The sequence below is a fragment of the Vicia villosa genome, linkage group LG3 (assembly GCF_029867415.1).
Source record: "Vicia villosa cultivar HV-30 ecotype Madison, WI linkage group LG3, Vvil1.0, whole genome shotgun sequence".
NCBI lineage: Eukaryota > Viridiplantae > Streptophyta > Magnoliopsida > Fabales > Fabaceae > Vicia > Vicia villosa.
In genome coordinates, this window is record NC_081182.1 from 217,852,699 (window position 1) to 217,924,787 (window position 72,089).

General features: G+C 33.3%; 1 long non-coding RNA gene across 1 annotated transcript; it reads left to right on the plus strand.

The window, feature by feature from the left end:
- Window positions 1–39,199: 39,199 nt before the first annotated feature.
- LOC131657414 (uncharacterized) lies at window positions 39,200–39,991 on the plus strand. Its single transcript, XR_009300647.1, has 2 exons — window positions 39,200–39,294; window positions 39,768–39,991. It is a non-coding gene; the product is annotated as an uncharacterized LOC131657414 (long non-coding RNA).
- The last annotated feature ends 32,098 nt before the right edge of the window (window positions 39,992–72,089 follow it).

Here is a 72,089-nt window from a genome sequence, read left to right on the forward strand (position 1 = left end):
AATAAACAAACTCAGCAATCTCTTTCTTCAGGCCACCAAAACAACTTCTTCAAATCTTGATACATCTTGGTAGCACCAGGATGAATACTCAATCCACTACGATGTCCTTCTTCAAGAATACTCTTTCTCAGTTCTGCAACATCAGGAACTCAAACCCGATCACCAAACCTCATTATACTATTCTCGTCGATCCTGAATTCACCTCCTTTTCCTTGGTTAATCAAAGTCAATCTATCAACCATCTCAAAATCATCTTTCTGACCTGTTCTAATCTCATCAAGAATACCACTCATCAGCTTCAGCATACCCAATTCAACACTATTAGAAGTACATTCACATACCAAACTTAAATCTCGGAATTGTTCGATCAAATCCAATTCCCGCACCATTAGCATAGACATATGTAAGGACTTCCTACTCAATGCATCAGCAACGACATTCGCTTTACCTGGATGGTAATTCAGCCCCAAATCATAATCTTTAAGAAACTCTAACCATCTTCTCTGCCTTATATTAAGCTCTTTCTGATCAAAGAGGTAATTCAGACTCTTGTGATCGCTAAACACTTCAAACCTCGACTCGTATAAATAATGTCTCCATAATTTCAATACAAAGACCACCGCTGCCAATTCTAAATCATGAGTCAGATAATTCCTTTCATGCACTTTGAGTTGTCTCTACGCATAAGCCACAACCTGTTGATTCTGCATTAATAAACCTCCTAATCCCCCAACGAAGCATCACAATAAACCACAAAAGATTCTGCCCGATGGAGAAAAATCAAGATCAGAGCACTAGCCAACCTCTTCTTCAGCTCTTGGAACCCTTCTTCACACTTAGAATCCCAAATAAACGCTTGCCCCTTTCTAGTCAACTTAGTTAATGGTAATGCTAACTTTGAAAATCCTTCAATAATCTTCCTGTAGTAACCCGCAAGACCCATAAAACTACGAATATCTGACGTGGACTTCGGGGTTTCCCACTGAAATACCTCTTCAACCTTCGTAGGATCTACGGCATCTCCATTCTTGGAAATCACATGACCAAGAAAACTTACTTCCCCTAACCAGAACTCATACTTCGATAACTTCGCATAAAGCTTCTTCTCTTTCAACAATTCTAATACCACTCTTAGATGTTCCGCATGCTCTTCTTTGTTCTTAGAATATATCAGAATGTCATCTATAAGTACCACAATGAACTTGTCGAGATAAGGATGAAATATCTTATTCATATACTCCATAAAAAAACCTAGTGCATTAGTAACTCCAAATGGCATCACTGTATATTCATAATGACCATATCTCGTTCTGAATGCAGTTTTCTGAATATCGTCCGCCTTCACTCGAATTTGATGATTCCCATATCTCAGATTAATTTTGTTAAATACACTTGCTCCAATCAGTTGATCCATCAAATCATCAATCATCAATAATGGATACCGATTCTTGATCATAACCTTGTTCAGTTGTCTATAATCCACGCACAGTCTCATCATACCCTCTTTCTTCTTTACCAACAACACTGGCGCACCCCATGGTGAAACGCTAGGACGAATAAATTCCTTCTCCAGCAGCTCTTCTAATTGACTCTTCAATTCATCCAACTCAGATGCCGATATGCGATAAGGCGCCATTGACACAGGACTCGTCCCAAGAATTAATTCAATAGTAAATTCCACTTCCCTCTCATGTGGCAACTCCCTAACCTCTTCTGGAAAAACCTTTGGAAAATCTCGTACTACCGGTAATTCACTACTCACCGCTTTCCCTTTCCATTCCATTGATGTAAATAATATGAACATGGCGGCTCCATCTTTAACCGCTTCATTCACCTGCTTAGTAGTCATCACCAAATCATCAACGCTACTCTCTTCAGGAATGATCACCGTCTTCGTAAAGCAATTAATATGAACCCGGTTGAATTCCAACCAGTTCATACCCAAAATGACATCAAGTTGTTCCAATGGAAGGCACACTAATTCCATCCCAAACTTTCTACCAAAAATATCAACCGGACAATTCAAACAAGCAGAAAAAGTAGTTACTGAACCCGACGCAGGAGTGTCAATAACCATACTTCTATTAATATCAGATATTTCTAATTCCAATATTTTAGCACAATCCAATGAAATGAACGAATGAGTCGCTCCAGTATCAATAATTGCAATTAAAGGCGTGCCATGGATAAAACACGTACCTTTAATGAATCGATCCTCCGGAGTAGTCTCTGACCCAGACAAAGCGAAGACCTTCCCACCAGACTGATTCTTCTTCGGCTTAGTGCATTGTGGGCTAATATGGCCTTCTTCGCCGCTATTGTAGCAAGTCACGGTTTTCATCCTACAATCAGAAGCAATATGACCCGCCTTACCACACTTGAAGCATTTCTTTTCCCCACTCTTGCACTCATTCTATGTCTAGTCTCACCACAGTTGTAGCACCTAACGAGAGCACTAGAATCTCCCCTACTAGGCCTTTTCCAATCACCAGCTTTTGGATTTCCTCTACCATATGGCTTACCTCTGTCTATAGGCTTCTTACCCTTCTTGTCAACTAACTCGCGAGAGTGAGATGACTTCAGCTTAAGGTTATCCTCTTCGAAGATTCTGCTACAATCCACCAAATCGACAAATCAGTGAATCCTATGATACCTGATACCTTGCTTAATCTCGTCCCGAAGACCATTCTCAAATTTAATGCACTTCGAGAACTTACCGGCTTCATCATTGTTGTAGTGAACATAGAACTTTGCCAGCTCAACAAATTTGGAAGCATATTCCGGCACCGTCATATTACCCAGTTTCAGCTCCAAGAACTCTATCTCCTTCCTTCCGCGAACATCTTCAGGAAAGTACTTCCTCAGAAACTCTCTCTTGAGTATAGCCCAAGAAATAGCTACACCGTCAGCGTCCAGTTCAGCTCTCGTAGTGACCCACCAGTCATCTGCTTCTTTAGGTAACATGTGAGTACCATACCTCACTTTCAGGTTCTCAGCACATTCAATAACTCTGAAAATCCTTTCGATCTCCTTCAGCCACTTCTGAGCACCTTCTGGATCATAAGTGCCCTTGAACAATGGAGGATTGTTCCTTTGAAAATTCCCCAATTGCCTGTCAGCACCAATCTCTGCTCAATCGGCATTTGTAACACCCCGATATCCGCTGCACGCATCAACCGTGTCGGCCAACCGAGCATGTTACCGGCTTAATCAATAATCCCCCCTAGGTCCGCTTATCGGCTGCCCAGGAAATATTGTTTTTGCCTCCCGCAGGAATCGAACCATGTACCTAGGGGTTAAGTACATATTCATAGCAATTCCTGCTACCACTTGAGCTAGTAGCTCAATTGGTAGCAGGAATTGCTATGAATATGTACTTAACCCCTAGGTACATGGTTCGATTCCTGCGGGAGGCAAAAACAATATTTCCTGGGCAGCCGATAAGCGGACCTAGGGGGGATTATTGATTAAGCCGGTAACATGCTCGGTTGGCCGACACGGTTGATGCGTGCAGCGGATATCGGGGTGTTACAGCATTTCCTCCCAGCACACCAACAATCATGCCCAGAGCCTCAGCGATAGCATCGTCGTTTCTTCCACATCTTCCAGCCATTGTTCTGCTAATCACAAAATAATTCCATTAGCACCAAAAGTGTCGACAGTGATAACTCGCGCTAGTCGCATACGAGGGAATAACTAACACTAAGACTCTGGTTACAACGACCAACTATGCTCTGATACCACTATTGTAACACCCTTCTAAACCCCGCGACAATTATTAAATTAATCAGAGTAAAAACATGCAACCAAGGGTGCCACAATTAATTTAAACCAAACATATGTCATCTCTCATGCATTATTAGAAACGATTTGGCAAAATACAATATCATGTTTAACACTGCAGGAAATACACATCCCCAAAACTAAGGTAATAAAACAAAACCGAAAACCATGAAATAGAGTACGTAGTTAACTCTAACTGACACTATGCATGTGGTACCAATAAGCCGTGGAATTAATCCACCTGACCGATCTAAACATCACCGAGATACGGCCCTACCGGCACAAATTCCACACAATGGGAATTATGCCCATCAATGATCCAAACATCGTCGGGATCCATCACCAACATGATTTAGGAAATGAATGCACACACATATGACATACTTACACATCACCAATTCGATGAAATACATCGCCTCACCGTAACCCACCATTGTCACCAACAAGTATGCACATGCTTCCGTAATCATTCAATCATTTACACATTTATCACAATAAACATAGTAAAAGTCACAATCCATCCATCACTACACCAATACATTGTCATATTCACAAATCACATATATGCACAATGTTTCATTTATCAAAGTAATTAAATCGAGGTTTAAAATAAAATCGGTCCACTGTCCATCTCACCAATTTATCATATAAAACATTTAATTGGCTTTGCAATGCCCAAAATGGAACTTAAAAAGGATACACGGATCAAAAGATACGTTATTTTAAAGTTCAGAAATTTTTTGCACAGCAGGGTCCGCTCAGCGACCCTCCAGCGCGCTTATGGGATTAAATTTTCCATAACCCCGCTTCAAGCGACCTATCACAGTAGATAAATATGTTGGAACCTTCGCTTAGTAGGCTAGGTCCGCTTAGCGAGCTTAATTATCTTTTTGAAAACGAACAGCATCCTCTTAGCGAGCCAGGGAACGCTTAGCGGACGTGTGATTATGCATAAATTCACCTCTGTGACGGACCTGCGATTCCACATATCCATCACCCAAAATCCCTTCTAAACATCCATTAAAGGCATAAAATCATCAGATACATCATCACACATTATCAAACATCAACAAAAACGAGTTTTCAATCAATAGTTCATGCAATTTCATCAATTACCCTAAACTATGGCATCTCCAAGCCTAACAATCCCAATCCCAATATATCCAATTGAGTCAAACCATATCTTAATCAATTCTATCACCTATAATCACATAAGAGATACTAAAAGGAAAAGTCCCCCCTTACCTTGATTCAAAGTCTTGAAAGCTCTTCTTCTTCTCCTCTTCTCTTTTACGTGTTCTTGGTCTTTCTCCTCTTTTTGCCTTTTTGACTCCTTTTTCACAATTTCCTCTATTTTATGAAAAATAGAAATTATCTTAAGTAAAAGGCCTAACCATCACACCCCCTCTTTACTAACCACAACTTAAGCCCAATAGCTCTTTATTCCACAAATTCCCAATAATTCCATTAATTAATTAATTCTAAATAGTTAATCATGATTAAATTAAATAATAGGAAATATGGGGTGTTACATACATAATCTTCCTTCCCCTTTTTGACATACCCTTCAGGTTACCTCATCAGGATCATTTCATCTAGATCATCATACAAGAACACAGTCTTCACATCCATCTGTTCCAATTCAAGATCGAACTGTTCCACCATGGCAAGCAACATTCGAATGGACCTATGCTTCTCAACAGGAGAAAACACAACATTGAAGTCGACACCCTCTTTCTGAATGAAACCCGTTGCGACCAACCTTGCCTTGTATCTATTCGACGCCACTCCTTTGATTCCTTTATTAACTTTGAAAATCCATTTACAGTTGACTAACCTTGCCCCAGTAGGTTTCTTGATCAGTTCCCAAGTATGATTATCATGAAGATATTTCATCTCATCATTCATGGCCTTCAGCAATTCATTCTTATTTCGACTCCTTATAACTTCCTTATAATATCTAGGTTCTTCGTCTAGAACCTCACTTGTAGAGATTAAGGCATAAGCTATAAGATATGCATATCCAAGTCTCTAAGGTGGCTTGATGATTCTTATTTACCTATCTCTTGACAGTATATAATCATCGACAATTTCCTCAACTTCCTCAGCATCTTCTACTTATTCTTCGACTTCATCTGGAATATGCAATTCAACATCAACTTGCTCCACCTCAACAGGAATCTCTTCCTATTCCAGCTCTTTTGCACTTCGACCATCATCATCCTCAATTTTCTTGAAAGCCATTTCAGCTTCATTGAAAACTACATCTCGACTAGTGATACACCTCCTGTGACCTGGCTCTAGGCACCATCGCCTATAAGCTTTGACTCCTTCAGGGTATCCCATGAACATGCATTTTAGAGCTCTAGGTTCGACCTTGTCTTGCCTAATGTGAGCAAAGGATATGCAGCCAAATACTCTCAGTTTGTCGTGATCTAGTGGATGTCCCGACCAAACTTCTTCAGGTGTCTTCATATCTAATGCTGTCAAAGGACATCTATTTATTAGATATGTTACTGTCGAAATAGCCTCAGCCCAAAACACCTTCTTTAATCTAGCACTAGTCAACATGCATCTGACTCTCTCCAAAATAGTTTGATTAAACCTTTCAGCCAAACCATTTTGTTATGGAGTACCTGCAGTAGTTCCGTGCCTTGCAATACCAGAGGCAACACAAAAACTGTCGAACGCCTCATTGTAAAATTCAAGGCCATTATCGATTCTCAACCTCTTGACCTTCCTGCCAGTCTGATTTTCGACTAGAGTCTTCCAACTTTTGATATTCTCAAAAGTTTCATCCTTAGTCTTTTGGATGAATATCCATAACTTCCTGGAATAATCATCAACTATGGATAGAAAATACCTTTCTCTTGAATGTGATGGACATCTTGCAGGCCCTCAAAGATCAGCATGGATGTAATCAAGGGATCTGTGTGTTCTTTGTTTGCCTTTGTTAAACTTCACTTTGCAAGATTTTCCAAGTACACAGGGTTCACAAAACTTCAGCTTTTCGACTTTGTCTCCACCAAGCAGATTTTGTTTCTCTAATTCGACCAGACCCCTTTCACTGACATGGACCAATCTCATGTGCCAGATTTTTGTCTTTGACAAAGGTTTCGTGGATGCATCATTTGTCAAACCACTTACAACTTCAGCCTCATGGGTATACAAGCCTTGTTTCTTCACGCCTCTCAAGACTTCCTTTGAACCCTTCATGACTCTTTGGATACTTATCTCTCCTTGGAAAACATATCATTTCTTGTCGAATTCACCAAGAGAAAGCAAATTTCTCTTCAAATCAGGAATATACCTGACTTCAGTCAAAAACATTATTGACTCATCACGGAGCTTGAATCTCACAGATCCAACACCTGCAATCTTGCAAGTTTTGTTATTTCCCAACAATACTGATCCACAATCTTGATCACATAATTACTCGAACAAGTCTTTGTTTGGAGTCATGTGCCAAGTGAAACCTGAATCCATAATCCACTCTCTTTTGGAGTCACTGCTTCAAACCACTAGGACATCAGATGATTTGAAATTATCTTGAACAATGGTTGCATTGCCATTATCCTTACCTCCATGATCTTTCAAGCATTCAGGGCACACCTTTCTTGTGTGACCCTCCTTCTTACAATGATAGCATCGAATACCCGATGCTTCGCCACTATGAGACTTATGCTTACTTTTGCCTTTTTTCTTGTCGAACTTACCATCCTTTAGCAAGAATTTTCCCTTAACGGCCAAACCTTCACCAACAGTCGAAGGTTTATGCTCCTTTCGTTTGTTCACGTGCTTAGAATACAGGGCTAGTTGAAGTTCTTCAAAGGTCAGGGACTCCCTTCCATACAGAAGAGTTTCTTTGTGGTGAGCATGTGATCGAGGCAAAGTGCATAATAGTAACAATGCTTGATCTTCATCATCGATCTTCACATTAATATTTTCAAGATCAAGAATTAGCTTATTGAACATATACAACTGCTCAGCTAACACTTTGTCTTCAATCATCTTGAATGAATACAAAGCTTTGCTTCAAGTAGAGTCGATTTACCAAAGATTCGGTCATGTTCAAACTTTGAAGTTTCACTCATAACCCTGATGCTGTCGTCTCCTTTGATACCTGTCTGAGAACCTTATCACCAAGGCTCAACAAAATTGCGTTGTGTGCTTTCTCGATCATAGTCGTCTTCTCCGCTTCCGTTAATGCAACATTCATGGCTACCTCTCCCTTCAACGCTTCCAAGCAACCCTGCTGAATCAGTAGAGCTTTCATCTTCAAGCGCCACAGACAATAATCATTCACTCCGGTGAACTTTTCAATCTCATTCTTTGTTGAAGGCATCTTCTCCACACTCACTGCACCAATTTGTTGTGAATTCAATGCCAATAACGAAGTATAAAACAAGGAAAGAATAAAGAACAAGGAAGAGGAAGAAGAACACAAGAATTTGTTATAACTGCTATTCTTTTACTTTCTCTTAGAAAACAAGATTACAAGTTTACAAGAATAACAAATAACCTCTCTCACTCTAAGTTAGGATTTGCAGCATGCAATGATGAGAGACTAGTATGCTATTTATAATAAAACCCAACATACTAAATAATGGATTTTTTCCACAATTTGGGTGTAATATCATAGAAAAAATACCTTTGAAATCATGATTGTATTCATAAGGAGAAACACTAGGAGTACGTGTTTATGGTCAAGCCTATGGCGGAAACTTTATCTTTGAGGAAGAAATTGTTAGACGCTGGCCTTAGGATCTAGAGGGGGGGTGAATAGATCGTTCACAGTTTTACGGAGTTAAACGACTTTTCAGCGGAAGTGATTCTGAATCGACTCGCGTCTATTCCGAACCACTATCGAAACGATTATATATGTGTTTAAAAACCAGTCAAAGACTTGAGATAAGTGATAAGAGTATACGTTGCAGAATCAAATCGTTGCTCTAATTGAAAATCAGATTAACTTCTTGTATGATGGACAATGTTTGCAATGCAGTAAGATTGATAGAAACAAATATACAAACACTTGGTGATAATGATCAAATTGAAGGTGATTCAATGTGTGGTGGATTGTGATGTTTATGTAAGTTCTTAGTTCACAATCTTAACACTCGAATCGTTGATCAATTTGCTATTATAACCAAATATGAACAGAATGTAAATGAAAAAGTAAAAGCAACAAGAACACGATATTTGTTTAGGCAGTTCGTCGATCGTCCTCGCTACGACTACGTCTGCCCCTAATTCCAAATTGAAATTGGGTAATCTTTCATTAATGTTGAAAGTAGTATATACAAAGAAGATAACAAAGCGATAAACGATAAACCAATTATGTCGATCCTTTGAATCTTCTTCCCCCTTAATCTTGAGCAAGATCAAGGTTATCCAAGAGCTTCACTTTGATTCCCTTCTACAGTGTCTTGATTCCTTGAACTCCCCGTTCCTCAATCGTTACACTCAGCCGAATCCTCAATGAACGCCTCTTGATAAAAACCCCCAAGAACCACCCGTCGTGGAGGACAAAACCCGCAGATTTTATTCACCAACAAACCCCACAAACCTTCACCCACTAGGAATCTTCAATTCCGTTCCATGGACGTTATCGAACTCATCACTAACCCGCAACGCAAGAATGATTATGTGTAATTGTGTTGGAGATGATGAAGAACGAAGATGAGAAGTGTTTGTGTATCTTTCAGTCGTTGGTGTTACTTTGAATAATTAACCTTGGACAATATATATGATAGCTTAACAGTTGGAGATGAGAGAAACAAAATTTTTGGCATTCTTGATCAGTTAGGTCGACCTCTTGTAGTGCTTAGATCGACCTAGCAGAGCTTGCAGAATTTTGCTCCCAGTTAGGTCGACCTGTTTAAGGAGTAGGTCGACCAGAATCCTCTTCAAATGCATTCTGGGGACATTTTCTCAGATTAGGTCGACCTAGTTGTTGTGTAGGTCAACCTAACAGGCTGGTATGTAAAATTCATCAATTTAGGTCGACCTAAATGATGTGTGAGTCGACCTAGCAGGAGTATATGAATTTTTCTCCATTTTAGGTCGACCTGGGTTGATGGTAGGTCGACCTAACTGCTGCTTTTCTGCATTCTTCTTGTTTTGCTTGTGTTGAGTCAACCTATAAGCATAATGGGTTGACCTGTTCTATCATGAGTGATCAATGCTTGCTTTTCTTTGAGTTTTCTGCTTCCGTCTTGTTGTTTGAATGCTTATTTGAGTTTGCCATGAATCAAAAACATCTTTGAGTGTAATCTTGTATTCACATACTCCCCCTTTTTGATGATGGCAAACCATTCGTCTAAGCTTTGGTAGTAAGTGATAAAGACTCAACAAAGCTCCCCCGTACATCCAGCATCTATCTCTCAACAAGGCAATCTCTCAACAAAGCTCCCCCGTACACTCAACACTCAGCATCTATCTCCCCCTTTGTCAACATCAAAAAGAGAAAACAAGAGAATAGGAGAGTAACAAGAGAACCATAGATAAAATGCTAGCATGTATAGTATAATAGATAAAAGGTAGATAGTGATAGCATGAGAGCCAGGTATGTTTTAAAGGTGTAATAAAGATGAGACACATATATGAGCAAGAGCAATTTTATGCATGAAGTCACTATAAGCATGTTAATTGATAGCATATTATAGTATCAATAATATTTTTGGAAGTGAACAACAATTACGTTACCGCTTTTTCAATATGACGCCTGGCTTGATGATGAACTACCTTTACGCTAAGAGAAATGTTAGCAAGAAAAATATATATATATATATATATGAAGTAAAGAAATAATATTAAGAGAGAACAAACGTAATTAGCCCAAATTAGAGATATCGAGTATCCCTAATTCCCTACGAATGTTGAAGTATTGCTCTGTTGCTAGAGGTTTGGTGAAGATGTCAGCTAGTTGCTTCTTGCTTTCTACATGTTCAAAAGTAACGTCTCCTTTCTCTACATGATCTCGTAGAAAGTGATGTCTTATTTCAATATGCTTGGTACGTGAGTGTAAGACAGGATTTTTACTCAAGTTTATGGCGCTTGTGTTGTCGCACATGATAGGTATGCGATCAAGCTTAATACCAAAGTCAAGAAGTTGTTGCTTGAGCCATAATATTTGTGCACAGCAGCTTCCAGCAGCTACATATTCTGCCTCAGCAGTGGATAATGCAACCGATACTTGTTTCTTGCTATGCCAACTTATCAATGAATTTGAGAATAGATGACACGTTCCACTGGTGCTTTTTCTATCGGATTTGCATCCAGCAAAATCTGAATCGGAGAATCCTACCAAATGACACTCATTTCCTTTTGGATACCATAGGCCATATGTAGTAGTTCCACGTAAGTATCGCAGAATTCTTTTGACAGCCTTCGAGTGAGATTCTTTTGGACAAGATTGATATCTTGCACACATACACACACTAAACATAATGTCTTGTCTTGAGGCAGTAAGATACAATAGTGAACCTATCATACCTCGGTATAATTTCACGTCAACCTCTCTACCTTTCTCATCCTTGTCTAGATTAGTATTTGTTGCCATAGGTGTGTCAATTTCCTTTGCTTCACTCATTCCAAATCTTTTGAGCAGCTCCGTACAATATTTAGTTTGATTCACAAACGTTCCATGACTAAGTTGCTTGATTTGTAGGCCAAGGAAGAAATTTAGCTCACCCATGAGACTCATCTCAAATTCACTCTGCATAAGCTTAGAAAAGTCTTTGACAAGTTTTGCATTAGTCGACCCAAATATAATATCATCTACATAAATTTGGACTAAGAGAATATCCTTATCTTTTCTTTTAATAAAGAGAGTAGTGTCAACTTTACCTCTAGAGTACCCTTGACTAAGGAGAAATTTGCTCAAACGTTCGTACCAAGCCCGAGGGGCTTGTTTAAGACCGTATAGAGCACGTTTCAGCTTATAGACATGAGTTGGATACATGTAATTCTCAAAGCCGGGTGGCTGAGCAACATAGACTTCTTCATTTATATAGCCATTTAGAAAGGCACTTTTAACATCCATTTGGAATAGTTTGAAGTCTTTAGAACAAGCATAAGCAAGTAAGAGGCGAATAGCTTCGAGACGTGCTACAGGAGCGTATGTCTCTTCATAATCAATACCTTCCTCTTGATTATAACCTTGGGCAACTAATCTAGCTTTGTTTCTAGTAATAACACCGTTTTCATCAAGTTTGTTACGAAAAACCCATCTAGTGCCTATTACTTGATGATCTCCCGGATGAGGGACTAAGTCCCAAACATCATTCCGTTTAAATTGGTTTAATTCTTCTTGCATGGCCATTAGCCAATGCTCATCAAGTAATGCATCCTTAGCGTTTTTCGGCTCAACTTGTGAAACAAAAGCAAAATGATGACAGAAGTTACTTATCTTTGAGCGTGTTGTAACACCCCTTGAGATGTCTCCTATTATATTGTCAATTGGATGGTCTTTCACATTTGTCCAGGCCTTGGGAAGTTCTTCATTGTTTGAGATGCTTTCTTTTTCATTTTCATTGTGAGACTCATCTTTCTCTCTCTCAGCATCTTTCTTTACAATACTTTCATTCTCATCTTCCTTATCCTTGACAATGTCTTCAGTGGATGGACCTGCACCATTAAATGAAAGACCTTTCTCGACATATTTTGCATAAGATTCATCAAAAGAAACGTGTACTGACTCTTCTACTATAAGTAATCTCTTATTATATATCCGATATGCTTTGCTAGATTGTGAGTAACCAAGGAATATGCCCTCATCAGCTTTAGCATTGAATTTGCCAAGATTACCCTTACCATTGTTCAAAACAAAACACTTGCAACCGAATACATGGAGATGAGATACATTTGGTTTTCTACCTTTTAGTAATTCATAGGGAGTTTTGTTCAGTATAGGACGTATTATTATCCTATTCAAAACATAACATGCTGTACTAATCGCGTCAGCCCAGAAATACTTTGGTAGATTACTCTCATTTAGCATTGTTCTTGCCAGCTCCTCTAGAACCCGATTTTTACGTTCAACTACTCCGTTTTGTTGAGGTGTTCTAGGAGCTGAAAAGTTATGCTCAATTCCATGTTTGTCACAGTATTTTTCAAAAAGAATGTTTTCAAACTCCACCGTGATCACTTCGAATTGCAACTATTTTGTTGTTCATTTTGTTTTGACATAATCTTGCAAATTGTGTGAAAGCTGGAAAAGTTTGATCCTTACTAGGTAGAAAGATTGTCCAACAAAATCTCGAGTAATCATCGACAATGACAAAACCATAGGTGTTTCCACCTATGCTTTTAGTCCTTGAAGGGCCAAAGAGATCCATGTGAAGTAGTTCAAGAGGGCGTGATGTTGAAACCACGTTCTTTGATTTAAAAGAGATTTTTGTTTGCTTTCCCTTTTGACAAGCATCACATAGATAATCTTTTGAAAACTTCATTTTAGGTAAGCCGATTACTAAATCTTTTGAGACAACTTTATTTAGTAAGTCAAAATTTATGTGGGCGAGACGTCTATGCCAAAGCCATGAGTCATCGCCTAGAGCAACTAGACACTTGGTACTAGACTTAGATACCTCATCCAAGTTTAGCATGTAGATGTTGTTTACTCTTAAGCCCTTAAACATAATGTCTCTTTTCTTAGTATGTTCTATTGTGCAGCCAGAATTTGTAAACATTACTTTAAAATCTTTGTCGCACAATTGACTTATACTTAAAAGATTATGTTTAAGACCTTCTACTAGCAGCACATCAGTTATAGTAGTGGTAGAGGGGTTACCTACACTTCCTTTACCAAGTATGGCTCCCCGATTGTTATCTCCATAGGTGACATACCCCTTTTTCTTTGCTTGAAACTCAACAAAAAGAGATAGGTCTCCAGTCATGTGTCTTGAACATCCGCTATCAAGGAACCACAACCTTTCGGCAATGTCAAGACACTTTTCCTGCAAGATTAATTTAAAGAGGGAGGTCCCCAATTTTCATTGGGTCCTTGGTAGTGAGTACACAATTTGTTGCACTTAGGCAACCATTGAAATACTCCTTTAGGAACTAAAATTCTCCTAAGTTTGCATTTTTCAATGGTATGTCCCTTTTTGCAACAATAATGACAGGTAATATGATGAGAATATGGAGTTTTGTTAGTTGATACTTTTGGTACAAAAGTGTATTTACTATATAAAGGAGTATACGATCTTTTGAACTTGTTTGGATCAACCGCAAAAGTCACTTTTGGTTGTAGAGCCTTGTCTAACTTGGCTTTTAGATCTCTTACTTCTTTTTGCCAAATGTGACATGTCTCACAACCAAACCATGATGTAGGATCTATTTCAACTTTATCCTTTTGAATGTCTAGCATAGATTGTTTTAAAGCTTCCATATCCTTTTCGGTTTTCTCAACTTTTGATTCAAGATATGAAAATATTTTCTTATTTGAGGCCAAAAGTTTGAAAGCTTTAATTGCATCTCTATGTAATTCTTCAAAAGCAAGTTTTAGTTGAGAATGAGATACCTTATCTACGAGTTCAGGTTTAAGATGACTTACAGCTTTCTTTTTCTTGTGTTGATGAGCCATGAAACATAGGTTTGCTGATTCTTCTTCATCGCTTGATGAGCTTTCACTAGATGAATCACTTTCCCATGCTATGTAGGCTCTTTTAGATTTGTTATGACCTTTGCTTTGGTTATTCTCCTTTTCTTTCTTAAGGTATGGACAATCCGGTTTGTAGTGACCGGCTTTCCCATAATTGAAGCAAAGACCTTTGATTTTTCCCTTGTTGTCGTCATCTTGTTTGAACATGTTTGATTGCTTTCTATAGTTGATCAAGCCTTTGTCAGAATGTTTTGCTCCATTTTTCTTTAGATATTTGTTGTATCTTCGCACAAACAGTCCCATTTCCTCATCATCGGAGTCTTCGTTATCACTTGTGTCACTATCCTTTGGCTCTCGTTTTGAGGTCTTGGAGCTCGAAGCTTTTAGAGCTATTGACTTCTTCTCTACCTCTTTCTCCATGTTCTTTTCTTTCTTTGTCCTTTTCTCATGCATGTCAAGGCATTTAAGGTGTTGTTCATGTTCCTCTAGTTTACCAAATAGAGTTGTGATGTCTAAAGTGTTTAGATCATTTGCTTCCTTTATTGCTGTAACTTTGGGTTGCCATTCCCTGTTCAAACATCTTAAGATTTTGTTAGTAGCAACTGCATTGGAAACAGGTCTATCAAGAGAATCTAACCGATTTTTCAGATGAACGAATCTCTTCTGCATGTTTTCGATGGATTCACCATCTTCCATGTGGAAGAGTTCGAACTCTTGAGTTAACGTATTGATCCTAGCTAGTTTGACATCATCAGTTCCCTCGTGGGCAACTTGCAATGTGTCCCACATAGCTTTAGCTGATCTACAATGGGAAACGCGATAGTATTCATCAACTCCTAGAGCTGAGATTAGAATGTTTCTCGCTTTCCAATCGTATGCATATCTCTTTTCATCTTCAGCATCCCAAGTATTTTCTGGTTTTGGAACAACTGCACCAGCTGCATTTGTCATGGTGATCTGAAAGGGACCATTGACAATAGCTGTCCAGATGTTCCTATCAATTGCATTGATGTGGACACACATACAATCCTTCCAATAGCCATAGTTTTCACCGTTGAAAACTGGAGCTCTATTATGAGCCCCTTTAGATCCGGAAGCCATCTTTCCAATAAGTGTTTCACGTAGCACGGAATAAACCAGAGCTCATGATGCCACTTGTTAGACGCTGGCCTTAGGATCTAGAGGGGGGGTGAATAGATCGTTCACAGTTTTACGGAGTTAAACGACTTTTCAGCGGAAGTGATTCTGAATCGACTCGCGTCTATTCCGAACCACTATCGAAACGATTATATATGTGTTTAAAAACCAGTCAAAGACTTGAGATAAGTGATAAGAGTATACGTTGCAGAATCAAATCGTTGCTCTAATTGAAAATCAGATTAACTTCTTGTATGATGGACAATGTTTGCAATGCAGTAAGATTGATAGAAACAAATATACAAACACTTGGTGATAATGATCAAATTGAAGGTGATTCAATGTGTGGTGGATTGTGATGTTTATGTAAGTTCTTAGTTCACAATCTTAACACTCGAATCGTTGATCAATTTGCTATTATAACCAAATATGAACAGAATGTAAATGAAAAAGTAAAAGCGACAAGAACACGATATTTGTTTAGGCAGTTCGTCGGTCGTCCTCGCTACGACTACGTCTGCCCCCAATTCCAAATTGAAATTGGGTAATCTTTCTTTAATGTTGAAAGTAGTATATACAAAGAAGATAACAAAGCGATAAACGATAAACCAATTATGTCGATCCTTTGAATCTTCTTCCCCCTTAATCTTGAGCAAGATCAAGGTTATCCAAGAGCTTCACTTTGATTCCCTTCTGCAGTGTCTTGATTCCTTGAACTCCCCGTTCCTCAATCGTTACACTCAGCCGAATCCTCAATGAACGCCTCTTGATAAAAACCCCCAAGAACCACCCGTCGTGGAGGACAAAACCCGCAGATTTTATTCACCAACAAACCCCACAAACCTTCACCCACTAGGAATCTTCAATTCCGTTCCATGGACGTTATCGAACTCATCACTAACCCGCAACGCAAGAATGATTATGTGTAATTGTGTTGGAGATGATGAAGAACGAAGATGAGAAGTGTTTGTGTATCTTTCAGTCGTTGGTGTTACTTTGAATAATTAACCTTGGACAATATATATGATAGCTTAACAGTTGGAGATGAGAGAAACAGAATTTTTGGCATTCTTGATCAGTTAGGTCGACCTCTTGTAGTGCTTAGGTCGACCTAGCAGAGCTTGCAGAATTTTGCTCCCAGTTAGGTCGACCTGTTTAAGGAGTAGGTCGACCAGAATCCTCTTCAAATGCATTCTGGGGACATTTTCTCAGATTAGGTCGACCTAGTTGTTGTGTAGGTCGACCTAACAGGCTGGTATGTAAAATTCATCAATTTAGGTCGACCTAAATGATGTGTGAGTCGACCTAGCAGGAGTATATGAATTTTTCTCCATTTTAGGTCGACCTGGGTTGATGGTAGGTCGACCTAACTGCTGCTTTTCTGCATTCTTCTTGTTTTGCTTGTGTTGAGTCAACCTATAAGCATAATGGGTTGACCTGTTCTATCATGAGTGATCAATGCTTGCTTTTCTTTGAGTTTTCTGCTTCCGTCTTGTTGTTTGAATGCTTATTTGAGTTTGCCATGAATCAAAAACATCTTTGAGTGTAATCTTGTATTCACAGAAATTAGTAAAATGTTTTTGTAAGAACTTTTGAACTATGTGATCTCTAAAATATTTAAAACATATGTTAGTTGCTATGCGGATTTTGAATGAGTTTACATACATGCATGTATGGGAAGTCTTTAAAATTTTTTGTTATTCCCAAACTTCCAATTTGAACTAATTGCTTGAAGACATGAAATTATTCAAGCATTAAATTGTTTGATAAGTCATTTTTTAAAAAATCATTTTTAGTCTTAGTTTTCATCGTTTATTATTTACTTTAGTTTTGTATTGTTCATGTTTTACTTCAGTTTTCTTGTTTTTTTAGTGAAAGATTAAAATCTATGTTTTAGAAAAAGAAGAGATAAACCAGAAAGATGTCTGAACATCCTTAGAAGACTGAGGCAGAAAGAAGAGATTTTTATCAACTTGAACACTAACAACTCAAAGCTTTATCCAACGTAAATCTAAAACGATATTCCCTTCTGTTGATGTTGATTACTCAAATGCTAATATCCAAGATCTTACAAACTTGCTAGGTAAAGGTAGTAAATTGAATGATTTGTTACTTTGATTTGAATCATGTGTTTATGTATGTAATTTAAGTCATACAAAGTATGAGTCGAATAACAGTTCATTTTTTTTAAAGTAAACTTTGATTCGAATCACATATTCTCCTAATTCAAATAAGGGAAGCAGAGCCAAATTTTATACTTCGAAGCATCAACTTTATTTGAATTATAACATGTTTGATTCAAATCAAGCTTCACAAATCCTTGATTTAAATATTCTAACATGTGTTTTAAGCTATAGTTGATATTTTAACTTATATCAAATTGCAATTGTTAAAAACACATTATCATGGATCTAAATGCAATAGATTAAATGTAGAGGTGTCTCAAGTTATATGTCTAAACAAATGAAATGATCATCTTATAAACCAATTATAAATATGCAATAAATAAAATTCCACACTGATTAAATGTAGATAGAACATCAAAATAAAACGATGCTAGATGCAATTCAATTTCAAATATAATATAAAAAATTTCTCTACAACTTATCAAAGATTATTAAATTTAATTGGTCAACTTTATGAATGCTCGGGAGGAATTAATCAAGGGTTAATATCACTTTTCACCCCTGTAATATAGGCGAAATTTAATTTAACCCTGATAATATATTTTTTTGTTTAGTTTTCCCTTATGATATTTTTTTGTTTAGATTACCCCCTAAACGTGCAATTTAAACACCAAATCTGAGGGGAAAATAAATAAAAAATATTACAGGGGACTAAACTTTACACTTAGAGGGCAAAAGACGTGGTAATTTTATATTTCAGGAGGGTGTTTGAAAAAAAAAAATATTTACACGGAGAAAAAACAAATTTTGTCTATATTACAGGATTTTTGTATATTTAACCCATTAATCAAGAGATTTTCTTCACCCACCTCCTAACCTTCTTGCTCACCCCTGGTGAATTTACAACACTACCCCTTATTTCGGAAGTTCATTTCCGAAAAAGGTACCTTTTTTTGAAAAAAATGTGTTTTCGGAAATGAACTTCCGAAAACGTGTTTTTTTTAATATAAAATATTGATTTCGGAGATGCATCTCCGAAATAAAGTTACATTTTCAGAAAATGTGGTGTTTCGGAAGTTCATCTCCGAACTTACCCCCGGGAGAGGGAGGTGTTTTCGGAGATGCATATCCGAAATATTCCAAGACCAAATTGGTCTTGGAATGTTTCGGATATACACTTCCGAAATAATTCAATAATTATTAAAAAATTAAAATCAAGGTGAATCAATACAATTAATAGGTATAAAATGAAAGTGAATCAATAATTTTCTCAAGATTCTTACTTAAAATAATTTTCTCCTATTTTTAGTAATAAAGAATTTCCTCTCTAATAAATCATAATTCCCTATTCTCATACATAAAATAGATTTTTCACATTTTTGTATAACTATCTAATTATACTTCATATAAAAAAAATCATAATGCTAAATATTTTTGAATTTTTTTTAATTTTATTTAAATTTAATCATATTGAATTCACTTAATATAAATAATAAAGTTGTTTCATTTTTAAATATAATATATACAAATTCACAAAGTGTCTATAATAAATATACAAAAACTAAATAATAATTAGCATAATAATTTTATTGTGAAAAAAAATATAATTGTATTTTAAATAATTGTGAAATTTGTTTCAAATAATGAATACACGTTTTTTTAATTAAAAAATCACATTTTTTTCCTAATAAATAATAAAAATAATGTATTATAATTAATAATAATAATAATCACGTAATTTATATTAATTTTTCTTAAAAATACGTGATTTTTAATATTTATTTGTAGGAAATGTTATTTTTTATTAAATAATGATTTATCTCAATTTTAAACAAATGACAATTTTGATAATTAAGAAAAATTATATTCTACAAACTTATTTTAATTTTTAATTTTCAAATTATAATTTTTTTAATATTAATAAATAATAAACGCTATATTGAAATAAAAAAAATCTGACCATCAATCAAATTTTGTTATTTTTATTTAAATAAACTTATATTATATATACTTTATATACACTATAAAAATTGTTATATTTTTAAATAGTGCGTTAAAATATAAAAACAATATAAACAGTAAATATAAAAACAAACAAGAATCCAAAAATATTATATAAAGTGAACAATGAAATTGATAATATTTTGTAATCATTTTTAAACATTTTAAAAAATATTATATATATATTTTTTTTTTGAAATAAAAGAATATATATTATTTCAAAAGTAACTGTACAAGTACAAACACAAACAACTCTATGGACTAGTTACATCATGAGTAAAGCTAATTTCTTTCTAAATTTATCTTTTAGCCATCCTCTAAAGACTATAGATTCAATGATCTTATGAACAACAGTAGAAGAATCTTTATTTGTATTCAGACCAAAGGTATATTTATTACGAAACCTCCATATACCATGGACAGTTTCCGCCACAGCGATCTTCAGCATGCTAGCCCTGAAACTCTTGCCTTTCGTGTTCTGAAGAATCCACTTCATCTCTTCTTGCCAATGTTGAGGGTTTCGCTTAACTTCAAGCCACGATAACACATCCTGCCAAATGTTCCTAGTAACTTTGCATTTGGTAAGCAAGTGGTCAATGTCCTCTTTATGGTCCTCACAAAGGTTACAGCAGTCCTCATGCAGTAAACCGAGTCGTTTCAATCTGGCTTTAGTAGCCAAACGATTATGGCAGACAAGCCATAAGCAGACTATGGCTCTAGGCCTCGCTCCATTGTGCTGGATAAGATGACACCAGTTAACCTGCTCCTCTACTAGCATCAACTGTTCATACATATTCTTCATGGAGAACCTCCCTCTGCTAGTCATACCATTCCAGATTTGCCTGTGTTGTTGGATGTCCTCCCTTCTTGCCAAAATAGCTTTAGCAATCCACGATGCAGAAGCAGATATATTGGCAGTCCAGATAGTATCATTCTTCACATAATAAGTATGCATCCACTTGATCCATAAACTATCCAGCTTCATACTAAGGCTCCAAAGACACCTCATCATGGCCACTTTATTCCAGCATTCCATATTTATGAGATTCATGCCACCTTGCTTCACAGGTCGACAAACACGGTTCCAGGCTATAGGACTTTTCTTGCTTTTCTCCGTACCTGTCCAGACAAAAGCTCTACAAATGGAATCAATTTTTTGGATAACAGTCTTTGGAATAAGAAAGCACATCATCCAGTATTGAGTTATGGCTAAAAAGATACTTTTGACCAGAAGGATTCTACCAGCCATACTTAGGAGCTTAGATGACCAATGACTGATTATATTGGTGATTTTCTCAATCAAAGGGAGGTAGTGAATGATGTTCAATTTCTTGCTAGCTAGAGGTACACAAAGGTACCTAACAGGGAGACAACCTCTTCCAAAATCAGTAATCTCTTGTATATTCTTAATGGTGCTTTCCTCCATACCACTGCAAAAAAGTTTACACTTTTGAGGATTAACAACCAGGCCTGTAGAATCAGAGAATTCCTTGAAAGCATTCAGCATATACTTCACTGAATTTTCCTCTCCTCTACTGAATAATAACACATCATCTGCAAAAGAGAGATGTGTGATACTAAGCTTTGCACAGTGATAATGGAATTTGAAATCACTTTCTCTGGACATTTTCATCATGACTCTATGCAAATAGTCCATGATGATAACAAAGAGCAAAGGGGAGATAGGATCCCCTTGCCTTAGACCTCTCTTTGCCTCCATGATATTAGTATACTCCCCATTAACATTGAAACGATATGAAACAGTGGAAGTGCCCAGCATAATCCAATCAATGAATTGTTTAGGCATACCTATCTCTTGAAGAATACATTCCAAAGAATTCCAGTCAACCATATCATACGCCTTCTGAAGATCCAATTGCATCATGCATTTGGGAGGCCCACTTTTCCTACCATAGCCCTTCAATATCTCTGTTGCAAGCAGGATGTGATGATGAATCTGCTGGCCAGGAACAAATGCAGCTTGGCTGTTATGAATAATATCTTTCAGGACAGTTCCCAATCTACTAGTCAAAATTTTGGAAATTATCTTATAGAAGGTGGTGCACCCTGCTATAGGACGGAATTCTCTAATGTTGACAGCATTAGCATGCTTAGGGATTAAAGTGACAATGGTGCTATTGAAAGCTCTAAACAGTTTACCATGTTGGAAGAATTCCTGGACTGCCTCAATAACATCACCCTTAATGATTTGCCAGCAAACTTTGAAGAATTTAGCTCCAAAACCGTCAATTCCTGGAGCTTTTAAGTCTCCAATACCGTGTAAAGCCTCCTCTATCTCTTTAACAGTGACATGAGCTACTAGATTCTCCCTTTGTTGCATATTAATCTGCTTGCCACACCTAAGGGCTTCAATATCCACATGCTTCAGTTGCCTAGATTTACTGCCCATAAGCCCTGTATAGAACCTAATAACTTCATTATGAATGTCTTTTTGCTCAGTGAGGATAGTACCATCATCCATATGCAGGGTATCCATACTTTTGTGCTGGCTCCTTGACTTGATGCTAGCATAGTAATAGGCAGAATTACTGTCTCCTTTAGTCAACCAATCAATTTTGGATCTTTGCCTAAGCATACTATCTTCAAAAGAATTCAGCTGGATAACCTTTTCAGTAAGGTCTTTAACCTTCATAATGCCTACAGGATCCATCCTGTTCTGATTGAGGTCATTTTGGGCCTCATTAAGCTCAGTTCTTGCATTCCTCAGCTGGAGACTCATGTTGGAAATGTTACTACTAAACTGAGTCAAGACTGGTTTCAGTCTTTGGAGTTTATTCCAGAGAATGTACATTGTTGTTCCTGAAAGAGGTGCACTCCAACTTTGTTTTACCACATCCTGAAAACCAACAAGGTCAGTGATGCAGTTGTAGAATTTAAATCTTCTGTTCTTGCACTGTCTCTTAGTATTATTCATAAAGCACAATAAAGCGTGGTCAGACACATTGGGAGGCAAGCACTTCAGAATCTTGTCACTAGTGGTTTGGAACCAGGCAGTATTACCAAGCATTCTGTCTATTCTAGAATATATAGGGCCAGAAGCATGTTTATTACTCCAAGTGAAATGATCCCCACTGCTCTGCATTTCACTGAGACCTGTGTGTGTCAACATCTCATGAAGGTCTTTAAACTCAGCTTCACTAACCATCCTCCCTCCCATCCTATCCTGGGCATTCATCACATTATTAAAATCACCAAGTATGCACCAAGGTCCCTGGATGGTAGAAAAGATCTATTCTATATTCTTCCAAAGAATCTTCCTCTGAGCCAAATGGTTATGAGCATACACTGCAGTAAGGTAATACATGAATCTACCCTGTTCATCTAGCACTTCACAATGAATATATTGATCAGTATAGCTAATAGCCTGAATATCATTCTTAGTAGCATTCCAAGCAATCCAAATCCTGCCATTGGCATGTTTATTGTAATTGTCTATATAGCTATCATAAAGGTTGAGTTTCTCTCTAATGCACTTGGCTCTATTCACCTTAACTCTGGTTTCTATGAAAATCATTATATCAGGTTGCATGCTATGGAGACGGGAGCTAATCTCACGCAATTTACCTGAATTGTTCAGCCCCCTTACATTCCAAGAGGCCAACATGGATCAACATCAGACACTAGAGAATCATTCAAAATTCCTAGTGCTTCAAATCCATTCAGACAATCCACCATATTAGAAGATTCAGTATAGATTATTTTACCTCTTTCACGATTAGTGGTCACTTTGTCCATGTATCATCATTGATTTCCTCAGCATGACTTCCATCTGTTTTCTGTGGTGTGACAACTACTTCTTGTGCACTGACTTTGGGCATGGTGGAGGAACCCTCATGAATTGCTTCAGGCTGCGTAGTTGGTTTAGGCATCCATTTCTTTTCAATCACTTTGACCGGTTCTTTACACTGATGGCCAAGTTATATATATATTTTTTATTTTTACATATTTGTGTGCTTATTATTCATTATTTATGCACATTTTGAGCATTATTTTTTATTCTATTTAAAATTGAAACAATTTTATTATTTACTTTAATTAATTGAATATGATTTTTTTAAAGAAAATAAAAACGTGAGTTTTGTTTTAAAATAAGAATATGTTATTTTTTTATAAAGATTAACAATTATTATAAATATATAAATAAAAATATATAATAACTATTATTCATAACTCATAAATTATATCAAAATATATAATTATTATTATTTATTACTCATAAATTATATCAAATTTATGATATGTGAATTAATTAATATCCTAAAATTAATTTTTGGGATTTTTTAAGATTTTTTTAGTTGTTTCGGAGATGCATCTCCGAATTAGTCAAAATCCCAATTTTTGGGATTTTTTCGGAAATGAACTTCCGAAGTCTGTAAAAATTTTGAAAAAAAAATATATTTCGGAAATGCATTTCCAAAGCAGGGTAAAATGGGTTTTTCGCTGGGGGTGACCCCATAGGAAGGTGGGTAAAGAAATTTTCTTAATCAATGACATTAATAATCACAAAGAAGAACAATGGTATTTTCTAGGGGATTCTCGACCCTCAAATTCCTTGAAGGAAAAGCATTAATCTATAAAACATAATGATGACAAATAGAAATGAAAATGTTGATGATCTTTTACCTTAGATCTAACGTAGTTTCAGCAAGGTGAACTTTAATAGTTGCTTGTATCATTATTGGTGGGGACCTGATTAATAGTGTTGGTAGAGTAGCTTTAAGTTGTTTCGTTTTATTTTGATATATTGTTTTTGCTCTTTTGATGAATATCTACCTCTTTCTTTTTGTTATATTATTAATTCTTATTTAAAAAAAAAATCTTGACTATTATTAATTATTTGAAATTTTAGTAATATTATATGCTTATTGACTATTCAAAACATTTATTACAGCTTTTATATTTATTATTTAGTATTTATTCCAAACATTTCCATACATATATTTACTACATTTATACCTATTTATGGAAAAAAAAACTTTTTTAATATATTAAATAATTAGTATATCAGGATGATATACAAACCATACGAGCTATGCTATATGTCACGAAAAAATTATTCACGAAATTTCACGAATACACTTTTATATTATAATTTTATGAATCTATCTATTTCTTTAATAATTTTCTGGTTACATATTTTTTTATATATAACTACAATGAGATAGAATGGAAATAATAAGAAAGAACTATGTGTTTTATCAAAATGAAATCTACCGTCATAGTTCATTCTAGTTGCTAGTCTATGAAGTACTAAAAAGCTAGATCACTTTAACTCCTTTATAATAAGCATTTAAAACATTGATGCATTTGAAATCACACTTGTTCTTCAAATGTTTGTATGCATCATTTTGAAAACATAGGTTAATTAATTCAATAATAGAAGTGGTGGATGGATATAATACATTCGCGAGAAATTCGTGAAATACTGTTTCGGGACATTAAGCATTTCTCCAAACCATATACATTACATATTCAATAAATTTTAAAAATAAAATTTTTCTATAAATAAATAAGATCAAAGAGAATATTTAGTATTTATTACTACTTACAAATAAATACTATTTAATTACATTTAAATAATAAATTTTATGCAAAACAATACACCTTTCAAAACTATATAATAGAAGTGATGTTACTCTTATATACTATTACAAAATATATAAAATATAAGGCAAAATTCAACAAAAATGGCTGTTAACAACTATCAATATTATTATATTGTAGGAGTTTCATGCATTGCTTTGGTCTTACTTCCAGGTAAAGAGAAATTGTTTGCTTTTAATATGCCTTAGTTGTATGTTTCATAAACAATTTACTATAATTATAATTGAAAATTTATCATGCTTTATTATATTAATATTGATATACTATATATTCAACAATAAAGTGACTATTTCGATTGAAAAGGGATTATATTGTCTGCAAATCATAGTTTAATAGACAAAACCAATAAACTCAATATTATTCAATTGAACGTAATTATCATAACTTAAAATTTAAATTTTACAATGTATGAATTTTTAATAAAAAATTATGATTATAATATTTTAATTCAGGATTGGTTACTGGCGTGAAGACTCCAACGGTTGAACTTCGAAAAGCATCCTGTTTTATAGGGTTGCCAGGTAATCCAAACTTATGTTGTTTTGAGGATTGTTCTCCAAATTGCCGCCAAGATTGTGTGAACGCTGGATATAAAGATGGAGGGTGTGTTGATTTAGCTATTGGTGGAAAATGTTGTTGTCATAAGTAATTAGACAAATACTTTTGTGATACTTGATTGTGTTATTAAAATAAAGAATCAATAATATCTTAGATTAATGAGTTTAATTATTTTCGGTGTAAAATTTTTTATATTATCATTACATAATAACCATTCAATTATATCACTTATAAAAAATTTAAAATTAAACATCTCTAACTTATCAATGGTATCAATGGTTGTAATTAACTATAATATAAATTTCTATGTAACTTAAAAGTTTAATTAATACAATTGAAATTAAAAACCATTAGTACTATAAGAAATGTCTTTCACCAAACGATTAGGCATTTTCAACATATTTAATTGTGTAGTTTCAGAATTTATCTCACTTTTTATTATAGATATCGGTGACACCGTATTACCAAGGCCATATATATCCACCGTACTTATATTATATTTTTTATGCGCATGTTATTTTTATTAAGAAAATTTTAGAATCGTTGTCATATAAGTTTGGTGACAAGCTTCGAATCCTAGCATTGACATTTTTCCATTTTTACAGTAAAATAAGCGCACGTCCCTTAATATTTTTATGGGTAATGCTAATGTGTGCCCTAAGGGCACATTTGTTTCAGACGTATATTTTTTAATAGAAAAATATCTGGTTACCCGTGAAAAATAATAATTGAATATATAGTTAATAAAAAATATTTTGATCAGTAACTTCATGTCCCGTTAATAATTAATATTTTGATCAATAACTTCATGTTCCCGTGTACCAATATTAGTTTGAGCAATAACTTCATGTCCTCATGTACCTTAAAAAATATTTTGATCTGTAACTTCATGTCTCGTTAATGATCAATATTTTGATCAGTAATTTCATGTCCCGTTAATTATCAATATTTTGATCAATAACATCATGTTCCGTATACAAAAGGTTTAGTATAACATAATCTTATTTTTGCATCACATTTTATACACTAAAACTAACTTAAAAATATTATTAATTTCATTTTAGACGCATAAATTTTCTTATATATTATTTTCTTTTATATATATATATATATATATATATATATATATATATATATATATATATATATTATTTTAAATTTACGTATCCCATATCAATTTCAATCAATTTTTTTACTTGACTTTTTCATATGCAGTATTTTGATTTAATTAATTGATTATAAGCCTCTGAAGTCTAAATATTTGTCTTTCTAAAACAACTATTTGATCTACTTCTATCAATTTGTCAGAAAATTTTAAAAACACAATTTTTCTGTACATTTTTTCACGTCAATCCTCTCACAATTCACATCTCTCATTTACTTCTTTCTCATACTTTCTCTTGTTAATATCTCAAAAATTTCTTCAAATACCCCATCTCCTCTTTTACAATAAATCCTTTATTTTTCTCAATCACCTTCTTTTTCTTCTCTATCACAATTATAACTTATTTATATTGGTAAATGTCAAAAAGACGCAAAAAAAAATTTTGGGTTCCTAAAATAAAATTAGTTAAAAATTAAAAGATTTGATTAAATTGTTAGTCTTGAACATTATTCTATTTTAGAATAAAAATATTTAATTATTTTTTTTAAAAAATAAGAGATATTAGAGAATAATCTTTTATTTATCTTAAAATTAAAATAAGAGATTTAAAAAATAAAAGTGTAGTTTAAAAAAAAAATTAAATCAATTTCTAATAAAATTTTCTTATTAAAAAATAAATGTATTGAATATTAAAATTATCTTAAAAAGATGATCTACTATGTCTTTTCAAATTAGTAACATGTGAAGCATTTGATAAAGTTGTTGAGAAAACTAGTAACAAACCCGTGCATTTGCACGGGTTCTCGTTTGGGACGCGCATTTGTTTTATACGTATATTTTTTAAAAGAAAAATATTTGGTACCCATAAAAAAATAATAATTAATATATAAAAAAAGTCTGATATCCGTAAAAAAGTAATAATTAAATGTATAAAAAATAGTCTGGTACCCGTAAAAAAATAATAATTAAATGTAAAGAAAATCATGATTTTGACATAAAAGATATATGTAAATATTTATTTTGATTAATTTTAGACAAATTGATAATGATTAATTTGACACTTAAAAATTAAATAGAGACTAAATTGATGAACCTGGTATTTTTCATATATATAAAAATTTATTTGATATAATTTAGATAAAAACATAGATTAATGTAATATTAAGTGGTTAAATACAACAACTAATTTAATAAATTTACTTTTTCATTTATGAATGGATAATATAGTTTGGAAATATTTTAATATTTTCCCTACTCATATTAACATCCATTATAGCAATAGAAGTGATGAATCTAGAAAATCAATTAAAGTACACTGAAAATAAATTTAACATTCTAACTCTCAAATATCAAATTAACATCCATTGTAGCATAAATTAATTAATCAAAGGTGTTAGTATATAATCTGTTCATAAAGGATGTGAGTCCAGGAGGGTGGATCATTAACAAACCAAGAGCATTGGACTAAAAATAAAAGGATTTCATTGGACTAAAAATTTAAACTCTAATCTAAACTTTAACAAACACTATAATAGCCTAAAATTATTAGTTCTGTTTTCAATCAATTCTTATTTTCTAAACCAATAACACTATAATCAGATATGTGCTATGGCAGTAGATGTGAAGAATCTAGAACATCAATTAAATTATTAGATATAGTAGAACTGTGAAATGAACTACATTTTGCAAGAGAGAAATTTTCAGTAACATTACAAAAAGAATAAGAGCTAACTGAATAATTATAATCTCTCAATAACTTCAGTTTAGTACATAACATGAATTCTTGCTGCCAATTATATTTCAATTTCAATATTTGCATCAATGTTAATACTTCATTTCATAGCTGTTGTGACTGTGGCTATAACATTGTTCTCACTGAATTATAAACATTTAATTTGATTATTATTAGTTAGTGGTGACACCGCTTTACACTCACCTTACGTATTCTGTACCACACAACAATGTGTTCCAACCATATATCTAACTTCCACAAATCCAAAGTTGGAAAGAATTGAATTTTAAACATACAATCTACCGAAAAGAACATGGGACATGTTTGACACTATATCGAATGAATCGACCGTGCAGGTGTAAACAGTCACCCTCTTGACACTAACATGCACAAGCAACCTATATTGATGGTCTTATCCGAGGCAGCAGCAGAGTCACTAACATGAAAAAATTATAAAATAATTTAAAATTATGTTGCTTAAAGAATCCATTCCCTGCATGTGAATGATAACAAAGTCTACAAATAAGATAAAGTCAAAATGATAATAAGGGATAGAAGTTCAGAAAAGAATGTTTGCAAGAAATGAAGAGCCTGGAAGATCAGACTAAGAGATAGTACCTTTTTTCGCTCCTCGTCAGCAAAATTTAGATCAAAGTATTCTTGTTGTTCTAATTCTTTCTTAGGCTAATTTTCAGCTTCATTAAGTTTCTTTAGGGTGTCTGGGTTGCAGTGCTCTGTAAGTGCTTTTTGAAAAGTCTCAATGACAGATTCATAATCTTTTGCCAATGGCAGTCCCCTTCCTTGTCAAAGTACATAACAATTGTCATATGTAAATTAAAATAAAACACATTGAGTGTCAAAGATTACAAATCTTTGACGCCAAAACACACACCAATCGTCATTTCAAAACATGATATTTGACATACACAAACCCATATCTTTTGAAAATATTAGATGTTCAGGTGAATGCAAGAATATGAGCGCTAGCTTCATGCTCTAAATTCTGTACCATTCCCAAACACTTTTTTCAGCCCTTCTAACCTATATTTTCAATAATATCTAGGGTGGTGTTTGGTGTATTAAGCTGTGATGTAACCTGAAAACCAACAACATTTGCAAACTATTGCCAAAACATGATCATGTTAAATTGATCTTGCAACCTATTGGCCCGGTCATCTGAACCACATAGAAGTAAGCATCTTGTTATTTAAAATAAACCAAGTATCATATTTGCATGCATATAGAGGAAATAAATAAATTCTTTCCTGCAATTCAAATTCTATCTTTTGTTCTGGTTCTGAGATCCAATTGTTAAGATATCTTACTGCAAGAACTCTCTTGAATCATTAACTACATAAAAATACAAAAGGATAATATATCTTACTGCAAAATCGAAGAACTGAAAAAGTCATAAAAACCACATGAAAATAAACGTGAAGACACTATAGGTAGCAAAAACAAAAAACTCATCAGTGAACAATAGGCATTGAAATTCAAACTACATCGTCAATCGCGTCGATTCAGCACGCGGTATCGGAACATACGTACAGTTTATGACTTCGCGACGCGTTGGCTTTAATAGTGGTGGCTACTGGAGCAGCGAATCACGGTGAAATCTCATTCTCACGCGGCGATAAACTTTGTACAATATAAGGCCAAATAAAAAAGTTCATTTACATACCAGATTCATATGAAACCATAGCAGAGATCTGTAACACCTTCACTGCCAGCAGAGATAATCTGTATAAAGTACACATAAGAGGAGAACGTAACTTCAATACCATGTATCAAAACGGGAACGTGCAGAGATATACCTCAGACCAAATAAAAGTTCAATAAACATTGCATTACCATCAAATGGTCCTACCCAACAATGAAATGAACTCAGGTTTGTGAAATTAAAAAGCAAATCAATGAGTATAATATAAGAATGTCACTTACCTATATATGACAAGCATGGCGATAAATATCACATTCACCGGCAACCAAACCCTAACCAACCTCCAGTTGAGCTTTTCAACTGAAACTCTGCCACAGAGAGCCAATAGAACAACAATTAGAGTGCTGATAAGTTTCTGAAAAGTAAACAGATTAATAAACATCACATATGGCCCGACTAAAATCTTTTGCCATCATTTCGAGCTCTCATGAAGCTAAAAGAACAGTAGAAACTAACTTACTTGATAAAACACTAGTGATATTCCAGCATTGAAATTATAACTTGATAAAACAATTTTTTTCAGCATTATCATGCTGCAAGAGGAAATACATTAAGTTGTTCCAGAGGTGTAATATCATTGAAACACAAAGGATTTTTATGAATACAAAATATGGAAAAGAAGATTTACTTCACATTTACACCTATCATACAAAGCTCTTCGCTCTGCATTTGTTACGTTGTTCGGTCACAGCTTTCCTTGCTCATAAATTCCATTTAAAGATGTGTGCACTACCTTACCCTTTTCATCAAGTGATATGTTTGAACCTATAATTTTTGCTAACCCTGACTTTTCAAAGTTGTGATCAGTAGCAATGTCTAACTTAAAATCAGACGACATGTCATAAACCTATAAATAGGAAAAATAAGGCAAAAACAATATAGACGAAAAAAACTATGATTACCAAAACAGAACTGTAGCTGGAAAAAACCAACTGAAAGGAAAAAAAAGCATGTTAGAGCTTGAAACTTTTCATTCACTTGAATTGTGGCATTTTATTGTGAAGTTCATTGTTCACCATAGCCTCAAGAGATTTGTTATTGGTCTCTCCTAAATACACAAAGCCAAATAATGTTGTCAAACTTTTCCAACTTAAATAAATCCTAATAAATGTGTGTGGCATGGATATGTACCTCTAAGACCCGACAACCAACGTTTTCCGACGGCTGAACCATCTGAAGGAGAAGATCGAAAACAATAATAAAAATAGATGGATACAAAATTTGAACTCTAAAAAATTTGAATACATCCATCTAAAACAAACAAAAGGGTGTCTCCAAAACATAGAAAAATCAAAACTTTATCAACGAAATACTTCTTATACAACAGCGGTTTGAGCAACAATCAAAACTTTATGACCACTTATGCTTCATGACCCAATTCCTTCAATATTTTCAAAGTCGGATATAGAACTCGAAACCTACATAAATTGAATCAATTTATTATTACGAATTCCTAAACATACCATTCATTCTGATAAAATAATATGTTCTGAGTCAAGTGATTGAACATTCAAATCTACAAAAAGAATTTATACTTTTTCCTGCAACAAAATGAGATTAAATATTATCAAAATTAGAAGAAAAAAAAGAGAAACTTAAAAACGAAAGAAAAAATGAGATCAAACAAAAATACCTAAAAGAAATAAAACCCTAAACTTAGAATAGCAGAGCTATCAAACCTATCATTGAATCAGCAGATGTTGATTATTGAGAACCCAAACGATGGACGATAGCTTAAGAACTCATCGACCTCCGACAATTGCTTCAACCCAGAGTTTGACACACCGCAACCAACTTCTCCGCCCGAACGATCTTGCCATGAGGTAGGAGAGAATGCAGACGGTGATGGGAAAGGATGAGAGTGTCTGTGCAAGAACTGAAAGTTGGAATAGTTTTAGGATGAACTATATTGAAGAGAGAAAGGGTTTGTATCGATTTAAGCAAACCCATGTTTGCAAGCAAAGGAAAAAAGTCAGACTTCCAAGAAGTGATGGGAAAGGCTGGAAGGAAAGAATGCAGACGATGATGGGAAAGGATGGAGGAAAAGGTGTTGGAAAAAAGCAGATGAAAAGGTGTTGGGAAAAAGCAGATGAAAAGTTGAGAAATCAGGGAGATAGAAGCATTTTAGTTTCGGTAAAAAAATAAGAGGCTATCCACGTGGATAGTCTTATTGTTGAGTATTTGGTAAAAGGACAAAGAAGTAATTGGCAGAGCATCAAACTTTCTTATATGATAGATAAACAAAAGAAAGAGAAGCTGCAGAAGCTATCCACGTGGCAACTTGAGAAAACAGCAGGGCAAATGAGTAATTTTCAGAACACTTAATTTTCTTATATGATAGATATTTTTCTTAAAAATTGTGCACTGCTTTTATTAAATATTTAAAATTAATTAATTTATTTATTTTTTCAATACAAAATTTCTATTTGTAGGTTTCTTAACATATGCCCTTAGGGCACATGTTACCATTACCCTATTTTTATTTAAAATTTAAAGCATAATAACTACGGTTGTTTTATCAACCGTAATTATATGTTTCATGTATCACTACGGTTGAAACTCGCAACCATTGTGAAATATTTTTTCCTCAAAATTAGTAGTGTTTACAATGATTTCTGATAAAACAACCGCTAGTCTTCTAAATTATTAAATATATTTTGGTTACTTACAGGATCGACTAGATTGATCCTAGGACATGTGTTTAAAAGTTTATAATCTTTATGACTGAGTTCATATCCTAAAGGTATATTTCGAATGTGTAACAAATTTAAAGGCAATACAAATTGTAAAGACGGAATCTGAATAAAAGACTTAAAAGACTTTGATTGTAATGATAAAGGACAAGATTCGAAAGAAAAAAAAAGTATGTATAAATGACTTGAATTTATAAAATTGAGACTGAATGTAAAATTACAAATAGTGTTACACGTACATTCTCAATGAAACTCTTTCTCTTTCACTTGGTACTTGAGCGATTTTTTGAGTGATTTGTACAAAATGAACACCTTTGAATCCTACCACTAAGATTCTTATTTATACTAATTCGACCTTAACGGTACGCTAATAGACCGCCATGTTGTTTCTTTGCATGTGTTTCGATTTTTTTATGCTTCCACGCAGTGGCGGATCCACAAACTTTAAGTAGTGGGGGCATAAAATATTCACTAATATTTTTTTTAACTAAATTATTTTTTATTTTTCAAAAATATTTATTTATTTAAACTCAATAATCCAAAATAGTATATAATTATTAACAGATTTAAAAATTTTACATAGTGGATGCAAAAAAAAATAATTAAAGATATTTTTTTGATAAAATGTTTTAACTTTTACAAAATATCCATTTATACGAACACAATTATTCGAAATTATATATAATTATTGTCAAAACCATAAATTTTATGCATTGAATGAAAAATATAATCAATAATATTCTTTTAATAAAATATTTTAATTAGAAAAATATTTATTTATATAAACATAATTATTAAAAATAGTATGTCATATGTATGATGATATTTACTTTTCAAAATATATTATAGTGTAATTTGTTTAAATATTAGTGTTAAAGAAGAAATAAAACTTAAAAGTAACTAATTCAAAATGATACTTTTTAACTTTTTTTATTTCTTTGAAATATTTAGTTTATGGTGGCAATAATTGTTTTTATAAAAAAGATTAAAAATTATTAATGTATTTTAAAACTTTTTTTGTTTGCTTTGTGGGGGCAAGAGCCCCCAAACCACTTTACCTGCATCCGCCACTGCTTTCATGTGTTTTTCTAATAAAATAAAACACTTTGAAATTCAAAACATTCCTGCTCGAAGCTCTGAAGTGCGAAACAAAACGACTTTGCCAACACGTATTTCTCAGAAATATCTCAAAATATCCTAAGTCTTTTTGACCTTTCGACCTCGAAGATATTATAACCTATGCTTTGTTTTAACTTAGGAGAAACTTCAATCGTGAAGAAACTCAAAAACGGCCTTACAAAGCCATTCTTCTTCGAAGCACATAACTCATTTTATAACATTTACTTGTCGAAATATTCAACGAACAAATTGCCCCTAATAAATGTCTATTTCGAAAGGTAAGCAGAAATAGGCATTTCTTGATTCTTTAGATTTTGACACTTCGAAACCTTTGGTTTCCTGAAAATTCAAATGACGTCATGGTAATTATGACGTTTCGTTTCAAACGTCTCCTTAAGACGTGCGCCATTACGTTAATCATTACCCCTAAAAACTTGGAGTGGGGCTATTAACTAAGCAAACTGCCTGAAGAACCAATCATCTCTGAACACAGGCCCCATTAACTTTAATCACAAAATTCTTAGAAATTTAAAAGGGATACACTTCGGTTCTTTAAATAGCGATCCTCGTTACTTTCAGAACTTTTCTTCTCACTTTTGTGCAAAACTTTCTCTCTTGTCTTCCTCTGAAACAACGTATTTCCAGTTCTTCACCTTCTTCAAAGCATCTTAATCAACAATGGCTTCCAATAGGCAACAACTCAAACAAATGGAAACCGAAGAAGCTTCTCAACCGATTCTAAATATCCAAAAGCGTGCATTGGTTGGGAATCAAGAGTGTGTAGTGAAACGCAAAATCTACTCTTCTCAGGTAATCATCCCTTTTGAAATTTCTGATGAAGTGCATCATGTCCAAATGTAAGTTGGAAGGGTGAGGTGTTAGTTGCTTCTTTAGGTGACGTTCGACAGGCTCAAAGTGCTTGATCCAGAGTTTTATGTCAATTCTTTGGTTTTCCCCCTACATGCTTCTTTATAAGGCCAATTATTACCTTGTTGGCTGCTTCAACTTGGCCATTTGCTTGGGCATAATAAGGTGCAAATGTTAACAATTTGAAACGTTTTTCCTTTGCAAACTCCTACATTTTTCGAATGGTCTGTTGTTATGCTTTATGGGATTTTAAATCTATAGAGTATATGTTTTGAATAAATTCAATAACAATATCTTGATCTACATTTACTAAAGGTATGGCCTCTACCCATTTTGTAAAATAATCAATCCCTACTAGAATATATCTTTGTACTTTGGATGAAGTAGGTCGAATCTCTCAAATCAAATCCAGTGCCCAACCTATAAAAGGCCATGGCTTTATGATTGAGTGAAGTTCACTTGAAGGGAAATGTTGGACACTTGTATGCATCTGACATTCTTGACACCCTTTAGAAAATTCTATACAATCTTTCAGCATAGTTGGCCAATACATTCCATAACAAAATAACAACCATTTCATTTTATGGCCTGCTTGATGGGCTCCACAAGTTCCATTATGGACACTAGAAAGTGCTCAATAAGCTTCACTTTCTCCTAGGCATTTTAACAAAATTCCCCCAGGATTCTTCTTGAATAGTTCATTCCCCATTAGAAAATAAGACACTGCTCTCTACTTGGTCTATCGATCAGTGGCTGTCGAAGGATCTCTGAGGTAGTTGAAAATTGGACTCCTCCAATCTATTACTATCAGATTATCAATAGTTAAGATTTCAAACTCCTCTTGGTTGGAGAAACCTAACTGTGTAGTCTCCAAATCTGTTGGAGATAATCAGGTAGCCATTGCTTTTCCTCTAACTTCGACCAATTCTTCCAATATTTCTTTTGACACTTAATATCCTGAAGCAATTTTTTCCAGATCATTCGCTTCTTGATTCTTTATCCTGGGGACATGATTTATATCCATGTATTCGAATTTTTTAAGCACCCTTTTTGCAACAACAAAGTACATAATCAAATTCTCCTTAATGCGCTTATATTCCTTTATCAGTTGATTAATCACTAACTCAGAATCTCCTTTAATTTCGACTCTAGTTTCCCCTAATTCCAACAAAGCTTCGAGTCCTGCAACTAGGGCTTCATATCCAGCTTCGTTGTTTGAGCATCGAGGGCTTTCAATCCTGTACTTGAGTTTTGTTAGAATTCCTTCAGGAGAAATTATCAGAATTCCCACTCCACTGCCATCTTTATGTGTGGAGCCATCGAATAATAATCTCCATGGTTTTACTTCGACATAACTCTGATGGTTTTCTACCACTGCGTGGTCCACAATGAAATATGTACAACATCATTGCGGTGTTAGGAAGTGGGATGGGGATATTCCATATCTAGAGAGGATCTAGGTAGAAGGGTCATTGGGTAGGTATTAAGTGAAGGGTTGTAAACTGAGACTGTTTAGCTCTGAATTAATACTCCTAATAGTGGACTTCATACTTGGCTTGGTATGCCCCCATAGTAGGTGTGTTTATCATCGAACTGGTTTAACAATTTTGTGTGTTTTTATGCTTTTCAGTACCTGCTTTTACAGGTTTATATTTCCTGTACATGTTGCTGTTAGATCAGATGTCTCGACTTCCTATATGACATCTAAGTTCTTTCATACCAGAATTACAATTTGTATCAGAGCAGACATCCTGTTTTATTTTCAGGGTGAGATTCTAAGGAAGATACTTTATGGTTCATGTGCATGAAATATAGTTGTGATGAAAAGTTGTATGGACTTGGTTAGTTCATATGTTTAAGAATGGTTCTTAGAAGTGGAGGATGGACTATTCGTGGCATGGTGTGTGGTGACCTTGTCGTGAAGATGTCAGGAGAGCAGAGACTCGTGTTGTGCCTGAAGCTTGATGGAGGAGTTTTTCGATTATTCCGCTGCATCTAATGGAAAACTCATGGTGTATCCCCTGAAGATACATCACATTCTATGATATGTGGAGGGTAATATCAATTGTATTATTAAATTAACCTAAGATACTCGAGGTTTGACCCGAGTCCACTCATAAAGTCATTTATAATAAGTTTGTTGATGAGAGATCGGAAGGAAGCAATTTATTTTTGCAACCTTCTCTAGAAGACCAACCAGAGGTCTTTGTTTTGTTTTCTTGTTTTTGCTATCTTCTCCGGTGACAAACTTCAGTTTTCTTGTTTTTGTTTTGTTTAGTGAAATATTAAAATCCTTGTTTAAGTAAAAGAAGGGATAAACCAGAAAGATGTCTGAACATCCTTGGAAAACTGAGGAGGAAAGAAGAGATTTCCATCAACCTGGACACTAACAACTCAAAGCTTTATCCAATGCAAATCTAAAATGATATTCCCTTCTGTTGATGTTGATTACTCAAATGCTAATACCCAAAATCTTCAATGATCTTTGATCCAACAAACTTGCTAGGCAAAGGTAGTAAATTGAAGAATTTGTTACTTTGATTTGAATCACGTGTTTGTGTATGTAATTTGAGTCATAATGAGTCGAATAACAGTTTATTCTTTTAAAAAGTAAACTTTGATTTGAATCACGTGTTTGTGTATGTAATTTGAGTCATAATGAGTTGAATAACAGTTTATTCTTTTAAAAAGTAAACTTTGATTTGTATCAAATAAAATGTGATTCGAGTCAATAAATATTGTGATTAGAATCACACATTTTCCTAATTCAAATTCAGGGAGGCAGAGCCAAATTTTGAACTTCGAAGCATCAACTTTATTTAAATTATAACATGTTTGATTCGAATCAAGCTTCACAAAACCTTGATTTAAATATTCTAATTTATGTTTCAAGCTATAGTTGATATTTTGACTTATATCAAATTGCAATGGCTAAAAACACATTATCATGGATCTAAATCCAATAGATTAAATGTAGAGGTGTCTTAAGGTACATTTCTAAACAAATGAAATGATCAGCTTACAAACAAATTATAAATATGCACACACTAATCAAATCTGGATAGCACATCAAAATAAAACAATACCAGATGTAATGCAATTTCAAATACATTTATGAAAAAAATTTCTACAAGATTATTAAAGGATTAATAGACATTTACACCTCTGTAATGTTAGCGAATTTTGCTTGAAGGGGTGTAAATGCCTATTAATCCATTATTAAATTAGTCAACTTTACGATGCTCTGGAAGCATTAATCGATGTCATTAATAATCACAACGGGGAACAATGGTATTTTCTAGGGGATTCTCGATCCTCAAATTCCTTGAAGGAAATATATAGAAATCAAAATGTTGATGACCTTATACCTTGTTGAGATTGTCACGAAAAGAGTTTTAAACAAACACAAATTTAACTTAGAATTTGTGAAACACATTTTATATATCTAGTATAATATCGTTCTGCAAGGACTTATTATGATTATTTATTTTTCTTATCTTTTGATTAGTTAAATTATATCATTTAGTTGATAGAAGAACTTTTTTATAATTTAAATATGCACAAAATAAATTTTGGAATTATGATTATTTATCGCTTTTAGACAGTATAAATCTCGGAATTATGAGTCTTTTCTTGTTTTTCTTTTTTTTTGACACTTGTGTTTACCTTGATGAATATTCACCTATTTTTTTTATATATTATTATTTGTTATTTAAAAAAAAAAACTTGACTACTATTAATTATTTCAAATTATAGTAATATTATACGATTTGTTGACTATTCAAAATATTTATTTCAAATTTTATATTTAAATTTTTATATTTTATTCAAAAACATTTTCATACAGAAAATTACTACATTTATACTTTTTCTGATTCTATTTATGTAAAAAAATCGCTTTTTAGATATGTTAAATAATTAATGTAATACAAATTAAATACATTATATATTAATTAATTTAAAATGTAAACTTTTTCATATTTCTAAGATAAAAAAGAGTATTGAGTATTTATTACAACTTACAAATAAATAATTTTTTATAAAGTTTAAATAATGAATTTTATGCAAAACAGTGCACAAGTTTATATAAATGGATGTGATCTTACTCATATAAACTATTACAAAACATAAAATATAAGGTAAAATTCAACAAAAATGGCTTTTAACAACTATCAATTTTATCTTTTAGGAGTTTCATGCATTGCTTTGGTCCTAGTTTCAGGTAAGGAGAAAATTTTTGCTTTTAATATCCATGAGTTGTATATTCCATAAACAATTTACTACTATAATTATAATGGAAAATCAGTGTCAGTTTCAAGATTCTTAGAGGTCCTGTATATTTAACCGTAACTTAGGCGTTATAAATATTTTATGATTCTATTTAATTATAGATTAATTATAATAAATTTGAAATTTTGTACGGTAGTCCGCTTTATAGCTAAATAAAGCCCTATTGAAAATTTATCATCCTTTGTTATAATAATATTTAATATATTCAACAATAAAGTGAACATTTCTTCGATTAAATAGTGATTATAGTCTGCAAATTATAGTTCAACAAAAAAAATATCAATATTGTTATGTTTAATGTAATTATCGGAGTTTGAATCTTAAATTTTTTACAGTTGTATATGAAAATTTAATATTTTTTATGTTTAATAATAATAAATTTATAATTATATTATTTTTATTCAGGATTGGTAACTGGTTTGAAGACTCCAACAGTTGAGCTTCGAAAAGCATCCTGTTTTATAGGGGTGCCTGGTAAGTTAAACTCGTGTTGTTTTGAGGATTGTTCTCCAAATTGCAAACAAGACTGTATAAATGCTGGATTTAAATTAGGTGGAGTGTGTTATGAGATAGCTATTGGAAAAAAATGTTGTTGTTATAAGTAATTAGACAAATACTTTTGCAATACATGATTGTGTTATTAAAATAAGGAATCAATAATATCTTTAAGTAATTAAAGAAATGTAATTTAAAGGTTTAATTAATACAATTGAAATTATGGATCAATGACAAATTTTTGTCATCTTTTATATTTAACCAAAATAAATATTTCCATTCGAACCGCTATTTGATGAGATAAAAAATAGAATACGTAAGACGATTAGAGAAAGAATATGAATAAATTGATAATTTATTATAATATTATTTCTAAGATAAAGAGATGCTCTTATCTTCTATTTTCTTCTCGTCTATCAGTGTACCTAAAAAGATGTTGTCGTTCAGGAATTTCTAAATAGTCAACATCACGAATTGTCAAATCATGATAAGATCATCCATAATCTTAACTAGACCCTTCAAGAAAGAAAAAAATCTTAAAAGGGAAAATTGTTTGATTATGGATGCATAATGTCAGTCAGTCGGCCACTCTTAAAGATAGAGTTACATAATGTTAGTGAATCGGCCACTCTTAATTAGCCCCTCGATGGCACTCTTCCATTGGATGCAATCATCAGTGTTATGGTCGTGACTTTTATGAAAGTGGCAATACTTCGACTTATCAGTGTGAACTATTTCTCAAACATGGTAAGGAAAGCCAAATTTCGAGCTTCTAAAACTCGGTGTTAGGACTATCATGATATGTATTCTTGTTGGGATTTTAAGAGGGTTTTTTCAAATTTTTATCCTCTTAGTAGAATAATCCCGATGAAGAGATCTTGATTAAATCAATATTCACAAACCAAATACCAAAAAGGATTAAAAAATTACTTCTTGAAACGTAGTTTATCTTTTGGGTAAGAAGTTAGAGTAAAAAGTGTTTAGTGTTTTAATAGTATTTGAAATTATAAAATTTAACTATTGAGTAAAAAATTATTAATGAAAATAATAAAATATAGTACTAACCGAAAGTTTCAAATAATATTTTAGCATTGAAGAATTTAAACATTCTATACAAAGAAAAATAGAATGTTAGATACACTAAAATATTGAGATCAATTGATTCAATTTTTTTTATTTTTTAAATTTAAAGTGAAATATTTTACTTACAACCTTGATCTAATAGGAAAAATATCAAAATTGTATATTTTATATAAAATTTAGTTTTTAATGATGTAAATAATTGTCAAAACAATTAAATTTTATTATACTGTTTTATTAGTGTATATATATATATATATATATATATATATATATATATATATATATATATATATATATATATATATATATATATATATATATATATATATATAAAGTTATACGAAATAATATATATAATATTGTAAAAATAATGTTATACAAAAGAACAACAACAAAAGTAATAATTATGTTCTTTCATAATAGATAATCTCTATAATAATATTGCTCACTCATCTAAATAAAAGTTATTTTTTGTCAATTAAAAATTCTATTATATAATTAATGGTGACTCAACCAATCTTTATCCTCCGACAAAATATGTGATTCAACTTAAAAAAAAATAATAATAATTCTAATTGACCAAATCTCCTATATAATATATCATTAAGAAAGATAAAGTCAAAAATTTCATACATTTAAAATTTCATTTCTGAGTTTTTATTAATGAATCATGATCAACCTTTGATCAAATGATGAATATAACCTCAAATATTTGATGTTGACCAAAAGTCTTGAAGTTTGACTCTATCTTGACTATAGTTGACTTTTAGGTCAACATAGTCGACTGTGGATCATTTGAGCATTTGAATGAGCAAATCCTTGGAATTGAAGCTTGACTTTTGACATGGAGATACTTTGAACCCTAATAAACCATATGAAATCCATTGGAACCCTTGATACATCTTTTCTCCTTAGAAAATCCAAAACCCTAACTTGGGGACCTTTTGATTAGGAGATAGTGACTTGAGTTTAACCATTGAGCCTTGAGCCCTTGAAGATGAAATGAGATGGGCAAATTTTGGGGTATGACAATATGACTTCAAGAATTGCCTTCGACTAGCTTCCTGCATCCTTGTTGAAGTTGTTCTTGTGTTAGTTCGCGTGCACACATTCCTCACATACTTTGTTTAGAATGTTGATTTATGGTAATCTTGAAACCATATTTCTTCTTTTGAAATCTCTTATGTCTTTAAAGTTGAGATGGCTAAATCGATAGCGCCATATCTATTCATCTCTGCTAGGTGAAGTTGCAAGGCACTTCTTCTCCATCACATTAAGTTCAATTTTGAAAGTTCTATTCTAAGACATATGAGCCTTCAAGATTAACCTTCCACATGAGTGACAACTCTCATCATCTTGTCTTCAATCGACACATTGTAGTTATTTTCGACCATTTTCCCTATGCTAAGAAAATTGCACTTCATGCCTGGTATGTACAACACTTTGGAAATTACTAACCTTTTGTCATCTTTCCCCATAATCAGAATATCACCAATACAATCAGCTGCTAGAGTATTGTCATTTGCAAATTTCACCGTGTTCTTCATAGAGGGCTTTATGTTGAGAAACCAATCTTTTCTTCCAGACATGTGTGATAAGGATCCTGATTCCAAGTATCATTGGTCGTTGAATCTCTCTTCGTCTCTTGTTGTGACCATCAACATTAGGGATGTCAATTTGCATCTGTTAACAAGGATCCCCGTGGGAGTTATCTGTTCGGAGTTCCGAAGTTGGGGATTTTTTCCTCCGTGGGGACGAGGATGGAGGGAAAAGTTCCCCCGATGTCACTTTGTGGCGGAGATTGGAAAATTATCCTCCGCCCCGCGGATTCTTTGACCCCGAACATATTATTTAAATTTTATATTTTATATATTACTTAATATATAATCATATATATCATTTAACATGTTTTTTTAATAAAAAAATATATTAATGTATTAGAAAATGAAGAGTTATTAGTGGATGGATCATTTTTGTTTTGTTTTATTGTATAATGTATTATTTCACTACTCTAATTACCAAACCCTAAAAAAGTGCATCCAATACATACAATGTACATTTCATATCCTCCTTTTATTTTCTCAACTCTCTGTCTCGTCATTCATCATCTCCTAAGGGGTTATTGTTGTTTTTTCTTATATACTGTGACATTACATCATGGTTGTACAAGGGCATGCATTGTAGCAACAAGTTCGATTGAATATTTATTTTATTTTTTATAAAAAAAAATAGAAACAGTCAGTGCTTTTGTATTTTTTTAATTCTAAAAAAGAAAAAAAAAGAAAATATTAGTGTTACAGTTTTGATCAAAAAGTAAAGAAATTTTTTAAGATTTGATATATATGGATCTCTATGGGGATGGGGGAATATTCCCCCGTGGCAGGGATTTGGGCTGGGTACAGGGGAAAAATCAGAGGGTGGTGCGGAGAGCGGGGATGCATCCTCCAAACATTCCTTTCCCCGTTGACATCCATAATCAACATCATCTCTTTCTTCATGGTTTGTATACTTTGCATCACTTTCTTGATTCTTTTGTTTTTCTAGACAATCACTAGCATAATGACCATACTTCTAAAAATTGAAACACTAAATGTGACTTTGATTCAAGTTTTCGACCACCACCTATTCATCTACCTACAACACCACCTCTTTGGTTGTTATGATACGAGGGCTTTCTCTAATTCAACCAAATTTCTTTTTGCTGATTTCAACTAGTCGAATTGTTGTAGCCTCTTATACCTTTGTTCTCATTCCAATTTCCTTTGCCTTTCTTTTCTTTTGTTGATTGAGCCTACAGAGTCGCATCACTCTTCGACTTACGTGCAAATCTTTCAGCCATTCTTTGTTCATGAGATCCAAGCGTCCCTTGAAGCTCTTCCTTTGTCAATATTGACAAATCTTTTCACTCTTCTATGGCTACCACCACGTGGTCGAACTTTGGTGCCAATGACCTCAAGATCTTTTCCACAACTGATCTTGATGCCAACACTTTTTCAGATACCTTGATTTGATTCACCAATTCCATAACCCTAGTGAAGAAATCAGTTATGCTTTCACTTTTTCCATCTGAATCAATCCATACGTTATTTTGTGAGTTTGTAATCTCAGCTCTTTCACCTTTTTGCGCCTCCAAAAGACTTTTCGAGAATTTCTCAGGCTTCTTTCGCTGATTCAACATCATTCAGCTTCTCAAAATTATCTAGTTCAACATATTGATGAATTATAAAGAGTGTTTTATAATTCTTCTTCTTCAATTCTTTGTGTTCAGCTTTTTCTTCATGCGTTGTGTTTTCTGCATGCAGTGTTACTCCTTCTTTCACAAGATCTCAAAGATCTTGATAACAAAAAAACTATCTTCATCTGCTTGCACCAATTCTCATAATTCTGACCCTTCATAATTGAGTAATTCCTTATCACTACACAATGACAATGAAAGAAACAAGAAATAAAATTTTGAAAGAAAGGTGAATTAGGGTTTGAAAAAAATAAGAGGAGGAAGACTAATATTTTCTTCAGAGTTTCTCTCTCACCATAAATTATGGAAAATCTTATTCACTTTGTAAATGCAAAATTCTGTGAATACAAGTGTACATAAAATAGGGGTTACTCCCTCTATTTATAGTTTTAGGTTGCTTTCTCCTTAAGGCAAAGCCCAAAACATAAAAGGTAAAAATACCTAATTTTGCTAACACTATAAAATTAGGCCTAAATCCAAATATCTATCGAGGCAACACTCTTTCGATATTTTGACACACACTAGGGTAGACTATTTCGATAAAACCTTTTTATTGTCGGCAACCTTCTTTTTGTCGAACTACCTACTTCAACACAAGGAATTACAATCTCAACAAATATTAGGATAAGATTAAAATTAAGATAAGATTAAGATTAAAAATAAGATTAAGATGTATTTTTTTTCCTCTTTTATTACTTTTTGGGAATTTTTTATAATTAAGTGGATTTTTTTGTTTGTACTTTGATAATAATTTGAAGATAATGTGCCTCCTTCATTTAACTATATTATTATTTGTTATTTAAAAAAATCATGTCTATTATTAATTATTTGAAATTTTAATAAAATTATAAGTTTGCTGACTATTCAAAATATTTATTAAAACTTTTACATTTAGTATCTATTTAAAACATTTTCGTACATATAATTACAACATTAATATTTTCTCAAGTTCTTTTCATACATTACATATTTAATAAATCTAAAAAATAAATTTTATAAAACACAAATCAGATACATTATATATTTAATAAATCTAAAAAAAGTATTTTTTTTTATAAATAACGCCTTAAATAATATTTAGTATTTATTACAAGGACTTGATGTTATAATATTTTAATAACGTCACAGATAAATAATGCCATAGATAATATTTATATTTATTATAAGGACTTGATGTTATAATATTTAGTATTTATAATATATATATATATATATATATATATATATATATATATATATATATATATATATATATATATATATATATATATAACGCCATAAATAAATAATATTTTAATAAATTTTATTAAATTTAAATAATAAATCTATGCAAAACACTACTCTTTTCAAGTCTATATAACAGGGGAGTGATGTTGCTCTCATATAATATTACACAATATATAAAATATAAGGTTAAATTCAATAAAAATGGCTTTTAACAACTATCAATATTATATTTTAGGAGTTTCATGCATAGCTTTGGTTTTAGTTTCAGGTATGGAGAAAATTTTTGCTTTTACTATTCCTAAGTTTTATATTTCATAAACAACTTACTATAATTATAATTGAAAACTTATTATGCTTTGTTATGTTAATATTCATATACTACATATTCAACAATAAAGTTACTATTTCTTAGATTGATAGCGATTATATTGTCTGCAAATCATAGTTCAATAGACAAAACTGACAAAATCAATATATTATTAAGTTTAGCACGAAAAATATATATTATTAAGTTGAACATAATTATCATAATTTAATTTTTTTAATGAATTTTTAATAAAAATTTATGATTATGTATTATTTTAATTTAGGATTGGTGACTGGTTTGAAGACTCCAACAGCTCAGCTTGACAAAACATCCTGTTTTATAGGGGTGCCAGGTAAACCAAACATATGTTGTTTTGAGGATTGTACTCCAAACTGCAGTAATGACTGTAAGAAGGCTGGATTTAAATTAGGTGGGGCGTGTCTTGATATAGCTATTGGAGATAAATGTTGTTGTTACAAATAATTAGACAAATACATTTGCGATACTTAGTTGTGTTATTAAAATAAGGAATCAATAATATCTTTAATTATGGAGTTTAATTGCAATAAACTCTCAGTGTAAAAAAATGTACATTATCACGGGTGCAGTTACCGTGCATAGATAAAAATCTATGCACCGTGCATAGATTATTATGGACTCTTTGATCATTGGATCAAATTTTAGACATCAATTATTATTACTCAATACTCAATACTCACCACTCAATACTCAATACTCAATATTGAATTAAAAACATGATCCAATGACTTATGTAGGCTTATGCATGGTGCATAAGGAAAATCCTTATGCATATTAGCCAAAGCTCATTATCACTACATCATAATCATTCACTTGTATTTACTAAAAAAAATTAAAATAAAAATTAAATATTTTTAACTTATTAACGATTGTGATTAATTGATTTGTAAAACTTTTTTATCCAATCAATGTATTTCAATTAAATTCTAGAGTAATTAAAAAAATGTAAGTTAAAAGCTTAACTAATACAATTGAAATTAAAAACCATTAGTACTATAAGAGATGTCTTTCATCCAACAGTTAGACATTTTCAGCATAATGATTTTGTAGTTTAAAAATTTATCTTGTTGTTTATTATCTTATTAATGATAAATTTTTGTCATTATTTATATTTATCCAAAATAATTATTTCCATTTGAACTGCTATTTGGTGAGATAAAGAATATAATTCGTAAGCCAGTTAGAGAAAGAACATGAATAACTTGGTGATCTATCAAAATACCATTTCTAGGAGAGAGATGCTCCTATCTTTTATATTCTTCTCGTCTATCGGTATACTTAAAAAGATGTAGTTGCTCAGGAATTTCAAAATAGTCAACACCACAAATTGTCAGATCTTGATAAGACTACTCCTAATCTTAGCTAGACCCCTTAAGAAAGAAAAAATATTGAAAGGGGAAATTGTTAAATCTATTCATTACATTATGTATCTCTATCTATATAGAGATCAAGAACGGAATCCTGAACTAATCCCTACGATTTCATATCCTATTAATCTATATTGAATACCAGATAAGTATGAAAGTAGAAGCGTATCGGAGTTTGCCGTTAGAATCGCTGAAGGTTCACAACTATGTGATATAGAGATCAAGAACGAAATCTTGAACTAATCCCTATGAGTTCATATCCTATGAATCTATATTGAATACAAGATGAGTATGAAAGTAGAAGCGTACCGGAGTTTACCGTTGGAATCGCTGAAGGTTCACAAGTATGCGATCTTTTGATTTGTAGAGTTCCTTAGAGTTTCTTGAATCTCTTTTGATGGGGATGAAGAGAGAATCCTAATAAATTGTGTTTTTCGATTACTCTACAAGTGAGGATCATAAACACATATAAATAACTTTAAGGTTATTTATTAGTTTTCAATATTCTAATGTGGCTCCTCATCTAATTAGATATTGACTTATGGTATATGCACAATAACCTTACTTTTATGACATTTATGTTTTTAGGACCAGACTTAATATTAGTTAAACCACTTTAAATCTTGACTAGTTAAACAATAATCGTAACACCTTAAATGTTACATTTATGATCCAAAACTCTAACAATCTCTCATTGGTCACATATGTAACTTTACATATGTGTTAGACTTTATGAGCTCAAAAAAGTTGCAATTATATACAATAAGGATACTTGAACTCTTGAAGTTAAAACAATGGTGTGCCACTAGAACAACTCTTTTCTCACAAGACACTAAAGCAACTTTGGTGAAAGAAAATATTTATTGATAGAGATAAATTGTAAAAAATTAGGAAAAATCCGAGTTATGGTGTGAAATGAAGTGTGGAGAGACCTCATTTTGTATAGGAAAAAATTTGGTTCAAATAGGAAACAAATATTCATGGGCCAAATTGATGGCCTAATTGACTAGGCTAATCGATTAGGTACATCAAATAATCAATTATTATGGCCCCAAAAGGAATATTTTGTTATAGAGTTGTTAATAATCATTAAGAGTGGTTACCAATTATTTATGGACTCGATTGGGCATCATCTATTCGATTAAGTATATAATATAATCGATTAGATAACTTGAAAAGATCTCCCGATCAAGCACATTGTCCCTTAATCAACTTTCTAGGCCTTAAAAACATTTTTAGGGGACTTTGTTAAGTAAAGAGAGACTTTGAAAGTATTTTAAGTATGTTTGTGAGTTTCCTTAGTATCTTAGGATTTACTCTCCTACTTTAATTAGACTCTGGTCACTAAGACAGACACAACTAGACGAGCTTTCACACTCCTAGATTGCCTTGCCGCCTTGTCTCATTCCTCTCCTGTGCATGCGACAAAGCTTTCCTTTTCTTTACATCCTTGAAGAAAAGGTGGAGTTTAAATGGCCCGCCTAATATGAGAAGGCTTTCACCTTTTCCCCTCTATCTCTTGGTTACCAAACGAGTGATAAGCTGAGTCCCATCCAAGAAATAGACAAAGTAAAGAGACTTGTATATTTCATAAGCAAAGTGTTCAAAAGCACAGAGACACACTATCAAAAGATTGAGAAATTGGCATTGGTTATTGTCTCTGCGATAAGAAAGATCAGGTCGTACTTCTAGGGCTACACCGTGATCTTAGAAAAAACCAACTATTCCATCTAAAAAGTTTTGAAAATGCCCAACTTGGTTGGAAGAATGGTATCATGGGAGGTAAAGCTCTCAGAATACGAAATCCAGTACATCCCTAGGGAAGCATCAAATCCCAAACCCTAACTGACATCATAGCTAAGCTCAGCTTGCCCATTGACAAAGATCCCCTTTTAGATTTGGAATTATCAATCGATGGCACCTCCAACATCCAAGGAAGTTGTGCAAGAATATTTTTCAAAGGACCTAGTGATATAGTTAATGAGCAGTCACTAATGTTTGGGTTCACTGCCAACAACAATTAGCCATAGTAAAAGGATTTCATCGCTGGTATGATCCTCGCCTTAGAAATGAGAGCTACCAGACTAAAGGCAAAAAATGAGTCCAATTCGTCACCAATCAGGTTTCAAGAAAATATCAGGCTAATAATTCGTTACTATATAATATCTACAGATGGTTGGAAATTATCCTCACGTTTCCTTTCTTTGGAAGTAAAAAACATCCTCCGTGAACAAAACCTCAGGGCGGATCTTTTGTCCAAGAAAGCCACCTTGAAGGTCACATGATTTAATAAGACAATCAAACAAAAGACTCTAGCTTCCACCAGCATTGAAGCAGCAGAAGCATATTCCTTGGAACTCCTCTTTGAACCCATTTGGATGTCGCTCATACTACACTATCTACAATCAAGAAAACTCCCATTAGATGTGGAATAAGCAACAAATATCATTAGGAAAGTTGTCAATTATACCCTACTCTATAAATTTTTTTACAGAATATGGAAGGTTACTCCCATGCCGAGGTGCTTGGGCGAGAAAATTATGTCTCTAGTACTTGCTGAAGTTCATAAAAGAGCCCGCAACAGGGATATCTGCGAAAATTTCTTCACTCATAATTTATTAAAAGTTGTGTTTCCTTTGTCAAGAAGTGTGATCAATGTTAGAGACATTTGACCTTCATAATGCCCCAGTAGAGCTTCTTGAGTCAATGGCCTCTCCCGGGCTTTTCTATCAGTGGAGCATGGACATCCTGGCCCCGTTCCCCTTGGCCCAGGGTCAATTGAAATTCTTGATAATGGGAGTGTATTACTTCATCAAATGGATAGAAGCGGAGGCACTGACCAAGATCATAATGAAAAGAGTGCAGCGTTTCTATTGGTAATGGATTATGTGTCGATATAGACTCCCCAATGTCATTTCCTCTAACAATGGAACCCATTTCGCAAGCACTGTGGTCATTGACTTTTGTAAAGACTTGTGCATGAAGATGAAATTCGTGTTTGTGATACACACTCAAGCTAATGGTGCGAATAAAGTAATTCTTAAAGGAATAAAGAAGAATCTTGACGATGCCAAAGGCTTCTTAGAGAACTATTCCATGAGAAACTATGTTCATACCATACCACGCCATAGTCCAGTACCAAGGAAATCCCGTTTTCCATGGTCTATTGGGTAGACGCAATGTCGCCCTTCAAGATAGAGACATCATCATGGTGAAAAACCTATTTCAATGAAGAGGCAAAAAAGATAGGTCTAAAATGCACGACATATATGATCGATGAATTACGAGAAGTCACCCATGTCTGAAAATTTACTATCAAACACATGGATGCAATTAGATACAACTCCAAGGTAAAGGTGAGAGATATGCAATAGGGAGACCTAGTACCAAAGGAAATAGTCATACCTACACAATAAGGGAAGTTGCAATCAAACTAGGAAGGGTTGTATCACATATACTTAAAATTTATGTTTAAACGAGTCGTCACCCACTACTTGTTCTATCCTAATGAAAGGATGGGGCAAGTGGGAAACCGTTAAAATACAAAATATGGGTAAGTAGGTAAATTAGGCAAAGGGAAGGTGTTAGGCACCCTTTGCCTCCCTTGTACTCAAGATGGTCCATTTAGCCTTTAAGTTTAAAAAAAGGTTTTTAGGTTTTAATTGTTGTTGTTCGTAAAGATCAACAATTTTGTCGTTGTTCGTCAAGATCAATATTTTTAGTTGTTGTTCATCAAGAACAACAACTTAGGGAGAGTGATTCGGGAATTGTGGAATTTTTTGGATGATTGTTGATATTTGATAAAAAAAATATAATTTTTTATAACCATCAGGAATCATCATATGGTTTTAAGAAATAATAAAAAAAAAAGCAAAATTTAAAGTAAAAGGGAGAGGCCTTGTATTTTAATCATTGTCCAAAAAATAGTAAAAAAGTTTGAAAATAAGAGTGTGTAAAAAAATTAATAATGTGTGATCAGGAATTCGTAGAAAATTGTTGGTGCTAAAATAGGGTGAAGAGAGCCCTATTTATAGATTTAAAATTAGGTTAAAAAACACCAAAATGGAAATTACCAACCCATGACCTCATGCTTGCAACCTCTGCTTCTTTACCAACCGTGTTATCTTATTTATTCGTTGAAAGTATATGAAAGTCATGTGATATTTCATTAAAAATACAAATAATTTTAGTTAAACTATTTTATATTTTTCAGTAAGCGGAACAAAATAATATCCAAACCAAGTATTTAATAAAAACCCAAAATAAACCAAAGAAATTTATTAAATCTAAAATGTTAGTGTAAATAAACAAAAAAATTTATAAACCAAAAAAATTTATAATCCTCAATTTTAAGATTATTTGACTTTTTGAAACATGGTGGATAAATTTGGGGTATGACAGTGTATAAATTATAGGAGCAGGAAGGATCAATTCTACCCAGGACTTTGAATGCTCTTCATATTCGATAATATTATAGTTAGAATTATTTGTAACTCTCTAATAAGAATTATTCCCATTTAACTTTGAGAAATTATTTAAGTGTTTTGTTCCCACAAGGGATACTTCCTCTTTAAAATTATTTTTAAAGTTGGACTTCTCCACGAAGGTCTTTGCCGCCCCTCGAGGCGATATGTAACACACTAACTCCAAAAATGCATATTTAAAAAGATCACCCAATTTAAATTGTTAACATCAGCATAGGATGTCACACATTCCTCATAAAAACTTTCTAAATCCAACATAAATATCTCATACTTCATAAAAGCAACATAGTTCCAACATAAGGAAATCAATTCAACAAAACATCAAACAACTGAAAACCCATCCCAATGTTACACTGTCAGAGCGAAATATGGTAACATTAAGTAAACTCAACAAAAAGATAAATAAAGTAGGCATTTACGCCAATCACTACTATAAAAAGCGCTTCTAACATCGGATGTGAAATGCATTTTACCTCGGAAAAAGAATCGAGGTAACAAAGGGCGTCGTGAAAAGTAATGACTTAATACCTCGGTTTTTAAAATACCAAGGTAAATATTTATTATAGCATGGGTTCGAACCTCAATTCATGCACTTTTATTATTTACAAAAACTAGTGTATTTTTTATCTCGGTTTATCATACATATCAAGGGGTCTTTTTTTTAATAAATCTTGTTACAGTGTTTACCATAATATTACCTTTTTTTTAATAACATCCATGAAGATCATATGTTGGATCTTCAATTCCTTGATATTCTGGACAAGATCAAATACTAGGAAACTCTTTCATGAACGGATCTTGCATGTATTTATTTTTGGTGTGAAAATTCTAGTAACTCACGCTCGATGTCTTACTGGATGTTATGAAATCCACAATTTCACAGCGCAGATAATTGAAACAGAAACACATAAAATAATAAAAAAACACACAGAATTGTTTACCCAGTTCGGTTTAAACAACCTACTCTGGGGGCTACTAAGTCATGGAGGGAATCCAATATAAGCAGAATTAATTCGGAGTTAAACTCCCCCGTTTACAACACCTCACTTAAAACCTACCCAATGCAATTCCAATCTATTCCTAGACCTGAGTATCTCCACTCACCCCCCTCAATCACAATAGTGATTACAAATAAACATTACATAAATTCAGAGAGAAGACACACTTTAAAAACACACCTTGATATGCTTAAAAGCTTCAATCAAGAGACATACCCTCGTGCTTAAAAGCTTAGAGTGGCAATTAACACAAACAACCTTTTCCAATGCAATCATCAAAAACAATTGCTTGGATTACAAGAGACAGCTACCGAACTATGGTTCTTCACAATTAACACACTCTCTCTCTATGCGTTCCAAATTAGGATTGCAGACTTTTTATATGCAGCTCTTGGGCCTTGGGCTTTTTTAGAAACAAATTAGGGTTAACCAAGTTAACCTAATTTACACGCCATCTGGTTGTTACAGAATGTGTTGTCAGCAAAATATTCTAGACGAAATATTCAGCATATAATAAAAGGTTTCCTAAACTGTTGATTGAGAGAAATCAGGAAACACAATTAATAAAATATAACAGCTCCTGCTGTCACCCAAGGATGTCATGTCATTGGTCATGACATTCACTACAGAACCTATATTAGCTTAACACATATACAGCATGCATAACAAAATATCAAACATGTCATGACATTAGTCAAGACATTAAATACTCAGGTATGTTTTACCACAAATGCAGCCAACATGAAAACAAGTTCAATCTCCCCCTTTGGCAATTTTTTTGCTAAAACAACCTGTCACACCATATCAGAGAAACACTTGCAGCAGAAACAAAGCAACCAAAACACAATCAGAGCAAGCTAATACAATACAGACAACATACACCACCAGTATGCACACATTGCTCAAACATATCAAAACCACACACCACAAGAGCAGCACAAGCACAAACAAATCAACACAAAAATAATAAGTACTGCAGATTTTTTAATCACACAACAACCATACTTGTTGTTATGGGGTGACATTATTACTACTTCTCCCCCTGTTTGGCCATAAATGTTGCCAAAGCAGATTGTTGTCTTCTCCCCAAATTTTTTGTTGTTGTTGTTAACTCTATGGTTCCTCAAGGATGCAGAGTCCTAACTTACTCCACAAGTTTTCAAAATGTGTAGCATCAAGAGCTTTTGTGAAAATGTCATTGATATTGTTAGGAACATTCTTGTCACTATCGTTAGAATCATCTTTAACTGTTTTTATGGGAAAAGTGCAATTTGTGATTACACTAGAGTTGTTGTGGCGGATGACAGCTGAAGGATCTTTTTGTGAACCAGGAGGAACTTCACATCCAGCTTATTAACAACATCTAGATCAGTAGTTGACCTTTGTGTAGAGTTTTGTTTGTCCTCCACACAATTTTTGATGTAGCAGGGCATAGTTATGATTTCACTCAACATTCTGGTTAAATACACTTTGGTGTATCCAACTTGATTTAGACCATCCCAAAAGATTTGTAGGAATCATACCTGTCATCAGATTCACATCTTCAGTTGTGATCAGAAGAATCCTGCTCTCCTTGCTTTCTTGATTTCTCAGGTTGAATTGTGAGTCCTTTGCTCTTTCCATCCAGAATCTTAAAGCTTGGTCTATCTCTAGTGTCTCCTCTCTCAGAAGGAACTGATTGTCAATGGATACCTTCCTTGAGACCGTGTTCAGAGCAATAACCTTCTTGAACAAATGGACTTCTCCTTTCATATCTCTAGTCCGGGTGTCATTGGGTGCATTTATCACAGTTTTCCTTGATCTTCTGACAGCTCCTGGGATTTGATTCCGAACAATAATTTCCTTTTGGAGAGCATTTTGGATATTTACTGATGAGCATTCATTTGTCTTAATGCGCACAATTGAGTTCTCAGCGTATTTTGATGTTAAAACGTCTGTTTTGACATTGTCATATTCTACTGAGGTAGCAGACTCACTTCCTTCTACAACATCCCCTATTATTGTCTTGTTCTTGCTTGTAACAGGAATGCACTTGTCCTTTTTGTAATGTTTATATTGTCTAGGTTTCCTTCTTCTAGAGCTTCCTGTTTCCTTTACAGCCTCCTCCTCATTTTTGTCATGGCTTGAGTTTTTAGCGTTCACACATGACTTCTGCTGTGATGGCTTTATCTTAGTCAGGTTTTCCTGTTGATGGGTATTTCTTTGGGTAAATGGTTGAGTTTCAGGACAAGAGAACCTCAAGTGACCTATCTTACCATATTGATAGCAATTCTTGGCTGAGACAGGTGTGTGTTTTCCCGGATGTTGAGGCACTTGATTGAGTTTCTTTCTCTTCTTTGTGTCCCACGGTTTTCCCTCTAGATCAGCAATGTTTATCATGAGATTTATTTTTTCTTCTTGTAACAAGGCATAAGCATTTTTATACACTGTCAGTCTCTTGCTCAGTTCTCCATTTAGTAGACACACCCCAGAGTATCCAGCAGCAAGCTCTTCGCTGGTAAGTTCTTCGATATAAGTCTCATCATCAGACTCATTCACTTCTTCTGTCTGGATCTTTGTTTTAGGAATAGGAACCTCCAATTTGATAGTTCTTTCTTGATCTTTTTCCTCATTTTTTTCTTTGGCCATGGGATAAGTAGTCTGTGACTTGGAGTTTTTAGGCTCCCATAGATAACAATTATTTTCATATCTGACTCCCTTCATGACTTCTTCATTTTCTTTATTGGTAACAATATACTCTTCTTTAGTGAATCTGACATAGAGTCCTTCATCACATAGTTGGTTTATGCTTATAAGATTTGCAGTCAGTACTTGTACAAGTAAAACATTATTTAGATTAGGAACACCCTGACCTTCTGTCTTGCCAACACATTTGACTTCTCTTATTTCTCCATCACCAAGAGTCACATAGTTGGTTCCCTCAAGTTTGAGGTTTACTAGTGAGTTCTTTCTCCAAGTCATATGATTTGAGCAACCACTGTCAAGGTACCAATCTTCTTTGGCATGCATTCTTAGAGAGGTGTGTGCTACTAGAGCAACATTCTTAGCCACCCACCATTGCTTTCTGTTACATGTATCATATTCAGGTTTGGCTTGATGAATTTGATCTGGATATCCAAATAGTTTGAAACAGAATGGCTTTATGTGACCAAATCTTCCACAGTGATGACACCTCCATTTTTGGAATTTCTTCTTTGAATTCCTCCTTCTTCTGTTTCCTTGATGTTGTGACATTGGAGCTGACATCTGGTTGGTCACACAAGTCTCGAGCTTTGCTCTCCTGAACCCAGAGGTGAATTCCTCTTTAGCCACAAATCCTACCTCGGACATGTCTCCTGTTCTTTGTCCAGACTCTAGAGTTTCTTCTAGAGTATCAGTTCCATTGTTTAGCATTTTGAAGGACTTGGTCATCTGATCAAGTTTGTATTTTAACATGCTTACTTCACTATTGTGAGAGTCTATGGTTGCAAGATGTTTATTCTTCTTAGTTTCTATCTCTCTTATGATTATCTCTTGCTTCTCCACTTGTTTGCAGACTTCAGCATTCTTTATACACAACTTCTTGTATAAGGCAGCAAGTTCATCAAAGGTTAGCTCATCATCAATGGAATCATCATCAGATTCATAGACTTTTGTTGGAACTGTGACATGTCTTGTAGTTTCTTCTTCCGAATCGGAGTCTTCATCAGACCAAGTGACAGACGGTCCTTTCTTTTGCTCCTTGTGGTAGGTAGGACATTCAGCTTTTATGTGTCAAAATCCTTCACATCCATGACACTGAACCCCTTTCCCTTGATTGGGTTTCTCCTTAACTTTGAATCTTCTGCTTAAGTCATAGGTCTGGCTGATGTCATTGGAACTGTTCTTGACATTGGGTCTGGACTTCTGATAAACCCTTTTAATAAGTCTGTTGAATTGTTTTCCAAGCATGGCTATGGCTTTTGATATATTTTCATTACTTCCACCATTGATTTCTCTAAAATTATCATCTGTGTTGGAGACAAAAGCTATGCTTTTGTTCTTCTTTTCAACAAGCTCACAGATGCTCAACTCAAAGGTTTGTAGAGAACCTATGAGTTCGTCCAGCTTCATGTTCCTGATGTCTTGGGCTTCCTCTATGGCAGTCACCTTCATATCAAATCGCTTAGGCAGTGATCTAAGGATCTTTCTTACCAGTTTTTCTTCATACATTTTTTCTCCTAAGGCTCCTGGGTTATTTGAAATCTCAATAACATTCATATAGAATTCATAAATGGTTTCATCCTCTTTCATCTTGAGATTTTCAAACTTAGTGGTAAGCATTTGAAGTCTCGACATCTTTATCTTGGATGTGCCTTCATGTGTTGTTTTGAGAATATCCCAAGCTTCTTTAGCTAATTCACAGTGTTGCACAAGCCTGTATATGTTCTTGTCAATTCCATTGAATAAGGCACTTAGGGCCTTGGAATTGCCCAAAGCTAGCTCTTCTTCAGTTTTGCTCCATTGAGTTTCAGGAATTAGAACAGTGGTTCCATCTTCCATAACCTTCTCAGGAGGTTTCCATCCGCTTTCCACAACTCTCCAGGCCTTGTTGTCCATAGAATTTATGACTGCTACCATACGAGGTATACAATAGTCATAGTTAGAGCCATACAAGATGGGTGGTCTATTTCCAAACACTAACAGTTCCTTCTCCATAGTACCAGAATTTTGGTGTCCCTAGATCTCACCCGAATGTAAACAAGCAGGGTGTCTGCTCTGATGCCAATTGAAAATTCTAGTAACTCACGCTCGATGTCTTAATGGATGTTATAACATCCATAATTACACAGCACGGATAATTAAAACAGAAACACATAAAAACAATAAAGAACACACAAATTGTTTACCCAGTTCGGTTCAAACAACCTACTCTAGGGGCTACCAAACCAAGGAGGGAATCCAATATAACCATAATTAATTCGGAGTTAAACTCCCCCGTTTACAACTCCTCACTTAAAACCTACCCAATGCAATTCCAATCTATTCCTAGACCTGAGTATCTCCACTAACTCCCCCTCAATCACAGCAGTGATTACAAATAAACATTACATAAATTCATAGAGAAGACACACTTCAAAAACACACCTTGATCTGCTTAAAAGCTTCAATCAAGAGACACACACTCGTGCTTAAAAGCTTAGAGTGACAATTAACACAAACAATATATTCCAACGCAATCATCAAAGACAATTGCTTGGAGTACAAGAGACAACTATAGAACTATGGTTCTTCACAATTAACACCCACTCTCTCTACGTTCCAAATTAGGATTGCAGACTTTTTATATGCAGCTCTTGGGCCTTGGGCTTTTTTAGAAACAAATTAGGGTTAACCAAGTTAACCTAATTTACACGTCATCTGGTTGTTACATAATGTGTTGTCAGCAAAATCTTCTGGACGAAATATTCAGCACACAATAAAAGGTTTCTTAAACTGTTGATTGAGAAAAATCAGGAAACCCAATTAATAAAATATAATAGCTCCTGCTGTCATACAAGGATGTCATGACATCGATCATGACATTCACTACAGAACTTGTATTAGCTTAACACATATGCAGCTTGCATAACACAATATCAAACATGTCATGACATTAGTCAAGACATTAAATACTCAGGTATGTTTTACCACAAATACAGCCAACGGAAAAACATCTTCATGGTGAAAAAAAAGGGTAAGATAATTAAAATCTATAGTAAAAAATATTTTAAGTACAAATAAAAATTTAATAGAACAAACCTTGAACCATATGATTTTTTGCTCTTGCGATCTATCGAAGAGAACTTTTTCAAGTTTCCTTAGGTTAACGCTTCATTTAGATTTTCAAAATCTTAAGAGAGCTTATATAATGGACGTCCCTTAGGTTTCATGAGGATCACTAATGGTGGATTCTTGAGCCTTGATAACCTTTAAAGGGGGACAAAGATTTTTTTAAGGCCGTTGATTGAAAATAGTGAAAAAAACACTTAACTATCATCTCGGTTTTAAAACAACCGAGGGGTTAGAGTAAAAAAATTTTTTTACAAAAATGGTTACATTGTTTACCCAAAATATTAAAAATACATTGTATGAAACAAATCTTCGCAGAATATCATATTGCTTACCCATAATATTAAAATTACAGCATGAGTAGGTCTCATACAATATTTGTTGCATTGCATACAATGTATTTTAAATATTCTGTGTAAACAATGTAGCCATTTTAAAAAAATAATAATTTATTCTAACCCCTCGGTTTTAAAAAAACACCGAGGGGCTAGAGTAATTTTTTTAATGGTTACATTGTTTACCCAGAATATTCAAAATAAATTGTATGCAACAAATCTTCGTAGAATATCAAGATTGATTATCCATAATATTAAGGGTTAATAGTAGTTTACCCCCCTGTAATATGAGCGTGTTTCGGTTTACCCCCTACTGTTGCCTAAGGCAGGTTTTGGCAACGGTTTTTTTGAAAAAACCGTTGCCAAAAGGTAGGGAGGGGGAAAAGCAAAATTCGCTAACATTACAGGGGGATGAACTACTATTAACCCTAATATTAAAAATACAGCATGTTCAGGTCTTACACAAGATGATATAGATCTATACTTGAATTTCAGATCTGTCTTCACCAAGATTGATTGTTAATTCTATAACTATCACAACTTTCACTAGCGTATATAATTTGCATGCTTGGAATGCATCCAACTTCTAATTAGGTGTTTGTTCCAAAAGTTGGAAAATGTTTTTCAGTACTTGCAATCCATCAGTAAAGACTTTTAGGAATAAATTATAGTTGTTCAAAACCTTGAACAACAACAACAACCACTACTACAAAACTTGAAAACAACAACGCCATGGTCACCACGATTATTCACTACATCGTGGAGACATCTTTAAAATAAGAGGCTATCATACTATTTTTGTTTTTTGATTAAAGATTAATTGTATATAACAAGGGTTGAACAGCCAACCGTGGTAAAACCATCATGCTTTCATGGGTTCGACCTCAGCGCCATCATATATATTATTCCTTTAATATTAAGGCGCGTTGTTTCTTTTTTATTTATTTTTATATAAAAATTAAAAGGATATGGCTATGGTTGGTGTGTTCCACCGTTGTGATATACTTATCAATACGGTTGGTAGATAACCGTTGTGAAATAATTTACCCATATATAAGCGAATGAATTCTCACTTATTAACAGTAGCGGCATTTCCTTCACAGTGAAACCGTAGCACCTATTTTTTCTCTTCTTATTCGCCATTAGTTGTGAATCTTGTGCTTCATATGTTAAGATAATCTTCATCTTACATTTTATTTTTAGATAGTTCTCCATTATCTCGTTTGTTACATGTTGTTTTTGTTGATTGATTGTTCTTATTTTTTTTAGATTCTTCTTCACTACCTTAATAAAGACCATACTTTGGCTATGTTACATATTGTTTGTGTAGATATGGAAAAAAGTACAAGAAGCATGAAGCTATGATGGAAATTTCATCCAACTTGTATTTTTTTATAGCTTCACAAACAAGATGTTTTTCATTATTATTGTAGGACTCAACAATAACAAAATATTTTAGTTAATGAAGAAACAATAGTCGTAGAAAACTTCATCTAGTTTGAGATACTATGAAAAGAAATATAAGAAGTAAGAAGTTGTTGTGTAAGCTTCTTCCTCTTTATATTTCTTATTCATAGATTCACAAACTTGATAAACTTCATAATTGATTCTTGTTCCATAATTAGTTTTAATAAAAGGTGCGTCCTGGAAATTTATAATATATCTTTTTCATTGCTCACAAATTTATAATATCTAGTTATGTTGTATGTTGTTGTTTGAGTTTGTTATATAATATGTAGATGGCTTGTTTTTCCATACACCTCACTTAAAATACATTCATTTAAATTGACATAGATACTATAATTTGAAAATTAAATTGTATTTGAAAATCAACTTAAATAACCCATTATTTTCGAATTGCATGCATCTCATCATTCATTTGATGTTCTTTTACATAAATATTATGGTATAATGACCCGGCTCCTCAGATGCATTGTTGTCTTAGATTATAGTTAAGTTTCATTAACTACAAGAAATTTAACTATAATCAAAGACAACGATGTATCTAAGGAGTTAGACTAATAAACCACAATATATGAGAATGTGAGAATGAATCTGAACCATTAGATTTTAAAATAAATTGTGGAGATTATGTGTGAATCTTTTTTATCTCTCCTCCGTTATTAAAATAAAAGATGTAGGAGAGAGAAAAAAGATTCACTCATAATCTCCACCATTTATTTTAAAATCTAATGGTTCAGATTCATTCTCATATAAATAAGGCATTCTCATATGATATATATATATATATATATATATATATATATATATATGTATATATGTATATGTGTGTGTGTGTGTACACACACACACACACACACACACACACATATATATATATATATATATATATATATATATATATATATATATATATATATATATATATATATATATATATATATATGTGTGTGTGTGTGTGTGTGTGTGTAAAAGAGCATGAAATGCACGATGAGACACATGCAATCAGAAAATAATGATTTGTTTAAGTTGGTTTTTAAGAATAGCTTAATTTTCAAATTATAGACTTCTTCATCAATTTGAAAGCTTGTATTTATTTACTGTGGTGTATGGAAAACATGCAATCTACATATTATCTAATAAACTCTGGGCACTTTTCACAACGGTTATATATTGTAACCGTGATCAAAGGTTATCTATGATTTATATAATTTGTGCTGATGGGTTTCGAACCCAGTACCTATTTGTAAGTATCACAACGGTTTATAAGTATAACCATTGTGATAAGTGGCGCGCGTCCTTCCTTTCAATTACATTTTCCAGACCGTTAAAGAAACAACGAAATTACAACCACACGCTACTTAACAACGGTATGACTCGCGTGATGGTACCCCTTTTCCAACCGTTTGTGAGAGGGGTTTTCCGTAGTAGTGAAAACAAAACATCAACACTATTGTTTGAGATGGATTGCAAAAGCTGAAAATATTTTGTTCAATTTTGCACTCCATACTAAAAAATGATGCGTTCGACGGTGGGGAGGCTACAAATAAGATAACATTAGGGTTAAATCTATTTAGCCATTCTTTTATAGTAAAATCTGATTATTTTATTCCTCGAGTTATCAAAGAAACCGAAGGGTTAAATCATATATTTATAGTTGTTAACAAATAAAAACATATAATGCATTAGCTGTGATTCGAAGCATGTCCTGAAAGGTATATCACCTCAGTTTTTTGTGGATGACGTGAAAGCTTTGTCATGAAAAGTGTTATTTATTGTAGAGAATCCTTCTAGCAGCTAATGTTCCTCAACTTGAGTAACAATGCCTAAATAATAAAGTGAGATCAAACGGAGTAAGTAAGGTAACCCTCGCCCAATTATTCTTTTCAAAATATGATTTTGTCCCAAAATAAAAACGAATAATATGTTTAAAATGCTCAAGAACATACCACGAATTCAAAATTTCGGTGCAATATCATAGGAAAAATACCTTTGAAATCATGATTGTATTCTTAAGGAGAAAAAGTAGGAGTGCAGGTTTATGGTCAAGCCTATGGCGGAAACTTTATCTTTGAGGAAGAAATTAGTAAAATGTTTTTGTAAGAACTTTTAAACTAAGTGATCCCTAAAAGACTTAAAAACATATGTTAGCTGCTATGTTAACATGCATGTATCTGAATTTTTAAAAAAATCGTGTTATCCTTATACGTCCAATTTAAGCTAATTGCTTGAAGACATGAAATGATTTAAGAACTAAAGTGTTCGATAAGTCATTTAAAAAAAATCATTTTTTAGTCTTTTAGTTTCATCATTTATTATTTTGTTTTGTTTTGTTAATGTTTTACTTCGATTTTCTTGTGAAATTATGGCACTTGAAATACATGTCACAATTGATGTCCCAACATCAGAACCTGATATCAAGAGAGATGTTATAACATCTATTGATAGTCAGAGAAGAATAAACCACAGCAGACTGTAGGTATGCAGATTTCAACTACAGAATGATAAACAACACATACATACCAGTTAAGACATATGTCTCAACACAGATCATAATGTCAGGACATATGTCTTGACGTCATCTGCTGACAGAACATACTTTTACCAAAAAGAAAATCATGCAGGATTAAGAACCAAATGGTAAATAACACATCAGATTGTTAACCAAATTCAGTGCAAAATCAATTACTCTGGGGGCTACCAAGCCAAAAAGAAAATTCACTATAATAGTATTAGTTCAAAGCTTAAATAGTCCAAGTTTATAACTTCTCTCCTAATCAATACCCCATTTAACTTCTACCTATAAATCACCATCTAGATATGTGAAATCACATCTCACTTCCAATCATCTTAGTGATAAAACAGTCCCAACCCCAATTTCTATTTCAAAACAAATCACAATTACAGTGACAAAACAAAATAGAAGATTACACTTCCAATAAACAATACTTAGTCAAGAACCTTAACTAAGAACAATAATTGATCTTGCTTAAAAGCTTCAACCAAGAACAATTTTCAAATCCATGCTTAAAAGCTTTAAGAGTAAGAACAATAACTTGACAACCAGTCAAGTAACAATCAGTCTACCACATGGTATCAAAAGATACATGGGTGACTTAAAACACAAGAGATTCTCAAAACTTAAGACTTATAATCTTTCCCTAATTTAACAATTGTGAAAAGACTTGATTACATTAAGTCTAGGGTTTTATTTAAATACTCTTCAGCACTCCATGGGCTTCGAAATCTTCACCAAAATCTTACTTGATCCACACAATGAGAGCTGCAAAAAATCTGCCAAAAAATCTATTTGAAACTTGGAACAAATCTTCAAGTTTCCTAAATATTATCAATATCCAATTTTATAAACTTTAATTCTGTTGGAGATTTGATTCACTTGTTCCATATTAAATCTTCTTTACCCGCGCAAATCATTGAGATATACCCACAAGAAATATCCCAAAATCTAATCAAATCAGTTAAGATTTTGAAACAACTTGTACTGATGTTTTGGTTCTGCATGTCACAACATCTGTCTTCAATGCAACCTTCACATACTACTATATCATCTTGATCAAGATGTTATGACATCTTGCTCAGCATCTGTCATGAACCATGTCTTAGCAAAATTGTTGCCCATCCTAAAACCATGGAACTAACATCTTGTTTTTGTTTTGTTTAGTGAATGATTAAAATCCATGTTTAAGTGAAAGAAGAGATAAACCAAAAAGATGTTTGAACATCCTTGAAAGGCTGAGGAATAAAGACGAGATTTTCATCAACCTGACCAGTAGCAACTCAAAGCTTTAGCCGACGCAAATCTAAAACGATAATCTCTTTTATTGATGTTGATTATTTAAAATGCTAATTGTAGCACCCCGATAATTAGATTTAATTATTTAATTATTATTTGATTTTTTTTATGTGATTATGTGATGCATGACATTTATGTTGATGTGTGTGGGGTAGTAGAATTGAGGTGTTAATAAGAATAATAATATAAAAAATAGTCTAATTAGCATTCTTATTATTTAAATAAAATAAGAGATAATGGGGAAGAATTAGTAAGGGCAAATTAGGTATATCACTAATAGGGGTCATAAGACTAACAAGGTAAAAAGAGAAAAAGGGAGATAATTTCATTAGTCGTAGAATTTTGGAGAGAACGAGAAAAGAATAGAGAGCTAGGGCAAGAGAGGAGAAGAAGAACAACCGTAGAATTTGGGAAGAGAATCAATCAAGATAATTCGGTTCACACCATTGTGGTTTTAATTATTTAATGGTTTTTCCGTAGGCTCTGGAACCGTGTTGAATCTCTGTTTTTTAATTTGTTTGAAACAACTAAGACTTCATCCTTTTAGTCTTATTTTCTAGCTTCCTCTTCAATTCGGAGGCAAGTGATCAGACTCTCGAGTGAAAACTATTTTGTTTCATGTCGAAGCACATTTTTGAAATATTTCCAACCAGGGGGTAGTTTGTCAATGATAACAGCAATTTGAAATTGTTCATTGAGGGGCATACCTTCTGTAATGATTTCATGAGCGATCTTCTGAACTTCGTGGCTTTGAGCTTCCACAGATTTTTCATCCACCATCTTATAGTTCAAGTAGTGGCTGACATCATATTTCTTTGCACATGCTTCTTTAGTATCATATTTCTTCTACAGAGCCTCCCATACCTGTTTAGCAGTCTTGTAATTACTGTAGTAATCGTATAGATCATTAGCAAGATTGTTCAAAATCTGCTTTTGGCAAAGATAATCATTCTCTTGTCATAGGGAGATTTCTTTCCCGAGCTGTAATTTATCTGTCGCATCTTTAGTTTTTGCAACAGAGTCTAATTCAGACATCTTTGGAGTCCCGTTTGATTCCACCGGTGTCTTACCATTAGTTAGTTCAATTACTCCAAAAGGAGCAACAGGGATATCCTTAGTCAGAACGTGAGCAACCTTCTTTAAAGCTAAGAAGAATTTCATCTTAGCATGCCAACGTTTGAAGTGAGAACCCTCAAACTTAAATGGTTTGTCAGACACAGTAACGGCCGCGGTAGTTCTAATAACTTCTTCAGTAGACATAGCATTTAGTACAAACATCTTAAAATTGTTGGTTTTTTGGTTTTGAAAATATTGCCACGAAGGAAGTTATCGGCTGAGTCGCGGATCGGTACACTTTCTTTAAGACGTTTCGCGGTACTACCAAAATTATGCAAAGCAAATCTTAATAACCACGACGCCTACAGGATAAAACAACCCGTTCACAAAAGGGTTACGATTATCACTTGCACTGTGATGAATCGTTTAATGAAATACACCTTCTGATGGTGTTTAAACCATTCGTAGTATGTGAAACAATTCCAGTCGTTGATGGCACACAAGGCCACTCAAGATATAAAGTGAAGGATAGAAAAACACTTAGAAAGGGGGGGTTTGAATAAGTGTAGTCAAAAAAAACTTGAACGATAAAAACAATATGCACAGTTATTTTTATCCTGGTTCGTTGTTAACTAAACTACTACAGTCCACCCCCACGGAGTGATTTACCTCACCTGAGGATTTAATCCACTAATCGCAACAGATTACAATGGTTTTCCACTTAGTCAGCGACTAAGTCTTCTAGAGTATCCTGATCACAACCTGATCACTCCAGGAACAAATGCTTAGACACAAGCTAAGACTTTCTTAGAGTATCCTGACCACCACGTGATCACTCTAATTACAACTGCTTAGACACAAGCTAAGACTTCCTAGAGTATCCTGATCAACACTTGATCACTCTAGTTACTTACAAATTAATGTAATCAATTAAGAGTTTTACAATGCTTCTTAAAAGCTATAATCACAACAGTGATATTTCTCTTAACGTTTAAGCTTAGTCTCACTAATATATTACAACAGCAATGTAGTGAGCTTTGATGAAGATGAAGTTTCTGAGCTTTAAATTTGAACAGCGTTTCAGCAAGTTTTTCAGAATTGGTTCTTTCAAAATCGTCAACCTTGCTTCTCATCAGAACTTCATATTTATAGGCGTTTTGAGAAGATGACCGTTGGGCGCATTTAATGCTTTGCGTATTCCGTACAGCATTGCATTTAATGTTTCACGCTTTTGTCAACTACCTCGAGCCTTGTTCACGCTGTGTCTACTGACGTTGCCTTTAATAGCTTCCAACGTTCCTTTTGTCAGTCAGCGTAGCCTGCCACTTGTACTTTCTTCTGATCTGATGTTTGTGAATAAAATATTTGAGTATCATCAGAGTCAAACAGCTTGGTGCAAAGCATCTTCTTGTCTTCTGACCTTGAAGTGCTTCTGAGCGTGATACCATCAGAACTTCAGTACTTCTGCTTCTGATCTCAAGTTCTTCTGATGCTTCCATAGACCCATGTTCTGATTCTGCCTTGACCATCTTCTGATGTCTTGCCAGACCATGTTCTGATGTTGCATGCTGAGCCTTCTGAGACAAAGCTTCTGAGCGCTGATTTTTGCATACTCTTTATATATTTCCTGAAAGGGAAATTGCAATGTATTAGAGTACCACATTATCTCACACAAAATTCATATCCTTGTTATCATCAAAACTAAGAATATTGATCAGAACAAATCTTGTTCTAACATAAAGAAGAAAGAAAATATTTTGAGGTGAAGAGAATATAGAGGGAGAAGAGAGATTCCAAAATTTAGAAATCTGACGTACGTTTCCAAAAATATAAAGAATCATTAATAAGTAAATGATTCAACTAAGTGGAGAGAAAATAGTGGAAGAGTGGAGAGAAAAATAGTGTGAGGGAGTTACTTAGTCAAAACTAGGTTTTGATGAATGACTCATTATTAAATAATAATTAATTAATTAATATTAAGAGTTAGTTCCACTAAAATTAACTCCCATAAAAATAGGATGACCCTTTCAATTCACCTTAAGTTTCCAACATTTTTTAATACGATATTACTAATATTTAATAAGCACTCAATTTTTTAACTCAACACCTTAAAAAAATACTAGGAAAATGCAAACGAGTGGTCTAGGAGCACTTGTTAAGAGTTTAAAAAGGTAAGCAATACTTGTATTTAATGTTTTAGAAGTGGAAATAAATGACTTTTGAAGAAATAACAAAGTTTGTTTTATTAAAATTACTTGTATTCAATGCATTAGAAATTTAAATAAATCATTTATTTAGGGAATATTTTCTTTATATGGAATGCTTAAACAGTATCCCTGTGGCACTCGTTAGCATAACCTAAAATATTAATTAAACAATCTCATTAATAATTTAATATTATAATATTTCAAAAAAAAACTTATTTACTTTAGAATTTAATACACTTATTCATTTATTTCTAAGAAACTGACCTTTTTTTTAGAAAAATTCAATTTTTTAAAGACATTTTTTAATAACTAAAAATTGAAGTTGAAAAGGATATTCTAATAAAATCAGGAACATGATTTCTCAAATAAGTCCACCCTCGTATTACCACATTGAAAACTTGTACCATCACATAGAGAATTCATTCCGTAGAAACTAACTATTTATTCACCGGAAGACCAACAACTCGAATTTTCAATATTAAATTGTCCACGTACATCATGTAAAATGGACTTCAAGAGGCGCACCATCACTTTCCCATATCACACAATTCACATGACTTCCATAAGAAAATTTCCTTCTCGACCTGACTCTTTCCTTCACTGGAAGAAATTGACTAGAATTTTCATTATCAAACTGTATACATTGTGTAAAATGGACTGACAAATAAAAAATTTAAAAATGTCATCAATGGCACTCCCGGAGGTCCACCATCACATTCCCATATCACAATCCACAAATCTTCCTCTAAAAATGGTCATTCTCAACTAAATATTTCCTTTAATAGAAGAACATCGACCAGACCTTTCAGTATCAGACCGTCCACATCGTGAAAAATGGACTAGAAAACAAACAAATAAAAAAATATGAATCAGACTCCCGAAGATCTGCCATCACCTTTCTAGATCACAATTCGCATGACTTCCACTAGAAAGGATCCTTATCAAATGAACTTTTCCTTCAACATACTAGAATTTTCAATATTGGACGCTCCACATCATGTAACTTCTTGTTGAATAAGAGGTTATTAATCTAGTGTCACTTGTAATTGAAGATTGAGGTACTTGGCCGTCAATACCAGTAACTGAGATTGTCATTGTAAGACATCACTGTGGTGATTGAAAGTGAGAGAGGTTTCTCTTATCTAGGAAGTTCTTAGGTAGAAGTTGCACTGGGAAGGGATTAAGTGAGAAGTTGTAAACCAGAGGTTGTTTAGCTTTGAATTGATATTAGTAATAGTGGATTTCCTTCCTGGCTTGGTAGCCCCTAGAGTAGGTGTTGTTGTACACTGAACCGGGTTAATAATTTTGTGCGTTCAATTACTTTTCAGTCTTATTTTAATATCATGTTTGTCTTCCCATTATATGTTGTTCAAATATCAATGTCTCAACATCTATTAGGACATCTACAATCTGTATACCAGAATTTCATTGTATAAAATGGACTAGCAAAAAAAATTAAAAATTCCCTTAATTAGACTCCCGTAGATTTGTCATTATCTTTGTGGATCATAATGTCCATGTTTTCCACTAGAAAGGGTCATCCTCAATTGACGTTTTCCTTCACTGGGAGTACACATACTAGAATTTCAATATTAGACGGTCCACAATATGTAAAATGGATTAACAAAAAAAAAATTAATATTTCATCAATTGGACTCACGGAGATCCACTATCACCTTCCTAGATCGTAATTCACATGTCTTCCACTATAAATAGTCTTTCTCAACTGACTATTTCCTACTAAATATGTTTTTGACATTTTTATAACCCAACGAGTAACAGGGTCTCCGAGGTACGCGGAATACACACTCTGATCTCTCTTTTCTTATATTCATATTAATCTTTATTTTATTTCAGTTTTAGTTATTAGTTTCCCTTTAATCCCAATTATTCATTAGCCTTAGTTGTACACGGAGGCGGTAGATTATAGTAGGTTGACATTGGTCTCTGTGGGTTCGACAATCTTTTATATTACTTCGATATTTCCATGCACTTGCGGATGCATCAATTTTCAATGTGAATTTGTGTATGAATGAATAATTTAGTTTTGTCTACAAATTTGTTGGATGAGTGTCAAAACCTCACCTTTGTGTGTTTTTCATCCAACGATGAATTTTTGTTAGGTGTGATTCATGACTTTAGCATATTTTGTTTTAGCTTGTTTTGCAGGATTTTTGTATTTAGGATTAATTTAGTTCTCATGTGTTGTTTTAGGATTGTGGTAAGTATTACCTTGTTCGTGTGTTTTTGTTTGAACCATACATTTGTATTTCGATTTTAAAACTTGTTGATTCATGCATTCTTTGATTTTCGTTATTTGTCTCTTTGAGTTGTTTGACTTTGTTTGAGGACAAACAATGTAATAAGTTGGGGAGAGTTTAATAAGTGCAAATTATAGTTATTTTTGTATATACGTTTTTTTGCACTTATCTATTCTTTTGTTAATATTCTTTGAATAAATCCTCGTTTAGTTTGTAAATACATTTAGTTTATGTATAATCGTATTTTGGTGTATATAGTGTACCGTATGAAAGTTTTCCTTTTATTTTGTAGGTATTGGTGCATGTTTGGAGCATTGAGGAATAAAGTGTTGAAGGCACGGCTTCAGAATGGAGAAAAAGGAATAAACTAAGGTTTCCCAGGTCGCGCTTAGCGCGGTTTGCCCGCTTAGCACCCCCTGGTGAATACACAGCATGTTCTGGAAGTAGTAAGCGCGCTTGAGAGCCCTCTTAGTGCGCTATGGAGGTTTAAGAAATAAAAGAGGACGCGCTTAGTGCGGGTAGCGCGCTTAGTGCGGTCTGCGTATTTTAGTTTTATATAAACAGATTTCAGTAATTGTTTTTGGGATGGTTTTTGGGGTATTTGTTCCCAAACTCCATCACCTTCATTTTTTTTGTACATTAGAGCTTATAAAACATCATTTATGGCCTCCTCGTGGAAGATTAGGCATTGGGAGCTTAGTGGATCGTGTTTGACACCACGAGAAATTGGGTTTTGTTCTCTTCATCTTCTCTTCGTAACCATTTAAGTTGGGGTTTTATTGTAGGTATGCTTTGCTTATATGTATATTTATTGCTCATGGTTTTGTTTAATGTTTTTATTACAAATCTTCATTAGTGATTGGTTTCTCTATGTGGGTTTGGATTATTGTAGAGATGGATGATTCGAATCCGGGTTTAGGAAGAACATTTATTGGGTTTTAACTCTAGAGATAGATTAGAACTTAGTATTCACTTTAGTATCAATTCTTAATGCTTCTGTGTTGCTTGTGTTGTGCTGAGAGATCGTCGATGCAAGTAATATGGTCTTCATCTCACTTTGCACTAGAGATAACCTCCGTGTGAGCGATACGTGATGATGTTGATGACTACTTTAGTTGATTTTAATTGAGTAGTAAGTACACGTATTTAACAGGAATATGAGTTTCAAATATCGAGAGTCTCTATTGTCCGAATAATGAAATTCTTGTTTTTGTTTATACTTTAATTCCCACAATTTACTTTAAACCCATTTTAACACAAACTCAATAACGTGAGAGTTGTCGAACGACGACTCGATGCACTAATTCCTGTGGAGACTATATGATAAAACTAAATAAATACTTACTTTTTGCTGCCACTTTATCGCATAAACACTAATCAGTCACGATGCCGAGTGACTCTGCATAGGACATCTTGTTTGACCTGTTGCTTCAGTTGATAGAACATCTTAACTCAACATGTTTCTTCATAGAATTTGGCTTCTTGCTCAACCTGTTCTTCTTAGCAAGTTAACACATCCCAATGAACATAGTGCTGCTACATTTGTTTTATATATATATATATATATATATATATATATATATATATATATATATATATATAATGATCAAATGACATCAAGGTGTCAAATTTAGTAACATGACATCTTTGTTACTAAATTTAGTAAAAAGGACGTATCATATGAGAATGACATTTTTATATGAGAACATGAGAATGAATCTGAACCACTAGATTTTAAAATAAATGATTTAGAATATGTGTCAATATTTTTTTTCTCTCTCTCTCTCCTCTATCATTTATTTTAATAATGGAGGAGAGAGAAAAAAAGATTGACACATAATCTGGACCAATTATTTTAAAATCTAATGGTTCAGATCCATTCTCATGTTCTCATATAAAAATGTGATTCTCAAATTTAGTAACCTGAAACATTTATTAACTTTTCATTCCATATACGTATAATGAAACCCATTGTTGGATTGAAAGGTATTATCATATAAATAATGTCTATAAAATTTCACATGAATCGGAGACCATTTGATATGTTTAATAGAATGATAAAAATTAACGTTAGCAAATGATTTCAGATTGATGTTAAATTTTACAGACATGATCTATATGATAATATCTTTCAATTTGGCAGTGAATTTTTCCTATACAAATATATGGTAAAGACACGATTGGTAATTAAAATTCTTGTGAAAAAATTTACCTATATATATATATATATATATATATATATATATATATATATATATATATATATATATATATATATATATATATATATATATATATATATATATATATATATATATATATATATATATAAACCTATCATCACGATTGGTAATGAAAATTCTTGTGAAAAAGTTTACCTATATATAAGCAAATAAATTGTTGCTTCTACACAGTATCGTCGTATCCTTGACAGCAGAACCCTAGAACTCATTTTTTTGTCTTTTTCATTGCCATTAGATTTCTTAATCTACATAATAATATCAATATTTTTCTTCATTCATGAAGGTATTTTTCTTTTTCCTTATACTCTCGCTTTCGTGTATGTTG